This window comes from Pantherophis guttatus, chromosome 6, assembly GCF_059756535.1.
Source record: "Pantherophis guttatus breed Tessera chromosome 6, ASM5975653v1, whole genome shotgun sequence".
Taxonomy (NCBI): Eukaryota; Metazoa; Chordata; class Lepidosauria; order Squamata; family Colubridae; genus Pantherophis; species Pantherophis guttatus.
Genome location: NC_142068.1, coordinates 8,646,261 through 8,718,349, shown reverse-complemented (window position 1 = coordinate 8,718,349; position 72,089 = coordinate 8,646,261). Strand labels below are relative to the sequence as shown.

The following is a 72,089-nucleotide window of genomic DNA, read 5'->3' as shown; positions in this document are numbered from 1 at the left end:
AGCTTAATAAAAGGGTGCCTTAAACCACTGTACTACCAAGGCTAAAGGTTAAATCATCATCACCCCTTCGCCTTGTTTCCAGCCCTTCCCAAAAAGAGGAAGTGGGGCAAAAAAAATGGGTAGGCTTTAAAGCAGAGGTGAGGAATCAATCATGGCCCCTTTATGACTTATGGACTTCAACTCCCAGAATTCCAGAGCTCTGGAATTCTGGGAGTTGAAGTCCACAAGTCTTCAAGCTGCCAAGTTTGAAGACCTCTGCTTTAAAGAATCTGTCGATTCTCCATTTCAGCTCAACGGCTCTACTGCACCATGTTCTGCAAGGGAGCCGAAGGCTGTGGTGATTCCAATCAAAACATTACCTCGTTGAAAGGCGGGTGGCAGATCTGTCTTGCTTGTTAGCTGATGCCACTGAAATCCCCCCCACCGGCCCCTAACCCCCTGGGCCAAGCCTCTAGGGATGCTTCTGTCAATTGGGCCCTCTGTCCCTCTTGTAACCAAAGCCGACCTCCGTCCCTTTTGTGCTGCGGATAATGAGCGAGGTAGTGGGGGCCTCTGGAATGACTCATAAGACCTTTCAAAGCCCCCATTGTCCTTTTCAAAGATGGATTACCCCAAGGATCTTCTTCCATCCTTCCACACAATGCCCACCACTGACTGCACGTCCCTCTCTGGCTGACATCTTTCTGTCCTCAAAAAAGTTGAGCGAAGTCCACAGAGAGGTTGAAGCAGCCTCTACGGTGTCTCCCTTAGGATGAGCAGACTTCAAGGCTTGTGCATCAGAAGACACCCAGCCCAGAGAAGGAAGATTGCAAGATCGGAGATAAAGGTCGCCAGTGTGGGTCTCCAGAGACTACGCTCAAAAAAAGGTCAAGATTGATTGGGGGGACTGGAAGCTAAAACGTATGAAGAACGGTTGCAGGAATTGGTACGTCTGATTTAATGAAAATAAGGATTAAGCGTGACATGATCGCAGTGTTCCAGTATTTGAGGGGCTGCCACAGGGAAGAGGGGATCAACCTATTATCAGGCCTGGAAACCACCTTTTTCGTTGGCTCTTCAGGCCTGCCACATTTACTACTACTGTGGGAAACTGGGAGGGGGGATTGTATGGATCACAGGTGATATGTACTCACAATAACATTCCTTTCTCAGAGAGTCAAGGACATCTTGCCCTGCACCTGGAAAGGTGAAATTGGGAGGCATCTCCAGTTGGGACGGTGCTTGGATTGGACCATGTGATGGATTTGTGGGTGTTGGGCAGGGGCTTGAACTTTCCTTTGGGTGGGGAAAACCTGGAAGCTCTCAGATTCGGGTTTTCCCAGTTGTGCCAATATGACATCTCTAAGAGTGAGAACAATTAATCAGTGGAACAACTTGCCTCTAGAGGTTGGGTGCGCCATCACTGGAGGCTTTTAAGAAGAGATTGGATAGCCGTTTGTCTGAAATAGTACAGGGTTTCCTGCTTGAACAGTGGGTTGGACTAGAAGACCTCCAATGTCCCTTTCAGCTGTGTTATTCTGTTATTTGTTATTCTATTATTCAAGATGGTACTCATAGCACTGCGATGGTGGCTTTTGTTAACAGGCAGAGTTGCCTTCACACTGTTGTAGCTGCCATCTTGGACTTTTTGAGCATAGATACCTCTGGCTAAGTCCACTCAGTGTCACCTTGATTAGCTGTCGAAAGGTCTGTCAAAAAGTCAGCAGTTCGGCGGTTCGAATCCCGAGTGTCGTGTAACGGGGTGAGCTCCCGTTACTTGTCCCAGCTTCTGCCAACCTAGTAGTTCGAAAGCATGTAAAAATGCAAGTAGAAAAATAGGGACCACCTTTGGTGGGAAGGTAAGAGCGTTCCGTGCACCTTTGGCATTTAGTCATGCCGGCCACATGACCATGGAGACGTCTTCGGACAGCGCTGGCTCTTCGGCTTTGAAACGGAGATGAGCACCGCCCCCTAAAGTCAGGAACAACTAGCATATATGTGCGAGGGGAACCTTTACCTTTACCTCTGACTAAGTCCACTCAGTGTCACCTTAATTAGCATGTACTGACATGGTGCACAAGCTAAATTTTGCATTGCCAAGCGCTGTTCCCTTCCCCTTCAAGCTCTGTGTTTCATGTAGTTATGGTGAAAGCCACGGTGAAGTTCTCCCTCTTCCCTGACTCCATTCCACCTATCACCCACCCCACCCTTCTTTTCCTACCACGTCCATCTCTGGTGCCCTGCCTTGAAGAGAAATCCAATATCTGACCTACGCAGAGGGAATAAACTCTTTTTGACCTCCCACAGGCCATATCAGAAATTTCAGAAGAGGCATCCAATTGCAGGAAGCACAAACAACCAAACCCTCTCTCTCCCCCCCATACCTTTATTATATGCGTTTCTCTCAGCTTTGTCTCCAATGAAATTAATCCCTTCCGTGACTGTTTTTCCCTATAGCTGAGATAAAAAGGCTCTGTGCCCGTCGGGCATTGGCAGAAGACTCTCCTGGCATGAGATACCCTGTGCGCCACTGCTGATCCCTTTCCCAGTGTTGACTGTTCCCAGTCACTGCCAGGCCTGTGACCGCCTTCTAAAGCCCTAGCGTAGAGTTCACCAATGTTTTCGGCTTTGTAGACTGGTGGGAGAGGCGGGGAGGGAATGGTTCTGCGCAGGGGTGGGCTTCAAAAATTTTAGCAAGGGGTTCTCTGCCTGGTTGCTGGGTGGGCGTGGCCATGGTGGCCACGGCCTAGTCGGCCTGCACCATAGTGAGGGGGGGGCGTTTTTGCCCTCCCTGGGCTCCAGAGACTTTCCTTGAGCCTCCGGGAGCCTCCGGGAGGGTGAAAATAGCCTCCCCAGGCTCCGGAGGCCCGTTTCTGGCCTTCCAGAACTTCCAGTAGGCCTGGTTTTTGCCATTCCCGAGCCTCCACGCGTGCTCTGCACTTACCTGCATCCAAAACGGGCTGTATGGGGACTCCTGGGAGGGGCCAGCCAAGAGTGGGATTTGGGGGTCCTCCAAACTGCACAGAATCTTATCTAGAGGTTCTCCCGAACCCCTGCAAACTCCCAGCAGCCCACTCCTGGTTCTGCATGCCAGTGGGCAAGCATGCATGCCCTTTAACTTTACTTTAATTTTACTTTACTTTACTTTAACTTTACTTCACATTCGTTTTTTATATTTTTCTCTTTTTACTTTACACTTTACTCTTTCTCTTTACTTTTCACTTTACTCTTTACTTACTCTATACTTTACTCTTTACTCTTTACTTTTTACTTTACACTTTACTTTATTCTTTAGTTTACAGTTTACTCTTTACTCTTCACTTTATTTTTTACTTTGCTCTTTACTCTTTACACTTTACTCTTCATTTTACTTCTTACATTTTACTCTTTACTTTATTCCTTACACTTTGCACTTTATACTGTATACTTTACTTTTTACTTCGCTCTTCGCTCTTTACTCTTTACCCTTTATTCTTCATTTTACTCCTTACACTTTGCACTTTATTCTTTATACTTTACTTTTTACTTCGCTCTTTACTTTTTACTCTACTCTTCATTTTACTCCTTTACTCTTTACTTTATTCTTTACACTTTGGAATTTATTCTTTATTCTTTACTTTTTACTGTACTCTTTACTTTATTCTTTATACTTTACTCTACACTTTACTCTTTACACCTTTACTTTTTACTTATAATATTTGGTGCCTTCAAGTCAATGTTGACTCGAGGCAACGGCCTGAACATGTCCCGGCAGTTTTCTTGGCAAGATTTTCGGAAGTGGTTTTTCCTTGCTTCCTTCTTCCTGGAACGGAGACAAAGGGATGCCCCAAAGTCACCTAGCTGACATCATGCCTAAGCAGGACCAGAATGACAGTTTCTCAAGTACCTACTACACCACCCTGGCTCTCTACTAGATTATTTTCTAATAAACGTTTTGTGATTATTATTTTTTTTTAAAGGCAATTGAACGTTTTTGGTTTGTTTTTTATCCTTTAAAATGTTTCGCTTCTCATCCAAGAAGCTTTGTCAGGTAGAGTGGAAGGAGATCCTCTTCCACTTTTTCCACTAGGGTCACCAAATCACTGGTTCAAGGACCACCAGGCCCCCAGCTGAAATTCCTCTGGATAGCAATAGCACTTAGACTTATATGCCGCTCCAACGTGCTCTACAGCCCTCTCTAAGCGGTTTACAGAGTCATCCTATTGCCCCCCTCCCTAATAATCTGGGTCCTCATTTTATCAACCTTGGAAGGATGGAAAGTTGAGTCAACTTTGAGCCGGTCAGGATCGAACTCCTGGCAGTGGGCAGAATTAGCCTGCATTACTGCATTCTCACCACTGCGCCACCGCGGCTCTTACGTACCTTCAAAATATCAACAAAAACACAATGCTGTGTTATCTTTTCACACCACCACCGTATTGCCTGCCTTCTGCCACTTTTATTGATGTAAAAATAAACACAATTTATTTAAATAAATGCAGTTTTAAAAAGCAGGGCATAAATCAGTGGTGGGTTGCCCCCAGTTCGGACCGATTCTATAGAACCGGTAGTAAAACCGGAGGGAGGCTCCACCCACCCACCCCAACGTCATCAAAACGCTTCTGCGCATGCGCAGAAGCTTCTCGAGCGGCCCCGTTGCGAACTGGTAGTAAAGGTAAGTAGAACCCACCCCTGGCATAGATATCAGAATATCAGAATTGGAAGGGATCTTGGAGGCCTTCTAGTCCAACCCTCTGTTCAAGCAGGAAACCCTGTAACATTTCGAACAAATGGCTGTCCAATCTCTTCTTTAAAATGTCCAGTGTTGGAGCATTCACAACTTCTGGAGGCAAATTGTTCCACCGGTTAATTGTCCTCACTGTCAGGAAATTTCTCCTTAGTTCCAAGTTGCTTCTCTCCTTGATTAGTTTCCATCCATTGCTTCTTGTCCAGCCTTCAATTGCTTTGGAGAATAGATTGACACCTCCCACAGGGGTAAAATGCTCCCGGTTCGGACCGGATCACCCGATCCGGTAGCGATGGAGGCGGGTGGTTCGAAGAACCGATAGCAAAAATCCCTGCCCCCCCCCCCGTGCCCAGCTGAGCCGCGCAATCATCAGAGGCTTTTTTTTCAATTTTAAAAGCATTTTTTTCTACAATCTCTCCCGCAGAAAAAATGCTTTTAAAAGTAAAAAAAAAAAAAAAAGCCTCTGATGATCGCACAGTTCAGCTGGGATCGTCAGAGGCTTTTAAAAGCAATTAAGGAATGTAACAATTTAAATATGGAACATATTACAATGTTTTACATGTGAATATGAAAATTTTCATAGACCTATATTTTATATAAATATATAGATAAAAATAGGAAAATCAGTCTACCGATGTGATAGCTTTAAGAGCAAGTCGTAAGACTTGATTGACGTTTGTCTGTTTTGTCTGTTGTATTGTTGTATTTATGTTTGTTCGTACTTTTTAATTAATAAAAAATTAAAATAAAATAAAATAAAAGCATTTTTTTACAACCTCTTCAGCCGAAGAAGTTGTAGAAAAAATGGTTTTAAAAGTTAAAAATAAAAAAAGTTGGCCACACCCACTCAGTCACATTACCCCCACCACCAAGCCACGCCCACAGAACCGGTAGTAACAAATTTTACATTTCACCACTGACCCCCCCCTCCTCTTCTTTGTGGCAGCCCCTCAAATCTTGGAACACTCCCTATCATGGCCCCCCCCTAGCCTTTCTTTTCATTAAACTAGACCTACTCAATTCCTGCAAGAGGTTGTATCTAAATCCAGAAAGGAGGTGCATAAAGCCGAAAACTTTGTCTGGATTTAAACACCACATCTCCGTGTGCTGGCTGGGCAAGGCTGCCAGGCTGAAGTTTCCCAGTGTGATTATACCGAACAAAGAAATGCATTGTGGGCAAGGTTTATATTATTGAGATATTATTCACTGGAAGGTCACACGCTCGGTTGCTTATCGGCAGCTTGCAGCTTGGAAACAAACAGGAGTTCAAGGTGAGATCAAAAGGAAGTTGGCTTTGCGGTAATTGACGTTTTGATCTCACCTGGATTAATTTACCTGTTCCCAGGATCTGGGCATCGCGACAGGTGTATCTGGCACCAGATCACTTGTTTCTCAGTTGCCTTTGCTCCTAGTAGTTTCCCCAGCCACCCATTGTCTCTCTTCTCCTGGGGTCATTGAAGACTTCAGGACTTCAAATGAGAGAGACTCAATTCCTTTCTTCTGTTTTTGGCTAATTTGTCTATATGGAACCTGCCCGTAAAGCGGTCTTTCTCAATCTTGGCAACTTTAAGATGCGTGGACTTCAGCTCCCATAATCCTCCAGCCAGCAGCCTCTTGGCTTCTGCATATCTAACAGAACAGAACAGAATAACAAATTTGAAAGGGACCTTGTAGGTCATCCAGTCCAACCCCCTGTAGAAGCAGGAGACCCTACACGATTTCTGACAGATGGCAGTCCAGTCTCTTCTTGAAAGCTTCCAGTGATGAAGCTCCCACAACTTCTGAAGGCAACTTCTGTTCCATGGGTTGATTGTTCTCAGTGTCAGAAAATGTATTCTTAGTTCTAGGTTGAATCTCTCCTTCATCAGTTTCCATCCATTATTCCTTGTCTGGCCTTCAGGTGCTTTGGAAAATAGCTTGACCCCCCTCCTCTCTGTGGCAGCCCCTCAGATATTGGAACACTGCTATCATCATAGGAGCCTGAGTGGCGTAGGAGGCTAATGCCTCCTACTAAGGCAGCATTTAACATCCAGCTGCCTGCAATTACTGTGAGTTCAATTCTCACCAGGCTCAAGGTCGACTCAGCCTTCCATCCTTTCTAAGGTGGGTAAAATGAGGACCCAGTTTGTGGGGGCAATAAGCTGACTTTGTATAAAATATACAAAAGTATGAAGGCTATTGCTTAAGGCATTGTAAGCCGCCTGAGTCTCCAGAGAAGGGCGGCATATAAAAATAAATAAATTTAAAAAAAAACAAAACAGTGTTCCAATATTTGAGGGGCTGCTCCAAAGAGAAGGTAAACTTATTTTCCAATGCACCAGAAGGCAGGACAAGAAACAATGGATGGAAACTAATCAAGGAGAGAAGCAACCTGGAATTAAGGAGAAACTTCGTAACAGTGAGGACAATTATCCAGTGGAAGAGCTGGCCTCCAGAAATTATGGAAGGAGGCTGGCAGCCACTTGTCTGAAATGGCATAGGGCAGTGATGAAAAACCTTTTCGGCACCAAGTACCCAAACCGGAATGTGCGTGGATGTATGCACATGTGCGCGCGCTGGAGCGCCAAAAACCACGAAGACCAACTGGCCAGTGCGCAGGAAACCCCAAAACCAGCTGGCCAGCGCACACTTTTTGGCTGGCCTGTTTTTGGGCCGTTTTTGGGCCGTTTTCCGGTGCTCTGGTGCCCGCGAAGACCAGCTGGCTGGAAACCAGAAGAGCAGCTGTCGATGGTGCACGTGCCCAGAGAGAGGGCTCTGCGTGCCACGTCTGACACGCATGTCATAGGTTCGCCGTCATGGGTATAGGGTCTCTTGCTTGAACTGGACTAGAAGACATCCAAGGTCCCTTCCAACTCTGATTCTATTGTAGTCTATTCTACTCTGTTCTGTTCTGTTCTGTTCTGCTCTGCTCTGCTCTATTCTATTCTCTAATCTATCTTCTCTTCTCTTCTCTTCTCTTCTCTTCTCTTCTCTTCTCTTCTCTTCTCTTCTCTATTCTATTCTATTCTCTATTCTATCTTCTCTTCTCTTCTCCTCTTCTCTTCTCTTCTATTTTCTATTCTATTCTCTTCTTTTCTCTTCTCCAATCTATTCTATCTTCTCTTCTCTTCTCTTCTCTTCTCTTCTCTTCTCTTCTCTTCTCTTCTCTTCTCTTCTCCTATTCTATTCTATTCTATTCTATTCTATTCTATTCTATTCTATTCTCTTCTATTTTCTCTTCTCTTCTCTTCTTTTCTATTCTCTAATCTATTCTATCTTCTCTTCTCTTCTATTTTCTCTTCTCTTCTCTTCTTTTCTATTCTCTAATCTATCTTCTCTTCTCTTCTCTTCTCTTCTCTTCTCTTCTCTATTCTATTCTATTCTATTCTCTGTTCTATCTTCTCTTCTCTTCTCCTCTTCTCTTCTCTTCTATTTTCTATTCTATTCTATTCTATTCTTTTCTCTTCTCCAATCTATTCTATCTTCTCTTCTCTTCTCTTCTCTTCTCTTCTCTTCTCTTCTCTTCTCTTCTCCTATTCTATTCTATTCTATTCTATTCTATTCTATTCTATTCTATTCTATTCTCTAATCTATTCTATCTTCTCTTCTTTTCTCTTCTCTTCTCTTCTCTTCTCTTCTCTTCTCTTCTCTTCTCTTCTCTTCTCTTCTCTTCTCTTCTTCTATTCCACTCCATTCCATTCCATTCATCTCAACATTTTTGTTTATATCCTGGGACCAAAACTAGAATGTTGTTCTAATTCAGCAGCTGGGCTCTCCTTGACTGAATGAAGCCTGATGCATGAATATAGTCAGTATGATGAGCTTCTAGGACAGGACAGATAAAGAAAGGGTCTCTGTATTTTAGGACCAGTGGGGATATGAGCATGGACAATACCCTTCTGTGTTTCCTTTGTAAGGCAATGCAACAGCTCCAGACTGGTACTTCACTGGGGGAAAAAAAACCCTGTTGAATAATGCTAGAAGCTGTTTGCTTTATACCAGGAATCTCCAAACTTGGCAACTTTAAGTTTGGGGACTTCAACTCCCAGAATTCCTCAGCCAGCCATGCTTAAAGAACACAGTGTTCATTTAATAGCCTGGATTCACTTAACGACTGCCACAAAAAGGGTCATAAAATCAGGTCGGTCATACAACCGGCCTGTTTTACGACCGTCACAAGTTATGACTGTGATAGGCAGGCTCCATTACAGTCATAACTTGAGAACTACCTGTCATAGTAAACCATGTAGGTTCATGGCTTACAGGAAAACTACATCTCGTTCTCAACTTACAACAGTTCATTTAGTGACCATTCAAAGTTACAACGGCAGTGGGAAAAAAGCGCGGCTTAGAACCGTTTTTCACACTTATGGCCGTTGCAGCCTCCCCATGGCCACGTGATCAAAATTCAGATGCTTTGCACCTGACTCACATTTATGACGGTTGCAGTGTTCCTGGGATCGTGTGATCTCCTTTTGCAACCTTCTGAGAAGCAAAGTCAATGGGGAAGCCACGTTCACTTAGCAACCCTGTTAGTAGCTGAAACCCAGCAGTGATTCACTTAACAACTGTGGCAAGAAAGGTCATTTGTTGTTGTTAGTTGTGAAGCCGTGTCCCACCCATCGCGACCCCATGGACAACGTTCCTCCAGGCCTTCCTGTCCTCTACCATCCTCTGGAGTCAGTGGTGGATTCCTCCCGATTCAGCCCGGTTCTGCCGAGCTGGTAACGGTGATGATATGATGTCACCGAACTGGTTCTGGGGCCCCCCGCCCCCCCTACAGCTGATCAGTGTTAAAAGAAAACAAATGAGTAGACCAGTGCCTGCAAAAATACATGAGTAGATCAGTGCCTGCAAAAATAAATGGGTAGACCAGTGCCTGCAAAAATACATGAGTAGATCAGTGCCTGCAAAAATACATGAGTAGATCAATGCCTGCAAAAATATACGGGTAGATCAGTGCCTGCAAAAATACATGAGTAGATCAGTACCTGCAAAAATAAATGGGTAGACCAGTGCCTGCAAAAATACATGAGTAGATTAGTGCCTGCAAAAATAAATGGGTAGATCAGTGCCTGCAAAAATACATGAGTAGATCAGTGCCTGCAAAAATAAATGGATAGACCAGTGCCTGCAAAAATACATGAGTAGACCAGTGCCTGCAAAAATACATGAGTAGATCAGTGCCTGCAAAAATAAATGGGTAGACCAGTGCCTGCAAAAATAAATGGGTAGATCAGTACAGCTCTGCAAGCAGTTAAAGCCTGGTAGGCCAGTACCTCTGCTAAATCCTAAATAATTGTCACATGACCATCAAGCCACGCCCACAAAATAAGCCACACCCACAGAACCGGTAGTAAAAAAATTTAGAACCCACTCCTGTTTGGAGTCCATTTAAGTTCACGCCAACTGCTTCAGTGACTCCATCCAGCCACCTCCTTCTCTTGCCGTCCTCTTCTTCTTTTGCCCTCCATCGTTCCCAGCATTAGGCTCTTCTCCAGTGAGTCCTTCCTTCTCATTAGGTGGCCAAAGTATTTGAGTTTCATCTTCAGGATCTGGCCTTCTAAAGAGCAGTCAGGGTCGATCTCCTCTCGGACTGGCCGGTTGCATCGCCTTGCAGTCCAAGGGACTCGCAGGAATCTTCTCCAGCACCATAGAGCCTTGGCAGAGCAGCGGACTAAAGTGCTGTTAAAAAGTAGCACTTAGCTGCCAGCTGCCTGCAATTACTGTGAGTTCAAATCTCACCAGGCTCAAGGTTGACTCAGCCTTCCATCCTTCCGAGGTAGGTAAAATGAGGACCCGGATTGTGGGGGCAATAAGCTGACTTTGTATAAAAAAGAACACCGCTTAGGAGGGGCCGAAAACCCTACTAAGCAGGTATATACAAAAGTATGAAGGCTATTGCTTAACGCATTGTAAGCCGCCCTGAGTCTCTGGAGAAGGGCGGCATATAAATCAAACCAATAAATAAATAAATAAATAAACAAACAAACAAACAAATAAATAAATAAATAAATAAATAAATAAATAAATAAATAAATAAATAAATAAATAAAGTAGGCCTCAATTCTTTGGCGCTCAGCCTTCCTTATGGTCCAACTTTCCCAGCCATACATTGCAACTGGGAAAACCACAGCCTTGACTATACACACTTTTGTTGGCAGGGTGATGTCTCTGCTTTTTAGTATGCTGTCTAGATTTGCCATGGGGCAAAACTCACTTAACAAATAGTCTCACTTAGCAAGAGAAATGTTGGGCTCCATTGTGGTCGTAAGCCGAGGGCTGCCTGTACCCAGATCTGTAGAGTTCATTTCTTTTTCTTTTTTTAATTAAAACAAAACTTTATTGATTATTAAAAAACATTTAAAACATACAAGTTTCTCTCAATCAAGAAACAAATTTACATATACAGTACATAAACTTCACCTATTGACTGATTTCCATTATTCTATATACATATATTATGTGTATTATATGTACATATATACAAACATACAGTAACATATTTCATATTCTATCCCTCTGACAGAGCTGTTTTTAATTATATTAATTTCTTCTCAATTTCATCTCTACCCATTTCCTTTCCTCTGGTTTATCCATTGGTACCATCTATTCCATATTGCATAATATTTTGAGTCCTCCTTATCCTGGAACTCTAAAGTTAGTTTGTCCATAATACAAAAAATATATACATGTGTAGAGTTCATTTCAATGCAGAGTTGTCTCCGTTTTTTTATTTTTTATTTTTACTTTAAACCTGAGATCCGTTCAACCAGAATTCCCTTGCAGGTGCGACCCTTTGGCCACTGAATGAAGCCTTTTCTCCTCTTTGCATCTTTTTGGTTCCCATCTTCGCAATGTCCTTGTTCTTTACCTCCATCGGCGTTGCCTTCTGTTCTTCCTCCCTGGGCTCAGCTCAGCTCTCTTAAGGGCCATCCCCAAAAGTTAAGCATTCTGGGGAAAATATTGTGCTTATTAAGGATAAGTTATTTCTGTTGCGGAGTTCAGAAGGCCGGCGCAATGAAGCAATCGCTTCGGAGAGTTCCTCCTGGGAGCTTCAGAATGGAGAGCCGAACGTACGAAGGCCAAGCAAAGCATGTTCAACAGCAACTTCCCTCCGGGAAGCATAAAATGCTTCCACTCATTGTCCCAGCTGTAAATTATCTAGTAAGTACTATAACACACACACGTTCGAACAGCAGAGAAAACTCTTGGGGACTCGCAGTGCGAGTGCATTTCGAACGGCTGCTTTGGGTAGAGCAGGGAGATGGATGGGCTTACTAATTCGATCAGGAGGGGCAGCTAAAAGTGCATTGCACGCTGTTCTAACAGGTAAAGGTTATGGATAGCGCCAGGGGTGAAATCCAAATATTTTTACTACTGGTTCTGTGGGCGTGGCTTGGTGGGCGTGGCTTGGTGGGCGTGGCAGGGGAAGGATACTGTAAAATCTCCATTCCCACCCCACTCTGGGGCCAGCCAGAGGTGGTATTTGCTGGTTCTCCGAACTACTCAACATTTCCTCTACCGGTTCTCCGAACTACTCAAAATTTCCGCTCCCGGTTCTCCAGAACCTGTCAGAACCTGCTGGATTTCACCCCTGCCTAGTTAGGGTAATGAATTGTCTGCAAGAAAACAAGCAAGCTCAGGGAGCACCAAGGACTCCCTCATTTCAACTCTGAGTTACAAATATTCTCCATTCCCACCAAAATCTCCATTCCCACTGTCAGGTTTCGATGTCGTCTCAAATAAAATAAATTGCATTTCCAAACAAATAGTCTTTGAAGAAATCTTTCATTTTATTAAGCACGACAACCTGTCCCCGATTGTGGTGTAGGCAACAATGACTTCCTGACCCCAAACCTTCCCTTTCCGTTCCCCAATTCTCTGCGTCTCATTGGCCCTCTTTCAAATCACTCTCCCCATATCTATTACTTAAGCTCCCAGGAATGTCCCCCCTCCCATCTCATCTCCTAGGGGATATTATCTTCAGGGAAAATTAGTAGGTGAGAAGTCAAGCGTCCTCTTGCCAGCTGCCCCCTCTTCTCCTTCTTATGTCAGCACTAGAGTAAATGCAGGTTGAAGTGCTGACACCCACCCCGAGGGAAGGATACTGCAAAATCCCCATTCCCTCCCCATTCCTGGGGGAAGGATATTGCAAAATCTCCATTCCCACCCCACTCTGGAGCCAGCCAGAGGTGGTATTTGCCAGTTCTCCGAACTACTCAAAATTTCTGATGCCGGTTCTCCAAACTGCTCAAAATTTCTGCTACCGGAACCTCCAGAACCTGTCAGAACCTGCTGGATTTCACCCCTGGATAGCGCCAGTGCTGATATTCAGCCGGTTCTATCCGAACTGGTAGCGGCAGTTGTGGGAGACTCCGCCCACCCGCCTGGACGTCATCATGTCCCGTTTTTGACCCTCTGCGCATATGCAGAAGGCTCACATTTGCGCATGCCTATGTGCTCACATTTGTGAACCAGTAGCAAAGGTAAGTGAATACCATCCCTGGATAGCGCGTATAGGGAGGTGTTTGAGTTTCACCTGGATGACTGGTCCTGTTTCCAATGGATCAGGTATTGATTGTTTGTCCCACAATCAACCAGATGTTCAGACGGGTTTGGGCATGTTTTGTGCACCTCGTGAGTCTTTCCGAAGGACCTGGGATAGAAGATGACAATTTTGATATGTTAAAGCAGGGGTGTCAAATTCGATTTCATTGAGGGCTGCATCAGGGTTGCGTTTGACCTCAGGGGGTCCGGGGGTGTACGGCCGGTGTGTGTGGCCAGGGGCCGTGGCCAGCTCCACGTCACTCATCAAGGCTCTGTTTTCAGCCGCACGCTGCCTGCCCAGCAGTGGTGGGTTGCCCCCGGTTCGGACCGGTTCGCAAGAACCGGTAGTAAAACTGGCGGGAGGCTCCGCCCACTGACCACGGACGTCATCAAAGTTAATCTGCGCGGGCATGATGCGAACCAGTAGTAAAGGTAAGTAGAACCCAGGCTCCGTTTTTGGCCGCGACGGCCTCCTGCAACCCTCTGTAGGAGGCCGTCACAGCCAAAAATGGAACCCGGGTGGGCTGGGTACAGCCTCACCGAGCTCCATTTTCACTGGCAGAGGCACTGCGAGCCAGTCCTTCACTGTTTCCAGAGTGGGCCCGCGGGCCAGATCTAATCATCCCAGAGGCCGGATGTGCCCCACAGGCCTTGAATTTAACACCCGTGTGTTAAAGGTATCATCACAGAGTAACAGAGTTGGAAGGGACCTTGGAGGTCTTCTAGCCCAACCCCCTGTTCAGGCAGGAAACCCTACACCACTTCAGACAAATGGTTATCCAACATCTTCTTAAAAACTTCCAGTGTTGGAGCATTCACAACTTTTGGAGGCAAGTAGTTCCACTGATTAATTGTTCTTACTGTCAGGAAATTTCTCCTAAATTCTAAGTTGCTTCTTGTTGCACGTTGAAAATACCTAACTATATGTACATATTTAAAGTCATGTAAGGGTTAACCACCTATACATCTATTGTCCCACCCACTGACTCCTCCTTACCATTTTGACTCCTCCTACTGTGTATATATTCTGATGTCCTGGACTGTTGACTTGCCTTGCCTGATGATCTCCTGCAACAGAAACAAAGAAATAAATACTGTTTATGTTCTCATGACTGATTATTGGGCCTATATAAAAGAAATAAAAGAAACACTTCTCTCCTTGATTAGTTTCCACCCATTGCTTCTTCTCCTACCTTTGTATAAATAATCTAATTTCCCAGCCATCGTGTCCACACCTCTTTAAAAAAGTTGTTGAGAAAAGACTGATCTTGAGTATTTCACCATTTGGGGGCACCTTCTCTCTTTGCAGCCTTCTTCTATTCATTTCGAGGTTATATTTCGAGGTTATATTTCTCTAAAGCATTGAAACGGCACTCATATTTCTTTGAAACGAAGCCATGCGTGGGTTTCTAATGAACTGAGAAATTTTGCCCGGCAGTTCATAACTCACTTCTTTCTTCTGTGAAAGGGAAGCTCTGATACACGCTAGAGTAAGGACCCCTCCCAGTTTTGTAAGGCTGACAATGAAGAGCTGGCTTCACACCGTAAACCAAATCTGGTTACCGAAGACATCTATCTTCTGGGTTTGGATAATACGTTGAATCATAAATGAGCTGAGTCTAAATGACTTGCTTAAACATGGGGCACGCTGGCGAATCACAGTATATGGCAGAATGCATGGCCTGTCGTGCAAATCCCGCTCTCATTCACGCCTGGTCTGGGTTTATTTTTGCAGTCAAGGAAGGAAGGGTTTATCAGGCAAGCATGGCAGGTCCTCAAAAGGCTGTATTTTACTTGATCGTGCATGTAGCTTGAAGCTCGGTTCTAGCATTTGAGCAACTATGCGTTGTCTCAATAGAGGGCAATAGTTGGAGCTCAGGGTTGACATGAAGGGGTTCCTTAGGGCTCTCTGAGCTTGGCTGCTTTCTTGCAGGCGTTTCATTACCCAACGAGGTAACATCATTTATTTATTTATTTTATTACGCACAGTCACTCAGGCACTAGTCACTTCCCGCCTAGACTACTGCAATGCTCTCTACATGGGGCTCCCCCTGGGGTGCACCCGGAGGCTCCAGCTGGTCCAGAACGCGGCCGCGCGGGGGATTATGGGGGCGACGAGGCGCTTCCATGTGACACCTCTCCTGCGTGAGCTGCACTGGTTCCCGGTGGTCTTCTGGGTGCGCTTCAAGGTGTTGGTGACCACCTTTAAAGCGCTCTATGGCTTAGGGCCAGGGTACTTACGAGACCGCCTTCTGCCACCAATAGCCTCCCACCGGCCAGTACGCTCGCACAGAGTGGGCCTCCTCAGGGTGCCGTCCGCCAGACAATGTCGGCTGGCGACCCCCAGGGGGAGAGCCTTCTCTGTGGCGGCGCCCACCCTCTGGAACAACCTCCCCCCAGAGTTACGTACAATAACAGACCTCCGGATTTTTCGTCGGGCCCTGAAAACCTATTTATTTCAACTAGCTGGGCTGGCTTGAGTTAAATTTTAAATTGATTTTAAATTGGGTTGTTTTAATTTACGGCCAAAATATTTAATTATTTTAATACTGTTTTTTAAATTTTGTATGGTCTGTTTTTTACTTTGGCTGTTCACCGCCCTGAGTCCTATTTGGAGAAGGGCGGTGTAGAAATGGAAACAAATAAATAAAAATAAATAAATATTTATTATCGGATTTATATGCCGCCCTTTCTCCACAAGGACTCAGGGCGGCTCACAGCAATAAACAATTAAAGTCCAATTAAAATTCAACAATAAAAACTAAAAATCCCATTAAAATCCCATTCAGTCCAGGCCAGCTTGACGAAACAGCCATGTTTTAAGGTCACGGCGGAAGGAGCAAAGGTCGGGGACTACCCGGAGCTCCAAGGGGAGCTGATTCCAGAGGGTAGGTGTGCCCACGGAGAAGGCTCGCTCCCTAGGGGCCGTCAGTCAACACCGTTTGGCCGTCGGGACCCCAAGTAGGCCCTCTCTATGTGAGCGCACGGGGCGATGGGGAGCTGTTGCTGGCCGCAGGTGATCCGCCAAATACCCCGGGCCTAAGCCATGTAGGGCTTTATAGGTAATCACCAGCACCTTGAACCTCACACCGGTGGTTCATCAGTCTAGAAGGGAGTGGGGTTTGCTCTCAATTTATATTCTTGTGGCTCGCCATGCCGACGTTGATGGGAATGGTCTTGGTGATTCTTTGGTAGCATTGTTTACTTGTTAGTGTCAACCAACGGGTGGGCTTGAGTAGTTCGGAGAACCGGCAAATACCACCTCTGTCTGGCCCCAGAATGGGGTGGGAATGGGGATTTTGCAGTATCCTTCCCCTGCCACGCCCACCAAGCCACACCCACCAAGCCACGCCCACAGAACCGGTAGTAAAAAAAAAATTGGATTTCACCACTGTCACTAGGTAATATCATCATTGCTAGTAAGGAGTGCTGTTTCATCCCAAAAGGTCTCAGCACTCCTTACTAGCACTGATGATGTTACCTAGTGAGGTAATGAAATGTTTGCAAGAAAACAAGCAAGCTCAGAGAGCACCAAGGATCCTTTATTGTATGTTATAGATGGGTTTTTTTTTTCCCTTCTGGGGCTGCTGGGTCTTATTTAGGATGATTTGGAGGGCTTTAGATGGATTGTGTGCTACACTCTGCCATGTGGTTGTAATAGTCCGTTGGCGGTTTCTCAGATGTTTTTGATGTATGGCAGTGTTTCCCTTTTTACAGCTTGTTTTGGTTGGTGCTGGGCTGGGTTGATGGTCAGGCACCTTTGATGAAGTTGCACGGATATTGGTTTTGTTGGAACATGTTGTACAGATGATCTTTTTCTGATGTTCAGGGTTGCTCTCATTGTCTCTTTTATTATGTTGTCTCTTCTGTTGTCTCTTTTCATTTGAGAAGGACGGGAAAGGCGGAAGGAAGAGAAGAGAGAAGGAATGATGGATGGAAACTGAAGAAGGAGAGATTTAACCTGGAAATAAGGAGAAATTTGCGAGAACAAATCAACCAATGGATCAGAAGTTGCCTTCAGAAGTTATGGGAGCTCCATCACTGGAGGCTTTCAAGAAGAGATTGGATTGCCATTTGTCAGAAATGGTGTAGGGTCTCCTGCTTGGGCGGGGTGGGGGGGGTGGACTAGATGACCTACAAGGTCCCTTCCAACTCTGTTAATAGAAGGGAGGGAGGGACAAAGGGAGGAAGGAGGGAGGGAGGGAGGATGAATAAAGGAAGAAGTGAGAGAAAGATAGAGAGATATTTGAATCTCAAATTATTATGGCCTACCTTGAAATCCCTCGATTATACACATATTCCTCAATTTAGGACCACAGTGGGATCAGAACCTCCATCGCTAAGTGATGTGTTCCTTAACTAAATCATACCAACTCTATGATCTTTTTTGCCAAAGTTGTTAAACAAATTCAGCTTCCCTCACTCATTTTCCTTGTCAGAAACTCCCTGGGACAATCATAAATGCCGATTACATGACCCTGGGATGCTACAACCATAGTAAATATGTGCCAGTTGCTAAGCACCCAAATGTGGATCATGTGATCAGGGAAACTCTGCAACAATTGTTAGTTCGTGGATCGGTCGTAAGTCCCTTTTTTTTTTTCCAGTACCGTCATAACTTTGAACAGTCATTAGACGAATGGTCATAAGTGGAGGGCTACCTGTAAGTATTTGTAGATGTTCTGTGGCTACCGTTGTGCTCCTAGGTGTAAATCTAATCTAACAATATGGAACCAGGCGTTGTGATGACTTTGGGAGGAGTGGGCAAGTTATGGCCCATTATTGTTTGGGAGGTCAAGAACTACTTTGGATGAGGATCAGGGGTGAAATGCTCCCGGTTCGGACTGGATCGCCTGCTACCGGTTCTCTGGGTGGTTCGGAGAACCGGTAGCAAAAATCCCTGCCCCCCCCCATGCCCAGCTGAGTCGCACGATCATCAGAGGCTTTTTTTTTTTTTTACTTTTAAAAGCATTTTTTCTACAACCTCTTCCAACGAGAAAATGCTTTTAAAAGTTTTTTTTTTAAAAAAGCCTCTGATGATCGTGCGGCTCAGCTGGGATTGTCAGAGGGTTTTAAAAGCGTTTTTTTCTGCAACCTCTTGGCCGAAGAGGTGGTTAAAAAAAAATGCTTTGAAAAGTCTCTGACGATCCCAGCTCAATTGCCATAGTGGGGTTGATATCTCAAATCACCACTTTCAGGCTTTATCAGACGTTTTGTGTTGTCTGTTGTGAGACTTAAGGGAGACTGGGATAGTACTATTTCTGTCTTATGAGACTTCTTCAGCCAGCCACACCCTTATTTTATGACTCCTCCCTGTAAAGGTCAAATATTTATTTTTATTTTGTTCTTTTAATTCGTAGGTTCATATGTATAATACTTTTCTAGTCAGGGTTTTTTCCTACGTAGCTGGCCTCGCCCCCCCCCCAACCCCTCCCAGGAGTCCCCACGCAGCCCGTTTTGGATGCAGGTAAGGGCAGGGCACGCACAGAGGCTCGGGGAGGGTGAAAAATGGGTCTACCGGAAGTTCGGGAAGGATGGGAAAGGGCCCAGAGGGCCCCTGGAGCCTGGGGAGGCCGTTTTTGCTCTCCCGGAGGCTTGAGGAATGCCTCCGGAGCCTGGGGAGGGCAAAAACGCCCCCATACACCATGGTGCATGAGGAAGACTAGGCCACGCCCACCATGGCCATGCGCACCCAGCAACCGGGCAGAGAACCCCTTGCTAAAATTTTTGAAGCCCACCCCTGACTAGAACTCACAGCCTCCTGGTGATTGGCTCAAAGTCACCCAGCTGGCTTTTATGCCTAAAGTGAGACTAGAACTCACAGCCTCCTGGCTTCCAGCCTACGTGCCTTAACCACCAAACCAAACTGATTCTCTTAATTTGTAGGTGAAGGGGTTCTTGGACCTTAAATCTGGATTCCCCATCCATTTTGCCTGTCAGAAGGTCACAAAAGGTGATCACATGACCCGGGATATTGCAACCATTAGAAATATGATCCAGTTGCCAAGCGTCTGAATTTTGATCACATGTCCATGGGGATGCTGCAATGGTCATAAGTGTGAAAACCGGTCATAAGTCACTGTTTTCAGTGCTATTGTAACTTCGAATAGTTTTTTTTAAAAAAAATATGATGATGTTTATATCAGTGGTGAAATCTAAAATTCGTTACTACCAGTTCTGTGGGCGTGGCTTAGTGGGGGGGGGAATAATGTGACTGGGTGGGCGTAGCCAATTTTTTTTTTTTTTTACTTTTAAAACCACTTTTTCTACAACCTCTTTTTTCTTTTAAAAGCCTCTGCCGATCAGGCAACTCAGCTGGGATCGTCAGAGGCTCTTAAAAGCATTTTTTCAAAAGCCTTTGACGATCCCAGCTGAACTGCGTGATCATCAGAGACTTTTTTTTTTCTTTTAAAAACATTTTTTCTGCCAAAGAGGTTGTAGTAAAAATGCTTTTAAAAACTAAAAAAAAAAAAAAAGCCTCTGATGATTGTGCGGCTCAGCTGGGCATGGGGGGGGGGGCAGGGATTTTTGCTACCGGTTCTCCGAACCACCCACCGCCATCGCTACCGGATCAGGTGATCCGGTCCGAACCGGAAGCATTTCACCCCTGGTTTATATCCCTTTAAGCCGTCTTGAGTTGCCATTGGTGAATAGGCAGCAATATAAATTTTCTAATAAATAAAAATAAATAATACATATAATTACACCAACACCATAGAATAGAATAGAATAGAATAGAATAGAATAGAATAGAATAGAATAGAATAGAATAGAATAGAATAGAATAGAATAGATCTGGAAGGGACCTTGGAGATCTTCTAGTCCAGCCCCGTGCACGAAGCATCTTCATCCTTTTCATCCTTACAAACTATCTCAACTCCCTTCACTTTTCTATAGCAAGGAAAGAGATTCCAAGTGAGCTAAACTTCACGCTTAACTTTCTTTTGAAAGCTCTCAGGAAAATATTGGGACTATGACCAATTCTAATTTCCAGAGAATTCTTAGCAAATTGCATTTTCCCCCGAGAAGACCGTCCTTCACCTGGCAAACATCCAATGTCGTTTTTAATGTCACAATTTCAGATTTTGCATGACATTCACATAGGACGAGCGAGAGGCCTAGGCGCATGTTTGAAAAGAAATACATAATTCAGATGCAAGGAAGATATATGTGTTTGCTCATGAATTGGCCTAGATAAGTAAAGTCACCATTTCAGTTCCTTACCGTGGGAAAATCCGGGTGCTTGAAGCAAAATCTAATTCTCAGGGATTTGGTGGGAAGAGGAAAAAGATGGATTTTTGGATCCGTGTATTTTTTTTTTTTTTTTTTAAGGACGGGAGCAGCAAAGACAGCAAAAGAACTCGGAAAAATCAAATGATGAAATGCTCTGCCTCCTTTCCCACATCTGTTGCTAAGCACTTCGGTCTCTAAATGAAAAATCATGTGACTGTGATGGATTTACAACCTCAATTCTCCCATGGTTGTTAAGAGAAACACAACGGTTATTAAGTAAGACAATGGTTTATTTCACATTTGCATTCTCTATTACCGTGTTTCCCCGAAAATAAGACCCTATCTTCAGAAGTGGGTTTCAGCAGGTTCTGATCAGTTCCGAAGAACCAGTAGCGGAAATTGTGAGTAGTTCGGAGAACCAGTAGTAAAAATTCTGACTGGCCCCGCCCCCATCTATTCTCTGCCTCCCAAGTCCCAGCTGATCAAGAGGAAATGGGTATTTTGCAGTATCCTTCCCCTGGAGTGGGATGGGAATGGAGATTTTACAGTATCCTTCCCATGCCACGCCCACCAAGCCACGCCCACCAAGCCATGCCATGCCACACCTACCAAGCCACACCCACAAAACCAGTAGTAAAGATTTTTGAAACCCACCACTGCCTATCTTTTTTTTTTTTAAATTTGATTTATATGCCGCCCTTCTCCGGAGACTCAGGGCGGCTTACAGTGTGTTAAGCAATAGCCTTCATACTTTTGTATATTTTTATACAAAGTCAGCTTATTGCCCACACAAACTGGGTCCTCAATTTACCTACCTTAGAAAGGATGGAAGGCTGAGTCAACCTTGAGCCTTGGCGAGATTCGATCTTACTTTAATTGCAGACAGCTGGTGTTAAATTACAGTGCTTAGTCTGTTGAGCTATCCAGGCTCTTATATGTTTTTGATCCCTGAAATAAGTGCTTGGCCTTATTTTTGGGGAGGTCTTATTATTTTGGTGCTCGTGGAGTAAGACAGGGCTCCTGTTGCCACCTTACCTGATTTCCAACTCTGTCTCCCTAACCCTAACCAGAGAAAATAGTGGGGACCGGCTGTGCATGTGGTTAAATATTTTCAGGGAGGGCTTATTTTTGGTGGAGGGCTTATTTTCAGGGATTTTGCAGTAACCTTTTTTTTTTTTTACTTTGATTTATATGCCGCCCTTCTCCGAAGACTAAGGGTGGCTTACAATGTGCTCAGCAATAGCCTTCATCCTTTTGTATATTTATACAAAGTCAGCTTATTGCCCCCACAAACTGGGTCCTCATTTCACCTACCTTAGAAAGGATGGAAGGCTGAGTCAACCTTGAGCCTTGGCGAGATTCGAACCCTGCAGTAATTGCAGGCAGCTGGTCTTAATAACCAGCTTAATAACAGGGTGCCTTAAACCCCTGTACTACCAAGGCTCTACTACCTTCCCCTGGAGTGGGGTGGAAATTGAGATTTTACAGTATCCTTCCCCTGCCACGCCCACCAAGCCATGCCCACCAAGCCACGCCCACAGAACCGGTAGTAAAAATTTGGGAAACCCACCACTAGTGCAGAGGCCCATCATTCTGGCACCCCAGAGAAGAGGGATTAAATCCACTGCAGCCCACTGCCTCTGCTGCCATCTGACTCCCATTTGGAAGCCATGACTTCTCCTCTCTTCTTGCCGAGGTTTAAAAGCAGTGGTGAAATCCACCCCCCACTCCCCATGGTTCTATCTGGCTCGCCGAACCGGTAGCACCGGCGGCGGGAGGCTCTGCCCACTTGCCGGGACGTCATTATGTCCCGTTTTTTTACCATCTGTGCACGCGCAGAAGGTTCTGTGCATGCGCAGGAGAGGCGCACACATGCTCCCACGCGCTCCCGTTCCCGAACTGGTAGCGAAGGTAAGTGGATTTCACCGCTGTCTAAAAGGTAAAGGTAAAGGTTCCCCTCGCACATATGTGCTAGTCGTTCCTGACTCTAAGGGGCGGTATTTATTCCTGACAGAAAAGAAACAAGGGAGGATTAAATATTAACCCAGGAAATATATCAATACAGCGACCAATTAAGCATGATGTTTGAACACAGCTATGCAAATAATCACGGCTCCTCTCTTGCCGTGTTTTTATAAAGGGAGAATACACAGAGCATTTGAAGGATAAGATTCAAATCTGTTCATGAACATTGGACTTAACGTTGCTAGGGGTGTTATCTGCCAGGAAAATGTCTATAAAGCAGCTTAATATGGGAAAACCCACAAAATATATGACTGCAATGTCCATACATGGTTTATTATAAAGGACTGCACTTTTATTTCAGAAAGCCATTTTGTATTTTTATTCATTTTTCAAAAACTGCTTTGTCCTTTATTCTGGTTACTTGATTTTTTTTTCTCGTACAATCAGTACCCCTTAATGCACAGTCTTTCCACGTTCAGGTGAAAAATATGGAAATTGAATTGTCTTTTTTTTAAAAAAAAATATACATGGTTTTGATTTTTAGATAATTTTATTGGAATAGGAGCTTCGTAAAGTTTTTCTTGGCTTCCCTCTTGAATGTAATGCAAAGCTATGAACCTAAAGTATTTATTATTGTTTTATCCTGATAAGCCTCTTTCAGGTTTCCCCCCTTTTTCAGGTTTGTCTCCTTTACGTTGCCCAAGAAAACATGGTCACCCTGTGTATGACTGACAATTACATGCCACAGAAAGGAAGGAAGGAAGGAAGGAAGGAAGGAAGGAAGGAAGGAAGGAAGGAAGGAAGGAAGGAAGGAAGGAAGGAAGGAAGGGGAAAGGGAGGGAGGGAGGGAGGGAGGAAAAAAGGAAGGAAGGAAGAAGGAAGGAAGGAAGGAAGGAAGGAAGAGAAAAGAAAGAAAGAAAGAAAGAAAGAAAGAAAGAAAGAAAGAAAGAAAGAAAGAAAGAGGAAAGGGAGGGAGGGAGGAAAGAAGGAAGGAAGGAAGAAGGAAGAAAGAAAAGAAAGAAAGAAAGAAAGAAGAAAGAAAGAAAAAGAAAGAAAGAAAGAAAGAAAGAAAGAAAGAAAGAAAGAAAGAAAGAAAGAAAGAAAGAAAGATAGATTACATTGCTAATTCTTTGCATCAAATAAATGCACTGGCTAAATTTGCATATTGCTTTGGGTGGAAGGTCAACAACGATTAATGTGAAGTTGTGTACAATCTGATAAATTAAAAATGTGGTTGAGGAAACAAAATACCCAGTTTTAAGATGGGAAAGTGAAAAGTAGACAGAAATGGAAACTAAGGGGTTCTCCCACTCCTTCAGCTCATCTAAATCAGCTTTCGCTCCTTCAAGGTCTCCATTCAGACTGGGGGGGAGGTGTTCCCAAGAACGGGGCTCAGAACTACAATTCGACCTATCGCTCGGTCGGCTTTTCTATTAAATATCTAAACTCCGCCCCCCCCCCCCAAAATATCCTTGCAACCTCTTCAAAAACTGCCCAGAATCACCTTATAAGGGAGATGGGCAGCATAAACATTTGAGAGAGAGAGAGAGAGATGAGAGTGATGAGAGAGGGGGTGGGAGGGAGGGGAAGAGGGAGAGAGAGAGATGGATGGATGGATGGATGGATGGATGGATGGATGGGCGGGTGGATAGACAGGCAGACAGATAGAGACAGACTAATATAAAGAAAGGGATAGATAGATAGATAGATAGATAGATAGATAGATAGATAGATAGATAGCCTGGCTAGGTGGCTCAGGGGCTAAGACGCTGAGCTTGTCAATCAGAAAGGTCGGCAGTTTGGCGGTTCGAATCCCTAGTATAGGTCTCCTGCGTGAGCAGGGGGTTGGACTAGGTGACCTCCAAGGTCCCTTCCAATTCTATTACTGGATAGATAGATAGATAGATAGATAGATAGATAGATAGATAGATAGATAGATAGATGATGGACGGACAAACAATATGAGAGGGAGAGAGGGAGATATGATATAGATACATACATGATAGATAGAGCTGGAGATAGATAGATACATACATACATACATGATAGATAGAGCTGGAGATAGATAGATAGATAGATAGATAAATAGATAGATAGATAGATAGATAGATAGATAGATAGATAGATAGATAGGCAGGCAGGCAGGCAGGCAGGCAGGCAGGCGGGCGCTATAGAAGAAGGGAGAAAAATCAAACACACATAGCAGTGAAAATGTGGCAGTCTCTGTGTATGATCTGGGATGCAGGAAGAGCTGGAACTGAGTTCAGCCACCTGGGCAAAGGAGTATCAACTTAGCTACTTTTGCCCCTAATCTGCCATTTGGTAAATGACAAAACATGGACAGCATCTCTTCTGATGCCCTCTGACCTTTGCCTCCAGGTTGAAATCCATGTTTCATTTTGCTTGGTGATCTTGCGTGTCTGCTCCAATTATTTCGCTGTTCTTCTGTAGCCACAGATTTCATCTATGTTCCATTGCTCACTGCAGGATGGGCATAGATGTCAGTGCCCATGTAAACATATAAACACAGCTGTAAATGTTGGGAGAAGGGAGGGCTGCTGAAAGACCTCCCTCACACCTCCTTTTGCCTGTCTATAGTCTGTTTCTCAAAATTGGTGGCTTTAAGATGAGTGGACTTCAGTTCCCCGGCTGACTTCAGAATTCCCCAGCCAGCATGCTTTAAGATGTCTGGACTTCAATTCCCAGAATTCCTCAGCCAACGTGCTTGAATGTGGGTGGACTTCAACTCCCAGAATTCCCAACCAAAAACCTGAGAGTTGAAATCCATACGTCTTTAAAGTGTGCTGGCTGGGAAATACTGGGAGTTGAAGTCCAGATATCTGAAATGGTATAGGGCCTTCCCGCTTGAGCAGAGGATTGGACTCTTTATGGCAGAACTATTTATTTATTTATTTATTTATTTATTTATTTATTTATTTATTTATTTATTTATTTATTTATTAAATTTGTATATCACCCTACTCCCGAAGGACTCAGGGCGGTGAACAGCCGAATAAAATACATGTAATACAAATGTTAAAAACCATTAAAATACAATTAAATAATTGGCTCAGAGAACGAAATTTAAAACCCCCAAATTCATAAGACAAAATTTAAAAGTTAGAAATTTTAAAAAGTTTAAAAAGTTTAAAAGAGAGGTTAGGCCAGGCCAACTATCAGACTCTGCAACAGCTTTATGCCATCCATCTTGTAAATTCGCAGGATTCTTTTTTTCGCCGTGTATATGTCTACATTCGAACTAGACCATGATGTAACAGAGTGTACAGAGAGTAACAGAGTGGTCAATGCCTGGAATGCACTACCTGACTCTGTAGTTTCTTCCCCAAACCCCCAAAACTGTAACCTTAAACTGTCAACTGTTGACCTCACCCCATTCCTAAGAGGTCTGTAAGGGGCCTGCATAAGCGCACCAGCGTGCCTACCGTCCCTGTCCTAATATTCCTTTTTTACTTACTCTTTTCATGTATTCAAATTATGTTTATACTTTTACCTGTTATATGCTTGACAAATAAACTTATGATTATGATTATGTTTTTCTGTGTCATATATGTGTATGGATGTGGGTATATGCATACTTATCAGCGGTGAAATCCTCTGAAGTTTGCTACCGGATCTGTGAGTCTGCTACTAAGGCGTGCCTGTGCAGCGCTAAAAAAGGAACATTTTGAAGCCTTCCGAGTCTGCAAAAGTAAGTAGAAAAGCGAGAGTGGGGGGGGGAGAGATCCGCTGTGCCACACGATTTAGATTAGCTAAAAAGCAGGAAATCTGACGATTCTAGCTAATCTAAATCGTGCATCACAGCCGATCATCGGAAATACCGGTTCACCTGAACTGGTAGCATTTTTCACTACCGGTTCGCCTGAACCGGTCTGAACCGGTAGCATTTCACCCCTGATACTTATATTTTTGAGAGCTGAATGCAATAAAATTTCATTTTAATGTATGCTGATTAGTGTACATTTAGACCGGCAAAGTTCTGTTCTATTCTATTCTATTCTATTCTATTCTATTCTATTCTATTCTATTCTATTCTATTCTATTCTATTCTATTCTATTCTACCCCACCCTACTCTACTCTATTCTCCAAGATCCCTTCCAACTCTATTACTCTGTTATCTTAAAGCTTGAGATAAAGCTATTTTAAAGATTGAGTAACACTGATCTATACAGTTAGTAGAGTGTTGCACCATCTGAATGCAATGTCCTACTCTTGGGCATAGATGCAAATGTAGTATAGCTCTTAGAGAGAGAGGGGAAAAAACATCAGACAGTAGTTACTAAGACTTTTAAAAGACCAATAAAGAGCTGTGGTGGCGCAGTGGTTAGAATGCAGTACTGCAGGCTAACTCTGCCCACAACCTGGAGTTTGATCCTGACTGGCTCAAAGTTGACTCAGCCTTCCATCTTCAGAGGTTGGAAAAAATGAGGACCCAGATTTTTGAGGGCAATAGGCTGACTCTGTAAACGGCTTGTGAGAGGGCTAATGAAGCGGTATATAAGTCTAAGTGCTATTTATTGCTGCTATTTCAGGCTCTAGGGAAGCCGATTTAGCAAGACCCTGCAAAGAGCCGAGGTGGCGCAGTGGTTAGGGTGCAGTACTGCAGCTACTTCAGCTGACTGCTAGTTCAGCAGATCAGCGGATCAAATCTCACCGGCTCAAGGTTGACTCAGCCTGCCATCCTTCCGAGGTGGGTAAAATGAGGACCCAGATTGTTAGGGGGCAATATGCTATTTAGTATACTGTCTTTGGTGTAAGCCGCCCAGAGTCCTCGGAGAGTGGGCGGCATAGAAATATGAATAATAAAATAATAAAATAAATAAAGACGGATGGCTTCGGGATGTATCAAATCAAAAGCAAGATTTGGCCCAGCCTCCCCATTGCCTTATCCCTTCCTTTGAATACAATTGAAGACAGGACTGGTGAGTAACCACGTCCAGTTTTTCATTTTCAAGTGGATTGCAAACTATTCAAGTCAAATTGAGGTTTAGCCCTGGCCTTACTGTTCTTCTTCTACCAATCAAACGCCATCCTAAGCTGGAGTGGGGGGAATATCACACGTTCCGATTATTTAAAGAACGGCAGAGCTGGCAATTTCCCAGCTATCAGATTCAATTTCCTTTCAGCTTGCATCCAACGGGTCTTTAAAACTATCTCCCTCATTTCTATTTGAGACGATTGCATCGGGAGCGACTCCTTTCCCTCTTACCACGTTGTCTGGATTTCCATAAAACCTTTTGCTAAGTTCATTCAAGTCCCAGGAACTGCGTGCACCTAAATTATCCAGCTTGGACTGTGTTAACCTCAATTGTGGAGTGTGTGTATGTGTGTGTGACTCAGAAGGTGATGGGGAGGAACTGATAAGGCCTCCCTCTCCAGGACCCTCCTCTCTGGCAATGCCTCAGGTTCCATCCAAAGCAGTGGTGGGTTCCTCCTGGTTCAGTCCGGTTTGGCCGAGCCAGTAGCGGTGACGATATGATGTCACCAAACCGGTTCTGTCCCCCTGCCCCGACTCATCCACCCCCCGTGTTATTCTTACCTTTTATTTGGCCCCTCCACCAATCTATTGCTGCCTCCTAAGTCCCAGCTGATGGCTAGAGGGAAAAAAACTGTTTAAACTCTTCAAAGGGCTGCCCTACAGCTGATCAGTGTTAAAAGAAAACAAATGAGTAGACCAGTGCCTGCAAAAATACATGAGTAGATCAGTGCCTGCAAAAATAAATGGGTAGACCAGTGCCTGCAAAAATACATGAGTAGACCAGTGCCTGCAAAAAATAAATGGGTAGATTGGTACAGCTCTGCAAGCAGTTTAAAGCCTGGTAGATCAGTACCTCTGCTAAATCCTAAATAATTGTCACATGACCATCAAGCCACGCCCACAAAATAAGCCACGCCCACAGAACAGGTAATAAAAAAAATTAGAACCCACCCCTGGTGTGTGTGTATGGTTTGATGTGGCAGGTGCAGCAGTAAGCCTGTTTATATTCAGTTATGGCTTCAGGTAGTATACAAAGCCAGGAAATGGTTGAACTGGGAACCAGATGAAGCATGTTCTTGGGAGCACAGGCTCCAGAATTGGTAACCTGTAGAGTTGTTCTTGTCCAGTTTGGCTATTTTCCTCTTGCAACGACTACAACCAGTGGGGGGATTCAAATAATTTAACAACCGGTTCTCTGCCCTAACAACTGGCTGGGTGGGAGTGGCCATGGTGGGCGTGGCCTGGGGGTGTGACAGGTGGCACTCGGCCTCTTGCAGCCTCCTGGGAGCAAAAACGGGTTGTGGGGAGACGTGGACATGCTGCCTCCTCCCCACGCCCCGCTTTGGGCCTGGGAGGCCTCCCTGAAGCCTTCTGGAAGTGAAAATGGGCCATGGGTGGGGGGCCGCTGCACCACCGCCATCGCGCACCCCATTTTGGGCCTAGGAGGCCTCTCTACACTCACCTGGGAATCAAAATGGGGAACGTGGAGACTCCTGGAAGGGGCAGGGCAGGGAGGAGAGGGACCAGCCAGCAATTTAACTACCGGTTCGTTCATCCGAACTGGCCCCGAACCGGCTGAAGCCCACCACTGACTACAACAAGCCATCTTGTTGCAATGTGATCTCTCCAGTTCTCCGTGTATCTCTTGCTACAAGCTTCTCCCTGTCCCAGAGGACTAGATCGTTTTTTCATTCTAAGACAGTGTTTCTTAACTCTGGGAACTTTAAAATATGTGGACCTCAACTGCCAGAATTCCCCAGCTGGCATGTGCTGGCTGGGGAATTCTGGGAGTTGTTGTTGTTGTTGTTGTTGTTGTTGTTGTTGTTGTTGTTGTTATTATTATTATTAATTTATTTATTTAATTTGTATACCGCCCTTCTCCAACAGGACTCAGGGCGGTGAACAGCCATGGTAAAACATAACATATAAAATTTAAAAGCAGTTTAAAAACATTAAATAATTTTGGCTATCCATTTAAAACAACCCGAATTAAAACCAATTACAAATTAAAACCGAGGGGATGGGATCAAGCCAGCCCGGATAGGTGAAAAAGATGTGTTTTCAGGGCCCAACGAAAAGTCCAGAGGTCTGGTATCGTGCGTATCTCTGGGGGTAGGTTGTTCCAGAGGGCAGGTGCCGCCACAGAGAAGGCCCTCCCCCTGGGGGTCGCCAGCCGACATTGTCTGGCCGACGGCACCCTGAGGAGTCCCTCTCTGTGGGAGCGTACTGGCCAGTGGGAGGCTATTGGCGGCAGAAGGCGGTCTCGTAAATACCCCGTCCATAAGCCATGGAGCGCTTTAAAGCTGGTCATCAGCACCTTGAAGCGCACCCTGAAGACCACAGGAAGCCAGTGCAGCTCACGCATGAGAGGTGTCACATGGGAGCGCCCCGTCGCTCCCATAATCCCCCACGCGGCCGCATTCTGGACCAACTGGAGCCTCCGGGTGCACCCCAAGGGAAGCCCAATGTAGAGAGTTGAAGTCCATGTGTCTTAAAGTTGCCAAGATTGCAAAAACACTGCACTAAGACGTATTCCTCCTTTTCCTTCACCCCCCCCTTCTCTCCCTTTCTCTTTCACATGACTCCGATTTTGGAAATCAACCAGCCAATCTTATCAGGAGCTACCTGGGAAACAGCCGAAGAACAAACAACGGTCAGAAATGAAGGTTTATGAGTCAACAAGGAGCAGGTTGAACGGGAATCGCTGGGGCTGTGATGAGAAAGGGGGCTGGAAGCCAAGGAAGAGGCGAGTTCGAGGAGACAGGCCCTCTGAGGACACAGGTGCCCCTGTGTTGATCCACTGATCCATAAATCAAAGGATTCACATAACAGACCAAGCAGAAAACACAATACCTGGTCCTTCTTGAATCAGATCTAACTCATTCGAGACAATGATGAATCCGCATACAGGCGGGAGGTTGAACAACTAGCCTCGTGGTATGACCGGAACAATCTGGAACTGAACACACTCAAAACCGTAGAAATGGTGGTAGACTTTAGGAGAAACCCTTCCATACTTCCACCTCTCACAATACTAGACAACACAGTATCAACAGTAGAGACCTTCAAATTTCTAGGTTCTACCATATCGCAAGATCTAAAATGGACAGCTAACATCAAAACAGGCCAACAGGCCGGGCTGGCCTAGAAAATGAATTTTAATTGGGTGTTTGTAGTTTTTAATAGAAGGGCCAAATTTTTAATATATTTTAAACTGTTTTTTAAATTTTGTGGGTATATGTTGTTTTAATATGGCTGTACACCGCCTTGAGTCCTTCGGGAGAAGGGCGGTATAAAAATTTTATTATTATTATTATTATTATTATTATTATTATTATTATTATTATTAATAATAATAATAATAATAATAATAATAATAATAATAATAATGTCATCAAAAAAGCACAACAAAGAATGTTCTTTCTGCACCAACTAGAAAGCTCAAGGAGCTGCTGATTCAGTTCTACAGAGGAATGATTGAGTCTGTCATCTGCACCTCTATAACTGTCTGGTTTGGTTCTGCAACCCAACAAGACAGACACTGACTTCAGAGGATAATTAGAACTGCAGAAAAAACCATGGCTACCAACCTGCCTTCCATTGAGGACCTGTATACTGCACGAGTCAAAAAGAGTCAAAATGTGAAAGTATTTACAGACCCTTCGCATCCTGGACATAAACTGTTTCAACTCCTACCCTCAAAACGATGCTATAGAGCACTGCACACCAGGACAACTAGACACAAGAACAGTTTTTTCCCGAATGCCATCACTCTGCTAAACAAATAATTCCCTCAGCACTGTCAAACTATTTACTAAGTCTGCACTACTATTAATCTTCTCATTGTTCCCATCACCCATCTCCTCCCACTTATGACTGTATGACTATAACTTTGTTGCTTGTATCCTTGCGATTTATATTGATATTGTTTCCTGATTGTTTATTTGTACCCTATGACTATCATTAAGTGTTGGACCTTATGATTCTTGACGAACGTATCTTGTCTTTTTATGTACACTGAGAGCATATGCACCAAAGACAAAGTCCTTGTGTGTCCAATCACACTTGGCCAATAAAACATTCTATTCTACTTTATTCTATTGTTGGGTGAATAGAATAATGTGATGGCATGATTCCAGCAAATAAAATGATCCAAATTCTCCCCACTTAGGCCTCCCAGCGATGGGACCACAGGACTGTTTTGTATCTCCTCCCTTCCCAATGAACCTGTTTAATAAGCAAATAATCATGCCAATTTTCTTGTTAGGTGAGCAAATTCCTACAGCAGAGTTTCCTTGCCAAAGGGAACTAATTTGACCAGGCCAGCCTGTTCTGGATTACTTGCCAGCTAGCTCTAACAATGAGGTTATTGTGCTAGACTTAGGATATTTCTTAGCATTTCATTTCATTTGTCACATTTGACTACCCTCCTCCTACAGTAGTGTTTTTCAACCTCAGCAGCTTTAACATGGGTAGAATTCCCAGAATTCCACAGCATGGTTGGCTGGGGAATTCTGGGAGTTGAAGCCCACACAGCTTCAACTGGGAGCAGGGCTGTCAAACTTGTGGCCCGCCAGCCAGATGTGTCGTGTGCTGACCACGCCCAGTTCAACAAAGGGGGAGGAGTCACAATACGTCACGTGACAATGCCGTGACGACACGAGTTTGATACCCCTGCTTTAGAGAGATGTGGCAATTTGAAGATGCCTGGACTTCAGCTCCCAGAATTCTCCACCAGCAAGCAGCCAGCAAGCTGGCTGGCTGGAGAATTCTGGGAGCTGAAGTCCAGGCATCTTAAAGTGACTGAAGTTAATAAACACTGTTCTAAAACTTTCTGAGCAGCAGTTAGGCATGGTAGCCTGGCATGGTAGATTCTTGCCTCTAAGTAAGAGAAAAACTCAAGCAGGAAACCCTATACCTGTGATGGCGAACCTATGGCACGCGTGCCACAGGTGGCATGCAGAATCCTCTCTGTGCGCATGCCAGCCGTCGCCCCAGCCCAGCTCCACCGCACATGCGTGCGTGCATTCCACCGGCCAGCTGGTCTTCAGGTCTCTGCTGTACATGCATGGGGGGTGGGGCACATGCAGGGACGTATCCGTGCATGCAGGGGATGTGTGCATACATGCAGGGAATGTGTGGAGGTGGGGTGCATGCACGGGGGCAGGGCGCATGCACAGAGTGGGGCGCAAGTGTGGGGGCACTCACATTGCATTTTGGGGCTTTGCACGCTGCTATGCTTCTTGGTTTGTTCTGACAATTAGTCTGTTGCCCTGAGAAACAATAATAGATGGAGTTACTGCACTGTGGTTAAAGCTGTGTCCATTTCGTCACTGTCATGATTCCAAAATCAATTGTGGGAGTGGGGGGAGTGAGGAGGCATCTCATCTCATTTCACCCTGTTGGAAGAAAAATCCAATCCAGTCCCAATCCGGGAGAAAGGCGCTGGAAATAAAATGGAGGCTGACTGGAAAGAAGGACTCTGTTTATTAATGAGCAGAACCTACAACAGCATGTAGTTCTGGGACAGCTGACAAATTGGTTTGAATAGTACATGGATTTTTATAGGGTTCTGAGATGCTGCAGGGGGTTGCGCAATGTAGTGAGCCTTGTGTCTTTTGCTAGTCTAATGGTGGCGGGTTAATCCTATCATGTCCTAAAAGTCATGCCCTGTCCTTCTTAATCCCATCAGCTGGAGATGAAGGTGTTTTTCTTTGTGAATAGATTGGCTCAGTCTTTCTTAATTAGCACAAAATATCCATCTCTAAAGACTTCAGGCATCTGCTGGAGGCTGTTTCACGATGCAGGAAGACTGGGGCTGCTTTCTGCCTTTAAGAACATGTTTCTCGATTTCTCCTTTGGGGAAATATAATATTCTCTTTTAATATTCCCCAAAATATTTCATTCTCTGAGGCAGGGGTGAAATTCACTTACCTTCCCTATTGGTTTGCAAATGTGCATGCGCAGATGCTGAAAATCATCACAAAAAAGAGACGTCATGACATCCGTGTGGGTGAGCGGGGCTTCGCGCAGTCGGCCTTACCGTATCACGCGATCCAGATAGAACCGGCTGAATTTCACCCCTGCTCTGAGGGGAAGGGGGCTTCCTACAACCCCTAACACTTCCTTTTAGACTCAATCTCAGTGGGCAAACCTTAATTTTGACGAACATTTTAAAGGAGGAGGGACGGTGCTGCTAATACATGTGCTAATCCAGATTCAGTCAGGAACTGTGAGGATCAAAATGGTCTTTCAACTCTAGTCCCTGACCTAGTTTGAACACAAAGGCTAATATTCTGTGCAGTATAATTTTAAGGAGGGAGGGAGTGAATCGTTGCCAATTCAACCAAGAGTACAAATACTATCTGAGGTGGATATATGAAAAAATATGCCCGTTCGAGCTGGCATGCAGATCTATGTTTTGAAGCTGAAAATGTCAGATGTTCTTAGTGTCTCTGGCTGAGCATCTGCTGATATAACCGAAAGGCGGACAGCAGAGTATCCCTCACAATATCTGGGAATTTAGCTTTAATACAAGTGGATCAGTGGTGAAATCCAAATTTTTTTACTACCAGTTCTGTGGGCGTGGCTTGGTGGGAGTGGCTTGGTGGGCGTGGCAGGGGAACGATACTGCAAAATCTCCATTCCCACCCCACTCTAGGGGAAAGATACTGCAAAATCTCCATTCCCACCCCACTCTGGGGCCAGCCAGAGGTGGTATTTGCCAGTTCTCCGAACTACTCAAAATGTCCACTACCGGTTTTCCAGAACCTGCTGGATTTCACCCCTGAAGTGGATTCTCTGCAACAGGGGTGGGGAAGGATGGCCTTTTTATGACTTGCTGGTTTATGACAAGTATTGTGTTTTTGGCATCCAGAGTTACATCCTAGAACAGCTCATTCTAGGACTGGAAGGACAAGGGGAGACATGATAGCAGTGTTCCAATATTTGAGGGGCTGCCACAAAGAAGAGGGGGTCAACTTATTTTCCAAAGCACCTGAGGGCAGGACAAGAAACAATGGATGGAAACCAATCAAGGAGAGAAGCAACCTGGAATTGAGGAGAAACTTCATAACAGTGAGGACAATTATCCAGTGGAACAGCTTGCCACCAGAAGTTATAAATGCTCCAACCCTGGAAGTTTTTAAGAAAAGATTGGATAACCAATTGTCTGCAATGGTATAAAGTCTCCTGCTTCAGCAGGGGGTTGGACTAGAAGACCTCCAAGGACCCTTCCAACTCTGCTATTCTGTTATCCCTTGGTGGCAGGAAAGCGTGGAAAGAGGAGTTTAATTTAGTGAACTGGACTGTAAGAAGAAAACTCCCTTCCAACCAAAGAAAGGGGGGGAGAAAGCCCCCAAATTCCCTTCAAATACAAAAGGTAGACCGTCCCAGTTGGGTCTTTCAAAGATGCACTGGGTCATTGCCTTTTTTCCAAGCACCTCTTAAAAAGCACAAGAGGGTACTTCTTCCTTCCTTCCTTCCTTCCTTCCTTCCTTCCTTCCTTCCTTCCTTCCTTCCTTCCTTCCTTCCTTCCTTCCTTCCTTCCTTTTAGAAATTGAGATGCTGCTTACAAGCTAATTGTAATGATAACTCATGCAAAATGAGCATTCCTTAACAGCAATTTCTGGTTTGCCTATAGCTTGATTGGGGAGAGAGATTTCTGGGCAAGGAGCAGCTATGATGAAAGAATTATCCAATAGGATTGGAAGGCTGGTGAGAGAGAAATTCCTTACTTCCATTGGGAATGGCCTTCCTGTGAGGGTATCCTGGGATGGATGGATGGATTTATTCAATTTCTATCGCCGCCCATCTCAAGTCGATTACTCTGGACAGCTACCAATTCCAAAACTATAAAAACAATTAAAACAATAAGAAGCATTAAAAAAAAATAACATATGAATGGGATGTGAAAGAAGAAGTAAAATAGTTGTAATTAGTGCAGGTTATCCCAAACTGTAAGTAGCTTAGGCATCACACAACCACTTGATTTTGGCCTCTGGCTTGTGCAGATCTAACAGAACAGAACAGAATAACAGAATGGAAAGGGACCTTGTAGGTCATCCAGTCCAACCCCCTGCTCAAGCAGGAGACCCTACACCATTTCTGACAGATGGCAGTCCAGTCTCTTCTTGAAAGCCTCCAGTGATGAAGCTCCCACAACTTCTGAAGGCAACTTCTGTTCCATTGGTTGGTTGTTCTCACTCTCAGAAAACTTATTCTTAGTTCTAGGTTGAATCTCTCCTTCATCAGTTTCCATCCATTATTCCTTGTCTGGCCTTCAGGTGCCTTGGAAAATAGCTTGACCCCCTTCTCTCTATGGCAGCCCCACAAATATTGGAAGACTGCTATCATGTCTCCCCTGGTCCTTCTCTTCATTAAACCAGCCATATCCAGTTCCTGCAACCGTTCTTCGTATGTTTTAACCTCCAGTCCCCTAATCATCCTGGTTGCTCTCCTCTGCACTTTTTCTAGAGTCTCAACATCATTTTTATAGTGTGGTAACCCAAACTGGATGCAGTACTCTTTTTTTTAATTTTATTTTGATTTATATGCCGTCCTTCTCCGGAGACTCAGGGCGGCTTACAGTGCATTAAGCAATAGCCTTCATACTTTTGTATATTTATACAAAGTCAGCTTATTGCCCCCACAAACTGGGTCCTCAATTTACTTACCTTAGAAAGGATGGAAGGCTGAGTCAACCTTGAGCCTGGCGAGATTTGATCTTACTTTAATTGCAGACAGCTGGTGTTAAATTACAGTGCTTAGTCTGTTGAGCTATCCAGGCTCCTCAAGACTCTAGGTGTGGTCTTACAGTACTAAAAAGGGGTGAAATCTACTTACATTCTCTACCGGTTCGGAAGTGCCTGCACCGCGAGTTGGCCATGCCCAGACAGGTTTTGTGGCTCCCGGTGTTTTTTTTTTCCTGTGGGAAATGGGTCCAAATGGCTCTTTGAATGTTTAAGGTTACAGACCCCCGCGCTACCCCATCTCCTTCCAGCACCAGGGGGGAAAAAAGGCCTCTTCATTTGCTCCGTCTGTGTATTTATATTACTTTATTTTATTGAGACATAACTTCCTTTCCTAGTCTGGAGCACGTTGCACGCCGCGAATGAAACTTAACATAAAATGTTTAAAAAACACAGATGAAATTTGACAATAAAGTGCTCAGATCCTCTCATTAAAAACCTGGTGAACAGGAAAGGAAAAAAAAAATTCTCCACTGAATTTAAAATGAAGAGAAAACCGAGCCCCCCCACTCCACCCCCTCTGACAACTCCCAGGAAGCAACTTCAGAAATCTGGGAGCAGAGCAGCAATACAACTCACAACTGACCCACAACGGCCTCTGAAAGGGTCTCTCACCTGCGGACCTGAAGACGGTGTAGGAAGTTAGCACCCACCCGTCTTCTAGGAAAATGGGATATTTCAGGGAATATTAAAAGGGCAGAATATTTCCCCTAAAAGGGAGGCAGAAACTCACCCCCCACACACACCTTTGTCAATGGGCCATTAAGGCCTGGGCCAGTCTATTCTACCTCCTTCAGGCAGAGCCATAATAGGAATCTCAAAGCCCTTTCATTACATCATCACCCAGCATGGCTCAACCAAGCCTGGGACACAGACAACCTACAAAGTTACCCCTACATGGCCCCATCGGTGTCTGACAACCAATCAAAATACAAGCTCAAATTCAAAAGCCCAGAGAGGGCATAAAACTCAGGCACTCTCAGCATCTCCTCCCTTTTTCCCCCCCAGGACCTCAAACCATGTGGTCTTGTCCACTGTTAAAAACCATCTTTCAAAGCAGTCTCCATGTTTCCAGTGTCTTTCTTCCCCACTTGGAACTGAACCCAGATGGACATTTCTTCCAACAACGGCACAAATAATGGTAATAGAGATTTAACCAGATCATGAGAGATACGAAAAGAATCAAAAAAACGAAGTTGCCCACCTTCTCCTCTTTTGGTTTGTCTCAATTCTTGAAATATTGAATATAGACATGAAGCGAGATGAGAGGTGTAAAGATTTTTTTTTTAAAAAGAAGAGTCAGACGAGTTAAGAGATTTTTTTAGGGATGACTTTGTTCTGGTTTCCGTAGTACACCCTTTAAAGGGAATCGAGCTTTTAATGAGTAAATTAAAAGAATTTGGGGCATTAGCAGGTTTCAGGATTAATAATCGAAAGACAAAGATGTTAGCAAAAAATATGAAGCCGCAAGATCAAAGAGAATTGATGAATAAGACAGGTTTTAAGATGGAGAAGAACAGCGGTGGGTTTTCAATATTTTTACCACCGGTTTCCCCCCACGCGCATACACTTGCTTCATGCACGCGCCCGGCCTTTTGCACATACGAATTTGCTCGCTCACGTGCCTTCTGCGCATGTGCCCCTGCCTCGAAAACGTGCCTAAATAGGATGGCATAGAGCCAGGGCAGGTGGGCAGGTGGGCGGGCCCACCCGCGATCTCCGCTACCGGTTCCCTCAAACCAGTACGAACCGGCTGAATACCACCTCTGGAGAAGAAGATAAGATGATTGGGTATAACTATGACAAAGGCCCATGGGATGATTTTTCCAAATAACTGTGTTAAGATCCTCCAGACATAGTGGGGCTCCAGTTCCCATCATCCCCTCCCTCCCACCCACCATAGCCATTTCCTACTCTAGTTCATTAGCAAACCTGCTCTGCCATCTCATCTCAGCCAGATTCTGACTTCCACCCCCCACCCCCCTTTTAACCATGGCTTGTTGTGTTCCTCAGCAATTTCTCCTCAGCAGCTGCTGACATGGCATGGGCCCAGGGTACTTGCAGGACCACCTCCTACCGCCCAGTACGGTCACATAGGACTGCCCTCCTCCGGGTGCCATCGGCCAGACAATGTTGGCTGGTGGCCCCCAGGATGAAGGCATTCTCCGAATGAATTATCCACCGGGCTTCGGACAGCCCCCGACCGCCGCGCTTTCTGCGCCGAACTGAAGACATGGCTTTTTCAGCAAATTCCCTGATCTGTTATGAGATTTTAGTTGTTGGGGTTTTTACATTTGGATGTTTTTAGTTCTATTTATTGTTATATGTTTTTTATTCTGTGAGCCGCCCCGAGTCCTACGGGAGAAGGGCAGCATAGAAATCTAAGAAAATAAATAAATAAATAAATAAATAAATAAATAAATAAATAAATAAATAAATAAATAAATTTTAGGTCTGCTATCAATTTGGTGCTGGGTTCGGGGTTATGCGTAAGGAGGTGGTCAAGAAAGTCAAGATGGTGGCCAAAACCATGGGATTGAAGCCCCGACCCTTTTTACATTCAAGGGAAAGCCCAAGTCACGTAAAAAGGGGGGGGTGGAGCTTCAATTGCATGTTATGGCCGCCATCTTGACTTTTTTGACCCCCCCCCCCCTTTCAGACACTTTGGCTGGGTTGTTTGTTGGAGTGGGTTGTTATTGATGGCTCACCTTGAATTGTTCCATTCGGTATTTGCGGACAAGCTGGTCGGCAAAGATAAATACAAAGGTAATTACACAAGGGACCCTGATAAGAACAGTTTGCATTGGCAGAATGACCGACAAGAGTCTCAAAAAAATGTTTGAGAAAAGATTTGGACCTGCAGAAGATTTCAATATATTTCTTTAACTTGTCGGACGGATCGACTGCCTTTCAAGACAGTATGTGTAAGAATTGCCTTTCATTCCCACAACAACCCTGTGAGGTAGGCTGGGTCGGGGCATGACCTTACATTCGCTCTGCTCCAAATCAATGGGGAATTTATGACTTCTGTCAAGAAGAAACAGAAGGCTGGTGTTCTGTCCCCGTCTCACACACGCACACAAACAGAAAGCCGGGGGTTAAATAAACTGGCAGACAACCAATTCTTCCGATAAGACGCTTGGCAGCAACCCAGTAACTGCTTGCCAAGAACTTTACTCATAAAACAAAATACACACAGTCAAGAATTGTCCAGTTCGTAAATTAAATCCAAGGCCGATAATGTTGTTTCCGAAGATGCAATGTGACTCGATAGTAGTTAGTTTTGTCCGTCACAGAGTCTGAATGGCCACCTCACCCCCTTTTATACCCTGTGGGGTGTGGTCCAGTGACTCAGCTTAATCTCTGTCACGCCTTTTCTTCTGTTGCGCGCGCTTATCTCTGCGACGCTGCCGGGGATCCAACCAAGACTCATTTCCCTCATCACTGTCCACCTGTGGCTGTGTGGATGTGCTTGGCCCCGGCCCTATCTCTTGCCCTTCGGTGGACACCGAAGGCAATGCCAGAGAGGAGGGTCCTGGAGAGGGAGGCCTTGCCAACTCCTCTCCTTCACTCTCGGAGTCCTCTCCTGCCGATGACACAGGCTCACAGAGCCACAGCAGCTGGGGGTGACATTTATAGGGCTAATGAGGGGTATATTTAGAGTTTTTCTGCAATGGGAGATTTACTCAGATTTACCCAGGACCCTTGGTGGTGCAGTGGACTAAAGTGCTCTTAAATTAGCACTTAAGCTGCCAGCTGCCTGTAATTACTGCAAGTTCAAATCTCACCAGGCTCAAGGTTGACTCAGCCTTCCATCCTTCCAAGGTAGGTAAAATGAGGACCCGGATTGTGGGGGCAATAAGCTGACTTTGTATAAATAAATAAATACTCGAGGTTAGTTTTTCTCAATCTTAACAATTTCAAGAGGGGTGAATCTCAACCCCCAGAATTCATAAGCCTGCTTTTTGCTAAATCACAGTGAATCTTAAAATGCTAAAAGTGTTCAGTTGGAAGTAACTTTCCAAAGCACCTGAAGGCCAGACAAGGAATAATGGATGGAAACTGAACAAGGAGAGATTCAACCTGGAAATAAGAAGAACTTTTCTGACAGTGAGAACAATCCACCAATGGAACAGAAGAGGCCTTCAGAAGTTGCAGGAGCTTCATCACTGGAGGCTTTCAAGAAGAGACCGGACTACCATCTGTCAGAAATGGTGTAGGGTCTCCTGCTTGGGCGGGGGGGTGGGGGTGGACTAGATGACCTTCAAGGCCCCTTCCAACTCTGTTCTTCTATTCTAACTGCATTGAGCATCTAATCCAGTGTTTTTTTCAAATCTGGGTGTTAGAAGACCCAAACCTGGTTCTTTCAAACTTGGCAAGTAAGATGGGTGGACTTCATCTCCCAGAATTCCACAGTCAAACTTACTGGACTATGGGTGGACTTCAACTCCCAGAATTCCCTAGCCAGAAATCTGCAAATGGCAGTCCATGGATCTTGAAGCATGCTGGCTGTGGAATTCTGGGAGTTGAAGTCCTCCCATCTTAAATTTGCCAACTTTGAAAGGATTGATTGATCAACCTTCAACCATGCACAGAAAAACGTATGTAAAACGTTCGTGAGGGACCTCTCTCCAACCGAGTCTTCTCAAAACCCTCCAAAGATGGGAGAACTTGCAACCTTCATAGACGAAGCATTTCAGTGGGATGGCAGGTGTGAATTTTTCACCTTGGCTAAGCCATATCTCAACTCACCCAGGTCTCTAGTTGACTTTGGGATGCGTTCAACTGCCGTTTCTTTGTTTTCCAGACATCAAAGTAATAGCTGGAACAGTTTCCAGGAATAAGTCCACCCTCTTAACCAGGTCAGTAAAAGTCCCAAACAATGCTAAAGATTGGTGAGAGGTAATCATGATCACATTTTTCGTGACTTTGGATGGGGGGGGGTCAAGAGAAAACACAGTTTGTTGGCTATTTAAGATTCAGCAGTTTAAGGGAACCCAGAAAATGGGTAACTCAATAATTTGAATACAGAACAGGGGTGAAATCCAGCAGGTTCTGGAGAACCGGTAGCGGAAATTTTGAGATGTTCGGAGAACCGGCAAATACCACCTCTGGCTGGTCCCAGAGTAGGGTGGGAATGGAGATTTTGCAATCTCCTTCCCCCAGGAGTGGGGTGGGAATGGAGATTTTGCAATCTTCTTCCCCCCAGGAGTGGGGAGGGAATGGAGATTTTGCAATAGCCTTCCCCCAGAAGTGGGGAGGGAATGGAGATTTTGCAATAGCCTTCCCCCAGAAGTGGGGAGGGAATGGAGATTTTGCAATATCCTTTCTCCGGGAGTGGGGAGGGAATGGAGATTTTGCAGTATCCTTCCCCTGCCACGCCCATCAAACCACGCCCACAGAACCGATACTAAAAAAATTTGAATTTCACCACTGACACAGAATAATATTGGAGTTGGAAGGGACCTTGGAGGTCTTCTAGTCCAACCTCCTGCATTAGCAGGAGACCCTATATCAGGGCTCTTCACATGTGGCAACTTTAAGACTTGTGGACTTCAACTCCCCAAATACCCCAACCAGCAACTGGGGAATTGCTGGTCATGTTTAGAGACCCCTGCCCTACACCATTCCAGACAATTGGCTGTTCAATCTCTACTCTGGATGTTGTTGGGCCCATTGTAAACCCTACAGCCACTTTCTCCTAGACAGGGAGTGATGGGGAAATGATTATCTGCATCCATCCTATGTTTCTGTGGGATACTTGTATAAATTAGTGGGAACATGCCCTATGAATTAGATCTCCCCTCTTCCCAACCATTGCTGACAACAGAAATATATTCCTTTTCTCCTGGACTGCCTCAGAAGATCAAGAGCTGGGGGTGAAGGTAGGAGTCATGTTCCCCAATCCAAGACTGCCATCTTCTGGTTTTCAGAAATGGGCCTTTAAAGGAGTCCCCTTCTCCCCTCAGGATATTTTCAACCTTGGCAACCTGAAGACATGTGGACTTCAACTCCCAGAATTCCCCAGCCGGCCATGTTCTCATTGAGATTGGCAGCATATACATTTAATTAATAAGTCAATAAAGGCACCAGGCTGGAAAGCGTGAGTCCTGTCTTAGCCATTAAAGCTGATTTAGGGTCATTTTCTGTCAGCCCAATCCACTCCACAGGGTTGTTGTTTTGGGGGAAATAGGAGGAGGAAGTGTGTTCTACAGAGGAATGATTGAGTCTATCATCTCCATCTCTGTAACTGTCTGGTTTGGCTCTGCAACCCAACAAGAGAGACAGAGACTTCAGAGGATAATTAGAACTGCAGAAAAAACAATGGCTACCAACCTGCCTTCCACGGAGGACCTGTATATGGCACGAGTCAAAAAGAGGGCTGTGAAAATATTTACACACCCCTCACATCCTGGACATAAACTGTTCCAACTCCTACCCTCAAAACGACGCTATAGAGAATTGCACATCAGAACAACTAGACACAAGAACAGTTTTTTCCTGAACGCCATCACTCTGCTAAACAAATAATTCCCTCAACACTGTCAAACTATTTACTAAGTCTGCACTACTATTAATCTTCTCATTGTTCCTATCACCCATCTCCTCCCACTTATGACTGTATGACTGTAATTTTGTTGCTTGTATCCTTACGATTTATATTGATATTGTTTCCTGATTGCTTATTTGTACCCTATGACTATCATTAAGTGTTGTACCTTAATGAACATACCTTTTATTTTATGTAAACAAATAATTCCCTCAACACTGTCAAATAATTTACTAAGACTGTATTCTTCTTCTTAGTAGTATCTATCTCTTCCCGCTCTTGTCTATAACCATGTTGCTGGTCTATAACCATGTAAATCTTTCAATTTACATACATAGATACTGTATGTATTATTTGTAAACTGTATGTATTATTTGTAAACTGATAAACGTAGGATATAAATAAAAAATGTTTTTTTAAAAAAATCTGTACAAGTAGTCCTCGACTTATGACGACAACTGAGCCCAAAAGTCCTGTTGTTAAGTGAGAAATTTGTTAAGTGAGTTTTGCTCCATTTTACGACCTTCCTCGCCACAGTTGTTCAGCGAATCACTGCAAGTTGTTAGCAACACAGTTGTTAATGACTTTTTGCCCCATTGACTTCGTTTGTCGGAAGGTCACAAAAAGTGATCGCATGACTCCGGGACACTACAACCGTCATAAATACGAGTCAGTTTTCAAGCATCTGAATTTTGACCATGAAGATGCGGCAATGGTCGTTAAGTGTGAATTGTAACTTCGAATGGTTGCTAAACTAAATCTTTTCAGCCAATTTAAATTGGCTCATCTATCCAGATTCCACGCACACACAACAGGCGTGGGACGACCCCCTGCAATGCACACACAGACGCACAAACACACACAGAACATGCATGGACTGCCAAGTATGTACCATAGCCCTTTGCAATGGGCTCAGTCTCAGTTTAGGGCAAGGGTCTCCAACCTTGGCAGCTTTAAGACTTGTGGACTTCAACTCCCAGAATTCCTCAGCCAGCAAAGCTAAGAAAAAGTTCTAATCTAGAAGATGTGAAAATGGATTTAGAAAGGGTGCTTAAAAGCAGCAGCAAACAAGCAGTCTAGCGTCTACGGCCATACTACCCTGAAAGCGCCCGATCCCGTCTGATCTCGGAAGCTAAGCAGGGTCAGGCCTGGTTAGTACTTGGATGGGAGACCGCCTGGGAATACCGGGTGCTGTAGGCTTTTTATTTTTTTTAATTTAATATTTTATTTAAAAATTTTAAAAAAGAAAATTTGCCTCCTGGCTTTTTTAAAAAAATATTTAATATTTTATTTAAAATTTAAAAAACAAAACTTTTGCCTCCTTGCTTCCCCCTCCAGCCTGTTTTTTCACTTTTCCTGCAAATGGCAGCCCATGCAAGAAATGCAACGGGTACTTTTTTCCCACTGCGAGATTGGGTGGGTGAGATCTTTTTGCATCCGCTTGCTTAGAATGGCCCTCCTGGCTTTGCAGGGCAGCGCAGAAATACAGCAGCAGCAAGAGGCATGCATGGAGAGCCTGGGGGCAGGGGATGATGGGTCCCATTTTGTAGTCCTGTTGATTGTTGTGCAGGGCATGGAGAAGCCAGCTTAAAAGAGGCAGCAAAGACCTCATTCATTGTCTACGGCCATACTACCCTGAAAGCGCCCGATCCCGTCTGATCTCGGAAGCTAAGCAGGGTCAGGCCTGGTTAGTACTTGGATGGGAGACCGCCTGGGAATACCGGGTGCTGTAGGCTTTTTATTTATTTAATATTTTATTTAATTTTTTTTAAAAAAACTTTTGCCTCCTTGTTTCCCCAGTCTGGCTTCTATTTTTCCTGCAAATTCCAGCCCATGCAGGAAATGCAACAGGTACTTTTTCCCACTGCGAGATCGGGTGGGTGAGATCAGCTTTAAAATGTTTTAAGTTTACTTTTCTATACCAAGTATAGCTGTACTATACCAAGTTACTTCAGCTATGTTAAAAAACATGGCAGTGCTGAGATTTATTTTATTATTATTATTATTTTTGCCCTGCAAAACGCAGGTAATCCATGGATTTAGTCCAAGTTTAGAAGTACAGCTCCCAATACAACTCAATTTAGAAAGAAAAGAGGGCATTCAATTATGCCATTAGACTTGGGCAGGGGTGAAATCCAGCAGGTTCTGACAGGTTCTGGAGAACCGGTAGCGGAAATTTTGAGTAGTTCGGAGAACCAGCAAATACCACCTCTGGCTGGCCCCAGAGTGGGTGGGAATGGAGATTTTGCAGTATCCTTCCCCCAGGAGTGGGGAGGAAATGGGAATTTTGCAATACCCTTCCCCCAGGAGTGGGGTGGGAATGGGGATTTTGCAATATCCTTCCCCCAGGAGTGGGGTGGGAATGGGGATTTTGCAATATCCTTCCCCTTTAGTGGGGAGGGAATGGAGATTTTGCAGTATCCTTCCCCCAGGAGTGGGGTGGGAGTGGGGATTTTGCAATACCCTTCCCCCAGGAGTGGGGTGGGAATGGGGATTTTGCAATATCCTTCCCCTTTAGTGGGGTGGGAATGGGGATTTTGCAGTATCCTTCCCCTGGAGTGTGGTGGAAATGGGGATTTTGCAATATCCTTCCCCCAGGAGTGGAGTGGGAATGGGGATTTTGCAATATCCTTCCCCTGGAGTGGGGTGGGAATGGAGATTTTGCAGTATCCTTTCCCTGCCACGCCCACCAAGCCATGTCCACTAAGCCACACCACACCCACCAAGCCACGCCCACAGACCGGTAGTAAAAAAAATTGGATTTCACCACTGAACTTGGGGTTAAATTGGATATCAAGCTACTTAGATATGCACATGGTTTCCATTAATTCAAATTTAACCTCAGTGTATGATTTATTTTTGGGCTGCTGGATGTTTTTTTTAAAAAAAAAACCTACATAAGTTTAATGTTTTAGTGGAAAAAATGTCATTTTTCGGATTTGTTGGAAATCTTAAACGGCACTTTAAGGATGATTTAAGGATGATCCATTTTTAAAGTCAAATAATGTGTCAGTTGTTTGTTCCTATGCAGACAATGTCATTGTGTAGAAGAGTTCAGGTAGTCTGAAATATACAGGTAGTTTTATTAAAATGTCAATAGAATTTCATTGATGTTGGAAGAAAATAAATCTGCTTAATCTTTTTTTTTTTAAAGATAACTTTTCTTGTCTTTTTTTTCTTTCTTGACTGTGAGCACACTGGCCCACATTAAAAATGAAATTCTGTAGCCTGGCCTCAAGAGAAAGTGTGCATCTTCCCAAACACATACATACATAACATGCACATATACACGTCCTATATACCCGTGATGGCGAACCTACGGAGCCATATCTGTGGGCACGCGAGCATTGCCCTAGCTCAGCTCCAGCGCGCAGCAGCCACCTGATTTTCGGGCCTTCCGAGCCCACCGGAAGTTGGGAAACTAGCTGTTTCTGACCTCCGGAAGGCCTCTGGGGGTGTGGGGAAGGCCGTTTTTGCCCTCCCCAGGCTCCAGAAAAGCCTTTGGAGCCTGGGGAGGGCGAAAAACAGGCCTACCGGGCATCACATGCCAAAACTGGGGGAACGTGAGGGGGTCGCATGTGGGGGGCAGGGCGCATTGAATTTTGGGTGTGGGCAACACAAGCGTGCGACCCCCGCACTCTCCCCACTTTGGGCACCCGACGGCAAAAAGGTTAGCTATCACTGCTACATACATACATACATACATACATACATACATACATACATATATGCACCATACACACACATACACATATTAATTTTCCATCCGCTTGCTTAGGCCCTCCTGGCTTTACAGGGCAGCGCAGAAAAACAGCAGCAGCAAGAAGAATGGAGGGCGGCAGGGGGAAGGGGTGGCAGGGGATGATGGGTCCGCGATGTAGTCCTGCTGATTGCTGTGAGCAGTATTGAGAAGATGAGGCAGTTTAAAATCAACAGCAAACAGCCCATTCTCTTGTCTACGGCCATACTACCCTGAATGCGCCTGATCCTGTCTGATCTCGGAAGCTAAGCAGAGTCAGGCCTGGTTAGTACTTGGATAGGAGACCGCCTGGGAATACTGGGTGCTGTAGGCTTTTTGCTGCTTCCAGTGAGGAAGTAAAAAACAAATGGAAAGGCAGGAAGGATAACTAGAGTTCTTTTTCATGCATCCTGTATCCAATGTTTGCAAAGCGATGGCATGGGTTTGTGCAGCCATTTAAACTCTTCTGAGAACCCTGTATCCTTCCCCATCCTCAGTGCGGTCAAATACAGATAGTCCTTGACTTACAACCATTCATTTCATGACCTAAAGTTACAGTGGCACTGGAAAAAGCGACTTATGATGGTTTTCACACTTATGACCGTTGCAGCATCCACATGATCATGCGATGGGTGTTATCTATGACCGTTGTACTGTCCCGGGGTCACATGATCCTGCCAGCAAGCAAAAGCAACCGGGGGGGATGGAAGCCAGATTCATTTAACAACCGCCCGTTTCACTTCACGACCGCCCGTTTCACTTCACAACCGCAGTGACTCGTTTAAGAACTGCAACAAAAGGTTGTAAAATGGGCCACAGCTCGCTTCACTGCTTGCTTAGTGACGGAAATGTTGGGCTCAGTTGTGGTCGTAAGTCGAGGAATGCCTGCAAAACATTCCCGAGAGAGGCATGGATATACATCAACAGGATTATTCATATTTCTCTTACCCTTATTGCTTATCAGCCTAGATTGGGAATATATGGACTGGGCTTGTTATCCATGATTAATTTAATAACTGTCTTCTCAAATAACCCACTTTTCGGAGTTTGCATAACAGATTGAACCACTCATCATGCTGTCCGGATTCCCACAACTCCGCAAATTAGCATAGCATGGAAAGGCAGCTAGGCAAACAGTTTGCCGTATTTTATGGTTTTGCCTGCGTTTTACGAGCCACTCAAACTTCTCTGTTTTCGCGGAGCATAAAAATGGACTGCACTAAACCCGTTTTATTTCTTTTTCCAGCCTTTTGAGGGGGTCGACTGGTGAAGCCTGCCAGCATTTCTGGCCCAGCTGTCTATTTTTGCCCCTAAATAAGATAAGGCTTCCCCGTTTATGGAGGTGGGGTAGGTAGGTGGGGTTCTCGGGACTTCAATACGGCACTTACACCTTATATACGTATCGCTCCTGCATAAATTACACCCATTTTTAAAAGCCGCTCATTGTGGAATCTCCACTGTGTAGGATCTTCACTATCGACAGTGGGCGCGTCGATTTAATTGTGGTTGGCACAGCCTCCCTCGTGCACAGGCCTGGCCATTTTGGGCACGAAAAATCACCTCCGTGAACCCCGGCAGGCCCTTCCATCTGTTCTACTGGTGTTTCCTTCCAAACTCCTGATTCTCCTTTGGGACCATATGTTGTCTTGGAGAACCAGCTTTTGACAATCCTAGCTCTCCCTGGCCGACAGCCAATTTATCTTCGGTGGCAGCCGGGCACCATGGCGATGGTAGGGTGGAAGGGAAGACGGTGGGGTAGGCAGGGAGGTGTGGGGTTGCTGGGCTTTGAAGGCACAGGCCATATCTGAGCCCCTGATGGTTCTGAAGGATGCCACCTCCTTGGGCCTAAGTAACTGGGAGCTGCAGAGACAGCTTGGCAAGGCAACAAGGGCTGGCACCGAACCGGTGGGAGACTGGCACTCTCCAGTTGGTGAAAGAGCTTTCCACGGCTGGGCTTGCCTGCTCGTCCCAGATGCCACGATGTCTGTGAAAGGCAGCCAAGGTGGGTTGGCCAATGCCCTCTTCAGATGCCAGGGCTGCGGCATTCTCCCTGCCAAGCCCCTGCCTCACACCCAACCTGGCCCTTGCTCAAGCCTGTAAATCAAAGCCACTCTTGGCCTCCAGCCCTGTCTCTTGGATCCAGAGAAGTGGCGGGGGGGGCGTGGAGTGCGTGGCAGCGTCGATAAAAGCCAAGCATCCCAGATCCGACACATCCCGGGAAAAACAGTCGGATAGGGTGTCTCAAAATGCTGGCTTCCGTCCCAATTTCCTTGTCTTCCTGTCTGTCTTTTCAGGCATTGGCAGGTCCCGGGTACAAAGCCCCTTGGGTAGCATGTCAGAGAACCTGACAGCACAGTTGGGGCCTGGGTCAGCTGCTGGTGGGAACGGATTGGATCGGGGAGCCAAAGGAAAAAAGGGGGGCTTTGGAAAGGTTGCCTTCACCCCAGAATTCCACCAAAAAAAAAAAAAAAGCAGAATTCTTCTCTTGGGGGTCTTTCAAGAACTTTCGATTTGGGAAGCGGTTGTTTCCAGGATCCCGCGGTGTCCAGCGTGACGAGGATTAGGCCCCATCAAGTTATTGTCTGCTCTTAGCAACCGCTTAGATAAGACTTTCTCCATGATGATCTGTCCCGAACGTGATGCACGTACGGTCTTTCCTGTTCTTAATCATTATCAGAAGTTGATTTGTCAAGCATATATAAGATAACAGGTAAAAGTATAAACATAATTTGAATACATGAAAAGAGTAAGTAAAAAAGGAAAATTAGGACAGGGATGGTAAGGCACGTTGGTGCGCTTATGCATGCCCCTTACAGACCTCTTAGGAATGGGGTGAGGTCAACCAATGGCCTTGGTGGCACAGCAGACTAAAGTGCTGTTAAGTAGCACCAGCTGCCTGCAATTACTGCAAGTTCAAATCTCACCAGCCTTCCATCCTTTCGAGGTAGGTAAAATGAGGACCCGGTTTGTGGGGGCAATAAGCTGACTTTGTATAAAAAAGAACACCGCTGGGGGTGTGTGTGAAAGCCCTACTAAGCAGGTATATACAAAAGTATGAAGGCTGTTGCTTAATGCATTGTAAGCCGCCCTGAGTCTCCAGAGAAGGGCGGCATATAAATCAAACCGATAAATAAATAAATAAATAAAATAAATTAATTATTGTCAGCTCTTAGCAACTGCTTAGATAAGACTTTCTCTGTCCCGAACGTGATGCACTTATGGTCTTTTCTGTTCTTAATCATTATCATAAGTTGATTTGTCAAGCATATATAAGATAACAGGTAAAAGTATAAACATAATTTAAATACATGAAAAGAGTAAGTAAAAAAAGGAATATTAGGACAGGGACGGTAGGCACGCTGGTGCGCTTATGCAGGCCCCTTACAGACTCTTAGGAATGGGGTGAGGTCAACAGTTGACAGTGTAAGGTTAAAGTTTTGGGGGTTTGGGGAAGAAACCACAGAGTCAGGTAGTGCATTCCAGGCATTGACCACTCTTACTGAAGTCGTATTTTCTGCAATCGAGTTTGGAGTGGTTTACCTTGAGTTTGTATCAGTGGTGAAATCTAAAATTTGTTACTACCGGTTCTGTGGGCGTGGCTTGTGGGGGGGATGTAATGTGACTGGATAGGCGTGGCCAATTTTTTTTTTTTTTTTACTTTTAAAACCATTTTTTCTACAACCTCTTCGCCGAAGAGGTTGTAAAAAAATGCTTTCAAACAGCTCTGACGATCCAAGCTAAGTTGCCTGATCAGCAGAGGCTTTTTTAAAAAAAAAAGAAGATAAATCTCCAAATGGCCTCAACGACTCTCAAAAAGAGGGTTAACGACCAGATGACCGCAAGGAATATAAATCCTTCCATTCCCCACCATTCAGTCAGAACCGAAGAAGCTTCTTGGATGAGAAGTGAAATGTCTTCAAGGAAAACAAAGGAAGTCCAGGGGCCTCTTGAAAAAGCACCTTTGGGACAGCCATGACCTAGATGACTGAGCATCTCCATAGATTTTTTTTTCTTCAAGAGAAGCCCATATAGAATGCTTTTTGCTGTCAGTCCCTATCCCATTCAAGATGCTTCACACTATCTATCTATCTATCATCTATCATCTATCATTTATTTATTTATTTATTTATTATTTTTTATTTATTTATTTATTGGTTCGATTTATATGCCGCCCTTCTCCGGAGACTCAGGGCGGCTTACAATGCGTTAAGCAATAGCCTTCATACTTTTTTTTGTATATACCTGCTTAGTAGGGCTTTCGGCCCCCCCTAAGCGGTGTTCTTTTTTATACAAAGTCAGCTTATTGCCCCCACAATCCGGGTCCTCATTTTACCTACCTCGGAAGAATGGAAGGCTGAGTCAACCTTGAGCCTGGTGAGATTTGAACTCACAGTAATTGCAGGCAGCTGGCAGCTAAGTGCTAATTAACAGCACTTTAGTCCGCTGTGCCACCAAGGCTCTTACTAACTACAATAAAGGGAGTGTTGATAAGCCTGACCTCTTTTAATTTATCTATTTGTTTTTTAAACAATTGGTGGTAATTGGTGGTAAGTTTCCTGAATTGATGGTAAGTTTCCTTTCCCTTTAAACAGCCTAGCCAAAGTCCAGCCAAAGTTACTCTCTTGATTTCTCCTAGGGGAGTGATGACGAACCTTTTTCGTGCCGAGTGCCCAAAGTGTACATGCGCACCCGTAAAATGCAATGCAAGCACCCCCCCCACACATATGCGTGCACACCTTCCTTGCATGCGCTCCGCCCCCCCCCTCACCCATTTTTGACTTCCAGGTTAGTGTTCTGTCCCCGTACCACACACGCACCCCCACAGACGGCCCGGAGTTACTAAGCCACACGACAAAATTCTTTGCAAATAAAGCTGGCAGCAACCCAGTGGCTAGCTGCCAATTCAGATTTTACTCACACAAAACAAAGATTAGACTGCCAGCATTCCGATAGAACAGGCAGAGTTTTCAACAATACAAGGATTAATCCAAATGCAGTCCGATAAAGCAGGCAAAGTCCAGTAACGCAGAGATCATGGATTATTTCTAGTTTTTGCTCATCACAAACTGAACCGACCACCACACCCACATTTATACCCTGTGGGGTGTGGTCCAGTGACTCAGCTAATCTCTGGCACGCCTTTCCCTCTGCTGCGCACGCTTCTCCCTGTGCCTCTGGCAAGGGTCCAGCCAGCACTTATCTCCTTCGTTGCTGTCCACCTGTGGCTGCGGGGACATGCTTGGCTCTGAGCCTATCTTTTGGCCTTCGGTGTCCTCCGGAGGCATTGCCAGAGAGGAGGGTCCTGGAGTAGGAGGCCTTGCCAACTCCTCTCCCTCACTCTCAGAGTCTGCATCTGTCGATAGCCCAGGCTCAGGCAACGGAGCCACAACAGTTAGTGCAGGAGGACTTCCAGGCCCAAACGGTGCATGGGGGAGCTCGCACATGCCCGCAAACCCTCAAAATGCAATGCGATCGTCCCCCGCGCATGCACGGCAGAGACCCGAAGACCAGCTGGCCGGCAGGAGGTACGTGCGCATTCATGGTGGAGCTGGGCTGGGGCAACGGCCGATGTGCCCACAGAGAAGGCTCTGCACGCCACCTGTGGCACACGTTTCATAGGTTCAACATCACGGTCCTAGGGCAATAAACTCGAGTTTGGACAAGAAAGCGGCTTTTTCGCTAACATTGAACGTCACAATAGTGGTGACGATTTGGGCCAGTTTGGATGAACCGGTAGTTAAATTGCTGACTGGCCCCGCCCAGCCCCCTCCAAGAGTCCCCACATGCCCCATTTTGGCTCCCAGGTAAGTGCAGGGAGGCCTACTGGGCCCCAAAACAGGGTGCGGGGGAGTGGCGCCCCCCCGTGGCCCGTTTTTGCTCCCAGGAGGCTTCAGAGAGGCCTACTAGGCCCAAAACGAGGCACAGGGGGGCGGCGCGTCCCCTCCCTGCAGCCCATTTTTGCTCCCAGGGGGGTGCAGGATGCCGAGTGCTACCTGTCACCCCCCCTGGCCACGCCCACCATAGCCACGCCCATCCAGTCAGTCATTAGGGCAGAGAACCGGTTGTTAAATTGTTTGAATCCCACCACTGTCCTTGGTGCTCTCTGAACGTGGTTGTTTTCTTACAGACTTTTCATTATCCAGACTAGGTAACATCATCAGCGCTAGTGGGAGTGATGATATTATCTTAGTTTGGGTCATGAAACATCTGCAAGAAAACAGCCGAGCTCAGAGAGCACCAAGGACCTCCCTAGTTTCAACTCTGAGTTACAAATATTAAATATTCTCCTTTATTGTTACAGTAATATAGTCTTAAAAAACCCCAGAAAAATGAAGTTCTGGAAGTCTGTTTTAGACCAGAGTGGAACTTCGCATAACTGAATATTCCTTCATGTATAAATATTCCCTTAAGGCAGACAAGTAGCAGGTCAGTCCAAGCTTATCTCTGCTAAATGGCTGGGTTTTTTTCTTTTCTGCCTGGCATCCCAGCTGTCAATCAGGAAAGCTATCACTTGGGGCATATTTTCCTCGGCTTTTGTGGACACAGAGTCCCTTCGGAAATCAACCTTGCCTCTAATGTCAGGTTTAATGAACTCCATGGAATTTCCTCCTTGCTGTGTTCTCTACCTGTGTCATAGGAGCCCTTTTGTACCCAGTCTTTTTTCAAAAAAAAAAGGAGGGGTGTAAATGGGAATACGGGGAACAAAGAGACTCGGTTCCCCCCATCCCTTGCACCAGCAGCAACTTCGATAGAGAGGAAGAACAACAGTAAAAGTTCGGGCTGCGCGCCAAAGTGCTACGACACTCTATCCCATTTTATGCTCAGACATTTTACGTACAGGAAATGGATTGTCCTAAAGTCCAGACAGGACAATAAATTTCTATAATATCCAGGCTAGCTTGGGATGTCTGGAAATTTTATCCCGACTCCGATACTCCCAGGCAACGTCATTGGCTCGCAATGCACGGGTCTCTGCAACCCTCAACGTGCGTGCGGAGTTCAGCAGGAAACGCCAAATTGCCGATGTGCCGTTTTGGCTTCAGTAGGAAAAAAAATGCATCGCGCGCCAAAGCATCTGCCTTCCTGCTTCTTTGTGGCTCTGGTGTAGCTTAACGTAGAGTGCAAATCAGGGGTGAAATGCTCCTGGTTCGGACCAGATCACCCGATCCGGTAGCGATGGAGGTGGGTGGTTCGGAGAACCGGTAGCAAAAATCCCTGCCCCCCCCCATGCCCAGCTGATCTGCGCGATCATCAGAGGCTTTTTTTCTTTTAAATGCTGAGTTGCCTGATCGTCAAGCTGAGTTTTACGAACCAAGCTGACAATCCAAGCTGACAATCCAAGACGATGCCTGATGATCCAAGCTGAGTTGCCTGATCGTCAGAGGCATTTAAAAGAAAAAAAGCCTCTGACGATCAGGCAACTCAGCTGGGATTGTCAGAGCCTTTTTGAAAGCACTTTTTTACAACCTTTTCGCCGGAGGTTGTAGATAAAATTCTTTTAAAAGTTAAAAAAAAAAAGCCTCTGATGAGGTAGGTGGGATAAGCGAGTGGCGACCAGGCCAGGGACAGGTTCTGGGGCATGGCCAGCCAATGTTATTACTGGTTCTCCAAACTACTACAAATTTTTACTACCGGTTCTTGTGAACCGGTGCGAACCGGGAGCAACCCACCACTGCACGTGACCATCGGGAAGCTGCAACATTGCAGCCTCCCTGCGGTCACGTGATTCAAAATTCAGACACTGGGCAACTGACTCCTACTTATGACCGTTGCAGTGTCCCTAGGTCCTGTGATCACCTTCTGACAAGCGAAGTCCACGGGGAAGCCAGATTCACTTAACAACCGTGTTACTAATTTAACAGAGCCTGGATAGCTCTGCAGACAAAGGCACTGTAATTTAACACCAGCTGTCTGCAATTAAAGTAAGTTCGAATCTCACCAGGCTCAAGGTTGACTCAGCCTTCCATCCTTTCTAAGGTAGGTAAATTGAGGACCCAGTTTGTGGGGGCAATAAGCTGACTTTGTATAAATATACAAAAGTATGAAGGCTATTGCTTAACGCACTGTAAGCCGCCCTGAGTCTCTGGAGAAGGGCGGCATATAAATCAAATTTAAAAAACAAACAGCTGCAGTGATTCACTTAACAACTGGGGCAAGAACGATTGTAAAATGGGGGGGGGGAATTCACATAACAACTTCCCTCAATTGTGGTCGTAAGTCGAGGATTACCTATATTGGTCTCATGCCCCCCAATCTGCTGCTTCTTTCTCCCCATTTCTGCTGACAATGCCTTTCCGCCAGACCCTCTCTTCTGATCTTATCTCCTATCCCATAATATTTGGCTAATAACCCCTTATAAGGGGACCGCTGTGAGACTCCTGGACGGGTGCCACTAAGGTGCTTTAATGACCTCTCCGTCTTTTTATAGAAGCCCACCCAACATCTGAGAACGCCGGTTTTATATCGTGGCTGACTGTCCCAGGTCGTCTCAAGCTAATTAAACCCTAGAAGTTTAGACGGGCCCTTCCCTGACTCTCCGTCCTCCCACCTTCGCTGAGGACAGCTTGCAATCTGGCCCCTAGGACTTGGGGGAGGCGAGTGGCGGGGGGGGGAGTGGAGAGATTGTAATCAATGCGGTAGGATGGGGTGACACGAAGCTGTCACTTGAGTCACTTTGATTCCTTTAATAAATGAATCGTGCTGCACGATAGAGCTACTGTAGCATGTTAAGAGCTGTCATCAGAATTTATTGATGCCACAGGAGACGGTTGGAGTCAGTGGGAAAAAATGCAGCAATTTATGGACTCTCCAAAGCCTCGGCTTCTTCAGTCACCCCCACCCCCTATTCCCGAGGCCTAATAAATCCCTACATTGTTCCTCTTCTGCTGTTCGGCCGGTGGCATTAACCGAGCAGATGGTTTACCCTGTCCCTTTGCCAATTTTCTGAGTAAGGAACCTCGCGGAGGAGGTCAATCCATCTGCTTCGCAGTCTTGCACCCACGGAGGGGAAGGGCCCACACCCCTCACCTGATAAGAGATGGACTCTATGATTTAGTGTCCCCGGCTGCTGGAGATAAAGGTGTGGGGGAGGGCAGCTGCCCTATGCTATCTTTCATGGTTTTCCATCAGTGGGCTTTGTGTTATTACCACATTAAAGGCAGAGGCTCGGTTCTACATTTTTCACCCAGGAGGACGATTGAAAATTGGGCTGGCTGAAAATGGCTCTTGTTGAGCCTCGCTCAGAAATTCTGATGGGATCATGGAGCTGAGATTTGGTCTCTTCTGCCTGCAGAAGGAGAGCATCAGAGGTGGGTTTCAGCAGGTTCTGGCCAGTTCTGGAGAAATTTTGAGTAGTTCGGAGAACCGGTAGTAAAAATTTTGACTGGCCCCGCCCCCATCTATTCTGTCTCCCAAGTCCCAGCTGATTGGGAGGAAATGGGGATTTTGCAGTAACCTTCCCCTGGATTGGGGAAGGAATGGAGATTTTACAGTATCCTTCCCCTCCCTTCGGAAGATAGATTCAAGAGTCAGAAGGTTCTTGGCAGACATGAGCATTGGGCCCTATCCAACAAGGTGCAGTCCATGGGAGAGAAAAATTAAGGTCCTGCACTTAGGCAGGAAAAACCAGATGCATAGCAATAGCACTTAGGCTTATATACCGCTTTACAGCCTTCTCTAAGCGGTTTACAGGGTAAGCGTGTTGTCCCCAACAATCTGGGTCCTCATTTTACCCACCTGGGAAGTATGGAAAGCTGAGTCAACCTTGAGCCTGGTGAGATTTGAACTGCCAAATTGCAGGCAGCCGGCAGGCAGCAGAAGTAGCCTGCAGTACTGCACTCTAACCACTGCGCCACCGTGGCTACTGCACTCTAACCACTGTGCCACTGTAGGTATAGAAGAGGTAGCACCTGGCTCAACAGTGGTGCCTGTGAGAGATATCTAGGTGCTCTGATGGACCACCCCTTACATCTGAGCCAGCAGTTTGCCAATGCAATCCCAGGCTGCATCAACAGAGAGATATCGTCAAAAACACGAATCAAGAATATCAAGAATAATATCACTCTATACTGCACTAGTAAGGGCACACTTCAAATAACGTGTCCAATTCTGGTCACCACAATACAGTAAAGATGCTGAGGCCCTCGAAACAGTGCAGAGAAGAACCCTGGTGGCGCAGAGGTTAGAAATCAGTATTGCAGGCTAACTCTGCCCACTGCCAGCAGTTCGATTCTGACCGGCTCAAGGTTGACTCAGCCTTCTATCCTTCCGAGGTTGGTAAAATGAGGACCCAGATTGTTGGGGGCAAATATGTTGACTCTGTAAACCACTTACAAAAGGCTGTGAAGCGCTATATAAGTCTAAGTGCTATTGCTAGTGTTAATAAAGGTTTTGATGATTTTGGAGCTAAACTGTATAATGAACAGCTAAGGGAACTACCGTATTTTTCGGAGTATAAGTCGCACCTACCTTTTTTGGTGAGGAAAAGAAGAAAATCTGCCTCTGCCTCTGAGCAATTTTGCCTCGTTGCAGCAAACAGCAAACAGCCTGCTTTACTTTCATTTTCATTTTCAGCATAGCTTGATTAGCACAAGGGAAAAAAAAATCTGCTCCAGCAATTTACAGCAGAGCAAGCAGCAGAGCCCTGCGCAAAACAGCTGAGAGCAAATCAGCTGAGAATCAGGAGGCCAATCCAATCAACTTGTGCTAATTAGGCTGTGCTGACGCTGAAAGGAACAACTTTTTCTTGCTGTTTGCTTGTAAGGAGGTAACTGCTGCGAGGCAGAGGCCAAAGAGTGGGGGCCAGTGGGTGGGCGGAGCTACATTCGGTGTATAAGACGCACCTAAATTTTCACCCCCTTTTAGGGGGGAAAAAGATGCATTTTATACTCCAAAAAATGTGGTAGTTATGTTTAGCCTAATGAAGCGAAGGCTAAGGGGAGACATGATAGCCGTCGTCCAATATTTGAAGGGAAGAGGGTGGTCAATTTGTTCCCGAGGACAGGACAAGATGCAATGGGTGGAACTCATCGGACAGAGAAACCTGGAGGAATATTGAAATCAATGTTAGTACACATGGCCACCTTTGAATCAATGTAAACATCTCTGTTGCGACAGGTAATTTGCCCTATGTCGTTACTCAAAGAAAAGCCATTTTTTAACCCAATTTTAGGGAATTTATGCAGATTTGGGAAGCACTGCTTTCAAGAGTTTTCCTGCACATGACAGAGAGCTGATTGGATGGTCGTTGAGTCCCTTCCAAGTGCATAATTCTATGCATCTATGATCGTTAGTTCAACCGAGTTGGATCTTGTGAACTCTTTTCCCACATTTTTTCTGTTTGCCAGCATTCACTGCCCCCCTTTTGCGACCTTCTGACAACCAAAGCAGTGGTGAAATTCAAATTTGTTTACTACCAGTTCTGTGGGCACAGCTTGGTGGGTGTGGTGTGGTGTGGTTTGGTGGACGTGGCTTGGTGGGCATGGCAGGGGAAGGATACTGCAAAATCTCCATTCCCACCCCACTCTGGGACCAACCAGAGGTGGTATTTGCCAGTTTTCCAGACTACTCAAAATTTCTGCTACTGGTTCTCCAGAACCTGCTGGATTTCACCCCGAACCAAAGTCAATGGGGAAGCCAGATTCACTTAACGACATGTTATTAACTTAACAACTGCAGTGATTCACTTAACAACAGTAGCAAGAAAGGATGTAAAACAGGGGGGAAATTCACTTAACAACCGTCTCAGTGATAAAAACATTTGGGGCTCTTTTGTGGTCGAAAGTCAAGGACTACTTGTAGATATTTTGTTCTGCAATCATCCTTGAAAATTCATTCCCAAATCCAGTTGAGCCCCTTTGTTTGGGTAACACAATCAAGGGCCAAAATGGGGACTTTCACCTCCCCATAACCCCTCAAATCAGGGGTCTCCAACCTTGCCAACTTTAACCTTGGAGGACTTCAACATGAGCCGAGATGACGCAGTGGTTAGGGTGCAGTACTGCAGCTACTTCAGCTGACTGCTAGTTCAGCAGATCAGCGGATCAAATCTCACCGGCTCAAGGTTGACTCAGCCTTCCATCCTTCCGAGGTGGGTAAAATGAGGACCCAGATTGTTAGGAGGCAATATGCTATTTAATATACTGTCTTTGGTGTAAGCCGCCCAGAGTCCTCGGAGAGTGGGCGGCATAGAAATATGACTAATAAAATAAAATAAGCTCCCAGAATTCCCCAGTTAGCAAAGCTGGGAGTTGAAGTCCGCCAGGCTTAAAGTTGGCAAGGTTGGAGACCCCTGCCTCAAATGATGCCATTGGTGGCAATGCTCATGCAGCCAAAAAAAACCTTGAATTATAGGTCAGCCTGTGATTGCAAGAACATTGCCTCCATTCCAGATTTAAATAAGGAAGGCGGATCAAGAGATGTTGCAGTTGGACTTTTGAAAGACACCAGGGCTACGTTCACGTAAAATGTTTATTCAATCCACGGGTTTTCACACATGACATTAAGCCCTAAGATAAACCCATCGGATTCACTTCACGGGTGGTCGGGGCGCATCTGCTAGGCCTCTGATTCACTGCCGGCTGGGGAATTCTGGGAGTTGAAGTCCACACAGACGCACACACATCTCCAAGTTGCCAAGTTTGAGACAAACAGGTTCTCTAATTGATCTGAACCGGGTGTGTTGTAGGGAAGCCGGGCTGGAAGGGATCTTCTCAAGGGGCCTTTGAGGAGAAAGTCGGACCACGGCCGACGAGCAGGCAACCCGCGGAGAAAAGCTGCAGGCGAGGAAAAGATCCTGCCAACTTCTCCAGCAAGAAAAAAGAAATCTTTCCATGAACTCAAACTGTTATTAACCGCATAGCCTCTCTGGATCTGCTCAGCTGGCTGGGGCACATTCAAGACGAAACCCCGGCCTATTTCAAATACAGAGCCTCTGCCCCGAGCAAAATTGCTTTCCAGGCTGCTCTTGGCCTGGTTACACACAGAGCTTAATAAGAAGCAGATGCAGCGGAGACGAGATGCAGGGGCAGCCGAAATCTCGCTTGGGAGGGCAGCGAGGAGCCATGAAGGGTCCAAGGTTAGGGTAGAAGCCAAGGGCAGGTAAGCAGGTGAGATCTAAGGCTCCACTGAGGTCCAGGCAGTGGTGGGATTCAAATAATTTAACAACCGGTTCTTTGCCCTAATGATTTCTTCCAACAACCAGTTCACCAAACTGCTCAGAAAGTTAACAACCGGTTCTCCCAAAGTGGTGCGCAACGGCTGAATCCCACCCTTGGGTCCAGGGCTGAAGGGAGCTGGCTGCAGGGAGAGCTGCCACATGCCATTCAGCCTCTGGCAACGATAGCCATAGCACTTAGACTTATATACCGCTTCACAGTGCTTCACAGCCCTCTCTAAGCGGTTTACAGAGTCAGCCTATTTGCCCCCAACAATCTGGGTCCTCATTTTACCCACCTCGGAAGGATGGAAGGCTGAGTCAACCTTGACCTGTAAGGATTGAACTCCTGGCAGTGGGCAGAGTTAGCCTGCAATACTACATTCTAACCACTGCGCCACCACGGCTCTTGGAAAATCTTTCTGAAGACTAAATGGAATAGCAATAGCACTTAGACTTATATACCGCTTCACAATGCTTTACAATGCTTCACAATGCTTTACAACCTTCTCTAAGTGGTTTACAGAGTCAGCCTATTTGCCCCCAACAATCTGGGTCCTCATTTTACACACCTTGGAAGGATGGAAGGCTGAGTCAATCTTGACCTATAAGGATCGAACTCCAGGCTGTGGACAGATTTTGCCTGCAATACTGAATTTTAACCACTGTGCCACCAGAGCTCTTATCTCCTTCCCATTTTGACCATGAAGCTTCTTCTGCATGCATCACCCTGGAAGGCTGGACAAAGACCAAATGTTGCATAACAATATTCCGGGCACCCTAGATCCCACTTTGTGCCTTCATCCTAGACAATCGTCTTTTTAATCATTTTGCCGCAGAATTCCTCCCTCTCCCCTGCTTATCATTACAGGTAGTCCTTGACTTATGACTGATCGCTTAGCAACCATTCAAAGTTACAATGGACCTCCCCGTAAGGTACTTACCACCCAGTTCTGAAGTTTTGACAGCTGCCCCCTCCCCCGCCCCGAGTCATGTGACCATATTTCGGGCACTCGGCAACCATTTTACATTTACACTCATTTGCAGAGTCTTGGGCTACCTTGACCTTAATTTATGACATTTTTGCCAAAAACCAGCGTTTTACTTTTCAGCAAAAATATCTGACAGCAAACAGTGAGTTTGCTTAATGAACACCGTGTTTGCTTACCGACCGCTGCAAGGAAACATAAAGTCAGGTGAGTCGTGTGGATAATCCACTTCACAATGTACGATTGTAATGCGTAGGCTCCATTATGGTCATAAATCAAGGACTACTTGCCAATTATATATCATCCACAGGGTTGGAAAGTAAGGTAAAGGTAAAGGTTCCCCTCGCACATATGTGCTAGTCGTTCCTGACTCTAGGGGGCGATGCTCATCTCTGTTTCAAAGCCAAAGAGCCAGCGCTGTCCGAAGACATCTCCGTGGTCATGTGGCTGGCATGACTCAACGCCAAAGGCACACAAAACGCTGTTACCTTCCCACCAAAGGTGGTCCCTATTTTTCTACTTGCATTTTTTTTACGTGCTTTCGAACTGCTAGGTTGGCAGAAGCTGGGACAAGTAATGGAAGCTCACCCTGTGATGCGGCACTAGGGATTCGAACCACTGAACTACCGGCCTTTCAATTGACAAGCTCAGCATTTTAGCCACTGAGTCACCCTGTCCAATAGGGTTGGAAAATAGGACAATCTAATTCCCATTTTAACTCTGCCATGACTTCCCGTTCACAGTGCATTTATTTCTAGCCTCCCTGGATGCAAGCAAGGATGAAAGCAAGGGGAGAAACTGGGTTCGCTCATTTCTGAATGTAAATGTTTTGAAGCCTGAATTTCAAATCAGTACAATACCATTGGTTTTCCTAGAGGGAACTCTGAAAATTAGGAAGCCTTCTGCTCCCGGAGGTCCTCGCTTAACCAGCAGCAATTGGAACCAGGAACTCCCATCGTTAAACAATGCTGGCGTAAGATGGGACGTCATAGGACTGCAGCACCTTACGATGGCAATTCCAGTGGGCTCAGTCTTTAGGTGAATTCTGCACGGTCTCAGTGTCTTGCGATCATGTGATCGCCATTTGCTACCTCCTGCCGGCTTCCCCAATGACCTTGAACTGTCAGGGAAGGACATTAATGGCGATAGCAAGATGTCACAACTGTCATAGTTGCAAGCTGGTTTCCAAGTGCCCAAACTGCAGGTGGGTGACCATGGAGATGGAATGGAATGGAATGGAATGGAATGGAATGGAATAGAATAGAATAGAATAGAATAGAATAGAATAGAATAGAATAATAACAGAGTTGGAAGGGACCTTGGAGGTCTTCTAGTCCAACCCCCTGCCCAGGCAGGAAACCCTACACCACATCAGACAAAAGGTTATCCAACATCTTCTTAAAAACTTCCAGTGGTGGAGGATTCACAACTTCTACAGGCAAGTTGTTCCACTGATTAATTGTTCTGTCAGGAAGTTTCTCCTTAGTTCTAGGTTGCTTCTCTCCTTGATTAGTTTTCACCCATTGCTTCTTGTTCTACCCTCAGGTGCTTTGGAGAATAGTTTGACTCCCTCTTCTTTGGGGCAGCCCCTGAGATATTGGAAGACTGCTATCATGTCTCCCCTAGTCCTTCTCTTCATCAAACTAGACATACCCAGTTCCTGCAACCGTTCTTGATATGTTTTAGCCTCCACTCCCCTAATTACCTTTGTTGCTCTTCCCTGCACTCTTTCTAGAGTCTCCACATCCTTTTTACATCGTGGCAACCAAAACTAAATGCAGAATGCAATATGCAGATGTTGCAACAACAGCAATTGCAAGGGCTCATCATACGTCACCTCATTCGGTGCTGTTGTAACTTCAACAGATCGCTGAGCGAGGGGACATTAAACAAGGAGTACCTGTAAGGCAGGGGTGAAATCCAGCAGGTTCTAACAGGTTCTGGAGAACCGGCAGCGGAAATTTTGAGTAGTTCGGAGAACCAGCAAGTACCACCTCTGGCTGGCCCCAGAGTGGGGTGGGAATGGAGATTTTGCAATATCCTTCCCCTGCCACGCCCACCAAGCCACGCTCACAGAACTGGTAGGGAAAAATGTTGGATTTCACCCCTGCTGTAAGGGCCCAATATGTCAGGCATTTGGAGTGAGTTCTCGGACCCCCTGGCCGCCTTTCTGCGAGGAAACCCACCACAAACTACCTTCCAAAAAATGTATACCCCATCAAAAAAAAAAAAAAAAAAGGCTGCCTATTCCTTTTTTCCATCTCTTAAAAAAAAGGGGGAAAGCAGGAGGTCCAGGGACAAACTGCTGATCCGCCTATTTCTCCTTCCTGCCTATTGCAGACAAGAAGGATAAAGTGGATTTTGGCGTCTTCCTCCCAAACCTTTGCAGGGAAAAAAAAAATCATCAATGGGGATTAAGCTGCTGCAGTCAGCAAACGAAGTCCTTAGAACGGTTCGTCATCAGCAACTTGGCTGGGATTGAGGCAGCTTCTACCAAAGATTCAGTCATGGGAAGGAGGATTAATTAATGTGTCCTTTTCAAATCGTTTCCCTTTTATTTTTTTTGCATGGTTCTAATCTGGAGCTGCTTGAGACCAGCCCCCTCCCTCTAATTCCCGCAATGCACAACTTCCAAGAAGCTGAAAAACACGCTCTAGTGAGCTTGGTTCCAAAAGCTGGTGCTGCAATGCCTCCCGGAGCCAACCAAGGTGTGTAGGACACAACAAAGGTTGTCTAGCTACACACAAGATGCTGCTTGGTCTTTCTTCTCCAGGGCTGGGTGGCTTTTAACATTTTCAGGGTGTTGCTGGAGGTGCGCCATCCATCAGGAGCCGTGGTGGCGCAGTGGTTAGAATGCAGTATTGCAGGCTTACTCTGCCGACTGTCAGCAGTTCGATCCGGACCGGCTCAAGGTTGACTCATCCTTCCATCCTTCTGAGGTAAAATGAGAACCCAAATTGTTGAGGGCAATAGGTTGGCTCTGTAAACTGCTTAGAGAGGTTGTAGAGCACTGTGAAGCGGTATGTAAGTCTAAGTGCTATTGCTATCAGGGCTGTGGGCAGGGTGTGGTCACAAAAGGCAAGATGCCACAATGGTGCGGACAAAACTTTGACTAATAGGAGCCTCGACTGCCCCATCGTAACTGCCATTTTGACTTGGCATTGGGAGCAGTCAGCGTTGTGGCTCCCCAGCGGCCTGGGCGGATTGTGGCTGATCCCGATGAAGAGGAGGCTGGTGTGGTGTCACGCCAGCAGCCTGCACAGCCAGCGCTCGCGTCGGACAGCGAGGAGGCTGAAGAGGATGTGATGCCAGAGGCAGAGACTCAGCCAGGGACTTCAGAACCTCCAGAGGCTCCTTCAAGTGGAGAGAGCGAAGTGGAGGAGCCTCTCCTCAATGGTCGGGCACGCAGGGCTGCCAAAAGGCAGGAGTGGCTACTCAGGAGGAGGAGGTCTCCTCGAGAGTAAGGCTTGAGGATAATTGGCCACGCCCTTAGCCTATTTAAGTCACACGCAGCTAGTGCGTTCTTGCTGGAAACAACTCGTATTATTATCAGAGTATTTTGGTTTATCATATCTTGTTTTCTGGGCTGGTTGCCAACCTTTGCCGGTCTTGTTTATTCTTGCTACTTAATAAATTTGATAAGGACCGTTGGTGTGTGTCAATATCCTCGGAAATCTGGAGCTGGGGCAGAACAGTCAGCAACCTTCTGAGCCTCTGGCCAACTTCCCCTCCCATAGAGACGTATTGGGGAAATTAAGGGCCTGGTGGCTCAGCAGACTGATAGCATTGTGATTAACACCAGCTGTCTGCAATTACTGTAAGTTCGAATCTCACCAGGCTCAAGGTTGACTCAGCCTTCCATCCTTTCTAAGGAAGGTAAATTGAGGACCCAGTTTGTGGGGGCAATAAGATGACTTTGTATAAATATACAAAAGGATGAAGGCTATTGCTTAACGCATTGTAAGCCGCCCTGAGTCTCCGGAGAAGGGCAGCATATAAATCAAATTAAAAATTAAAAAAAAAAAGTCTTTTCTCTGTACCCAGATTCACCCCGATAAAGGAAAATATTTGTAGGTCAGGGTTGAACTGTGGAATCGTTGGTGCTCTCTGAGCTTGGTTGTTTTTCTTGCAGGCATTTCATTACCCTCCCACCGGCCAGTACACTCCCATAGAGAGGGGCTCCTCCGGGTGCCGTCAGCCAAACAATGCCGACTGGTGGCCCCCAGGGGGAGAGCCTTCTCTGTGGGGGCACCTACTATCTGGAACGAGCTCCCCCAAGAGATACGGAGGATCCCGGATCTGCGCACCTTCCGCCACGCTTTAAAGACCGTACTATTTCACCAGGCCGGCCTGGCCTAATTTTCCCCCTCTTTTATAAAAGATTTTTAATTTTTAAATATCTTTTAGTATTTTATACATTCAATTTTAAATTGGTTTTAAAAGTTTGGGGTTTTAAATTTGTCGGGGCCAAAATTATTTAATTTGATTTTATTCTACTTTTAAATTTTGTATGTATGTGTTTTATTGTTTGGCTGTGCACCGCCCTGAGTCCTTCGGGAGTAGGGCGGTATAGAAATCAAATCAAATAAATAAATAAAAATAAATAAATAAATAAATAAATTACCCAAACTATCCTGTTTCCCCGAAAATAAGACATCCCCTGATAATAAGCCCAATCAGGCTTTTGAGCGCATGTGCTAAAATAAGCCTCCCCCCCCGAAAATAAGCCCTCCCTGAAAATATTTAAACGCAGGGCTGGAAATCAGGTAAGATGGCAAGAGGAGCCCCATTCTTGCTCCATGCGCCCCAAAATAATAAGACCTCCCCGAAAATAAGGCCAAGCACTTATTTCGGGGTTCAAAAAAATATAAGACAGGGTCTTATTTTCGGGGAAACACGGTAGGTATCATCAGTGATAGTCATTAGTACTGATGCTGTTAGCCTAGGTAATGAAACATCTGCAAGAAAACATTATTTTTAATGTGTTTTATGGGTTTAATATGTATTTTTAACATGTTTTTTATTGGATTGGGATTGTATTTCTTAATTGTTGTGAGCCGCCCTGAGTCCTATGGAGATAGGGCGGCATACAAATCAAATTAAATAAATAAAAATAAAAACAATCCAGTTCAGAGAACACTTCCGGCTTAGTCCAGTGATCCAGCTTCTCCCCAAAGTTGGGCTAAAAGCCTAAAATGCTCAATTTTCAGAGAATTTAACTTCCTGACAAGCAGACGACGTTTTGAACTTTTGAGCGTTTCCCTCAGTGGTGAAATGTAAAATTTGTTACTACCGGTTCTGTGGGTATGGCTTGGGGGGGAGGTAATATGACTGAGTGGGCGTGGCCAACTTTTTTTTTTTTTTAACTTTTAAAACCAAAAAAGCCTCTGACGATCCCAGCTGAGTTGCCTGATTGTCAGAGTCTTTTTTTTTTCTTTTAAAAACATTTTTTCTACAACCTCTTCGGCCGAAAAGGTTGTAGAAAAAATGCTTTTAAAAACCTCTGACGATCCCAGCTGAGCCGCACAATCATCAGAGGCTTTTTTTTTTTACTTTTAAAAGCATTTTTTCAACTGAAGAGGTTGTAGAAAAAATGCTTTTAAAATTTTTTTTAAAAAGCCTCTGATGATCGTGCGGCTCAGCTGGGCAGGGGGGCGGGCAAGGATTTTTGCTACCGGTTCTCCGAACCACCCGCCGCCATCACTAACGGGTTGGGCAATCCGGTCCAAACCGGGAGCATTTCAACCCTGGTTTCCCTTCCACTATTCAACTAGATTGGGAAGAAAATAAAAACACAGCAAGCAGGGAACGGTTTTGCACGGAAAGAGTTTGGAATATGCCAGAAAGTGGTGGAAGCGTATCTAGAAATGCTCTTTTTTTTTAGATCAAGTCAGCTGTAAAAGAATGTTTTGCTTTTCCAGTCACTTTGTAGATGGCTGACACTCCGCTCTGACCAGCCAAAGTTACAGTGTTACCGGCCAGGTGACCTAAATTATCATGCTATCTTCAAGAGAATTAGAGATTAATCTTTTTCCCCAGTCCCGCGCAGGACAAGCCAGGGAGAAAAATAATTCAAGGGGATTCACTAAATGCATAGTGAAAGGTGAGTCGGTACTTGTTATCAGCGTCTCCTTGGGCTTCTTGAGCTGCTCTAGACTGGGTAATCCAAGGATAGAAAGAAAGGACTGCTCTTCAGACAAAGCAGATTTCCAAGTGCTCATTTTGGGAAACTAAGTAAACAAACAGCCTTTGAAGTTTCAGAGTTTTGCCAAGGGAGAATCTAAGCTCTCTGGTATTTTGCAATTGTCCATATCCCTGCTTGAAGAACCGAAGGGCTACTTCCACGCAAATGTTAACATCGCCGTGAAAAGGCCCTTGTATGTTCCTGAGTAGGCATATAGATCAGTGATGAAATCCAATTTTTTTTTTACTACCGGTTCTGTGGGCGTGGCTTGGTGGGCGTGGTGTGGCTTGGTGGGCGTGGCAGGAGAAGGATATTGCAAAATTCCCATTTCCTTCCCACTCCAGGGGAAGGATACTGCAAAATCCCTATTCCCTCCCCACTCTGGGACCAGCCAGAGGTGGTATTTGCCGGTTCTCCGAACTACTCAGAATTTCCCCAGAACTTGTCAGAAACTGCAGGATTTCACCCCTGATATAAATGGACATAAGGGCTCCTTTTGGAGGAGGGAGAGGAGAGAGGGGGGGGGAGGAGGAGGATTAGGATTGTACTTTGAACAGTCGCTAAAGGAACGGTTGTAAATCAAGGACTACTTGTAGTCTAGCAAAACCCACCACTGTAAGAGAGGAACCAGGTAGGGGAGGAGATGACAAAAGGATCAGGATAATATTAGGTGTTTCTGGTGCTTTCCAGAGGGAGGGAGGGAGGAGAAAAGGAGGAGGAGGAGGAAGAGGAAAAGGAAGAGGAGGAAGAGGAAAAAGAAAAGGAAGCAGAGGAGAAGGAGAAGGGGAAGGGGGAAGGAGGAAGAAGAAGAAGAAGAAGAAGAAGAAGAAGAAGAAGAAGAAGAAGAAGAAGAAGAAGAAGAAGAAGAAGAAGAAGAAGAAGAAGAAGAAGAAGAAGAAGAAGAAGAAGGAGGGAGGAGGAAGAAAATGGAGAAGAAGAAGGAGGAGGAGGAGGAAGAAGGAAGGAGAAGAAGGAGGAAGGAGAGAAGAAGAGGAAGAGGAGGAGAGGGAGAGGAAGAGGAGGAGGAGGAAGAGGAAAAGGAAGAGGAGGAAGGAGGAGGAGGAGGAGAAGGGGAGGAGGAGGAGGGCTTACTGCTTAGTATAACTTCCCCTCTAGCACTTTTGGTTGTTTTCTTATGGACATTGAAGAATAGCACTACTAAAGGACAAAAAAGAATCAAATATTTTCACTGGTGTTCCTTGGAATTTTGAACAACAAACCCTTTGGAATTATTTTGGAATTATTTGGAATTATCCAAATAATGTCTTAAGATACAATATGTGCCCAATGAGACGCTTTTCCGTAAATCTGCAGTTGATGTAGCTGAAATATTTAGTTTTTGTTCAATGTGTGTAATTTGTTTCTTATTCCACCAAACGTACTGATATTTATAGGATGATTTTGAAACAGCTTTTCCATAATCTACCTGTTTTGATTCTCAGATATTGGCTTTTTTTTTTTTCATATTTCCCATTTTTTTCCCCTTCAAGTCTGCCATCCCCACGTATTGGTGCGTCAAAAATAAATCACTCTTTTCTTTTCAATCATCATTATAGCTGCTGTATTGTGTTCTAACTGGTGATCAGTTTATATGTTTTTGTTGTAGTAGTAGTAGTAGTAGTAGTAGTAGTAGTAGTAGTAGTAGTAATGACTTTATGCAGTGGTGGGATTCAAGTAATTTAACAACCGGTTCTGTGCCCTAATGATTTCTTCCAACAATCAGTTTGCCAAACTGCTCAGAAAGTTAACAACCGGTTCTCCCGAAATGGTGCGAACCGGCTGAATCCCATCATGACTTTATGGCCACGGAAGTGTTTTTGAACAATGCTGGCTCCCTCAGCTAAGAAATGGAGACGAGCACCATCCTTAAGAGTCAGACACAACTGGGCAGGAGAAACCTTTACATTTGCCTTTATGAAAGGCTAACAGTATTAAGGTCATTCTGATCTGCAAAGGGGTGCGGGGGACGTGCCCATAGAACAGAAGCCACAGCAGAAAAAGCTCCTGGTCCCTGCCAGCTGACCATTTTTGGCTGATGGGTTTTGAATTCTGCCCATCTGCTTAATCTGGTTGGACGGGTAGAGACTTTACAGGGGGAAAAAAAAACCCAGCTCCTGCCACATCCCACATAAAGCAGAAACGCTACGTTGGCTGGATGCACCCTGCATGTTCCATTACTGGTCAATCTGCAAAAAATAAAAATTTTAAAAAAGGGGTGGGTGGAATTGCAGAGTGCCCTGCTAATTGCCTGGGACACGCGGCCCTTGTTCGGAATAGGAAACGCCAGAGGCAAAAGTGCTCGCCAGCCGTATCCAGGCCGTAGTTCCAGGGTCTTGCTTGCCGTACAGAATCCACGTTCTCAGTTATCACGGTGTAGGTGGCTGCATCCAGACCATCCTTGGGCTTCCTGGAGGCAGAAAAGCAATGGGGAGTGGGGGGAATCAGAGCAGATGAGATAGGAAAGGAGGCATTCCGAAAAAGGAAGGCATTAGCAACCTGCTGTGCAACAGGGTGGTGGGGAAAAAGGAAAGCTGAGATTTATCTCTGGAGCTGAACAGGTTGTTACACACACTGCCCATGAGGATGAATGGACTTTGTCACACCTGGTTAAAAGTCTGTAGAGCTGCTCACTCATCCAGGTCATGGTTGTCCTAAAGGTGCTTTTTCAGAAGGCAAAAAAACTGGACTTTTTTTTGGACTGCCAAAAAAAGCCAACACAGTTCTAGGCTGCATAAACAGAGGGACAGAATCAAGATCACGTGAAGTGTTAATACCACTTTATAATGCCTTGGTAAAGGCCACGCTTGAAATACTGCATCCAGTTTTGGTCTCCACGATGTGAAAAAGATATGGAGACTCTAGAAAGAGTGCAGAGAAGAGAAACAAAGAGGATTAGGGGGCTGGAGGCTAAAACATATGAAGAATGGTTGCAGGAACTGGGTGTGTCTGGTCTAATGAAAAGAAGGACTAGGGGAGACATGATAGCAGTGTTCCAATATCTCAGGGGCTGCCACAAAGAAGAGGGAGTCAAGCGATTCTTCAAAGCCCCTGAGGGCAGGACAAGAAGCAATGGGTGGAAACTAATCAAGGAGAGAAGCAATTTAGAACGAAGGAGAAATTTCCTGACAGTCAGAACAATTAATCAGTGGAACAACTTGCCTCCAGAAGTTGTGAATGCTCCAACACCGGAAGTTTTTAAGAAGATGTTGGATAACCATTTGTCTGAAGTGGTGTAGGGTTTCCTGCCTAAGCAGGGGGTTGGACTAGAAGGCCTCCAAGGTCCCTTCCAGAGGTGGGTTTCAGCAGGTTCTGACCAGTTCTGGAGAACCGGTAGCGGAAATTTTGAATAGTTCGGAGAACCGGTAATAAAAATTCTGACTGGCCCCATTCCCATCTATTCTCTGCCTCCCAAGTCCCAGCTGATCAGGTGGAAATTGGGATTTTGCAGTAACCTTCCCCTGCCACGCCCACCAAGCCACACCCACAGAACCAGTAGTAAAAAAAATTGAAACCCACCAATGGTCCCTTCCAATTTTGTTATTCTGTTATTCTATATTCCTTGCAGACAGCTGGTCATTTGCATTCTGGTCGTTGGCAGAACGACCCTCTAAAAAGGATGCAAATGACCAGCTGTCTGCAAGGAATATCAATCCTTCCATTCCCCACCATCCAGTCAGAACTGAAGAAGCTTCTTGGATGAGAAGCGAAACATCTTCAAAGAAAAAAAACCCAAGAAAATCCAGTTGCCTCCTGAAAAAGCAACATTGGGACGACCTTTGCCCTGTACTTTTCCCTTCCCTTTTCTTCCTACCATTTTCTTTTTTATATATTTTTTGTATTTTATATTATAAACTAATGAAAAAGTAGCCCATGTTGAATGGTATAGCAAAGCCCAACATCAGGAGTTGACCATGTGAAATGTTTTATGACATTTTGTATAGGTGGTTACTAATTTAGCAACAGAAGTGATTCACTTAACAACTGTGGCAAGAAAGGTCATAAAATGAGGCAAAACTCACTTAATAACTGTCTTGTCAATCGTAGCCAGAGTCAATCTGTGTAGTGGTTAAGGTGTTGTCCGAGAAATCAGGAGACTGGGAGTTCTAGTTCCACTTTAGGCATGAAAACCGGATGGATGACTTTGGGCCAATCACCAGGAAACTAGGAGTTCTAGTCCCACTCTAGGCCTGAAAGCCAGCTGGCTGACTTTGGGCCAATCACCAGGAGGCTGTGAGTTCTAGTCCCACCCTAGGCATGAAAGCCAGCTGGGTGACTTTGGGCCAATCACCAGGAGGCTGTGAGTTCTAGTCCCACCCTAGGCATGAAAGCCAGCTGGGTGACTTTGGGCCAATCACCAGGAGGCTGTGAGTTCTAGTCCCACCCTAGGCATGAAAGCCAGCTGGGTGACTTTGGGCCAATCACCAGGAGGCTGTGAGTTCTAATCCCACCTTAGGCATGAAAGCCAGCTGGCTGACTTTGGGGCAATCACCAGGAGGCTGTGAGTTCTAGCCCCACCCTAGGCATGAAAGCCAGCTGCCTAACTTTAGGCCAATCACCAGGAGGCTGTGAGTTCTAGTCCCACTCTAGGCATGAAAGCCAGCTGGCTGATTTTGGGCCAATCACCAGGAGGCTGTGAGTTCTAGTCCCACCTTAGGCATGAAAGCCAGCTGGCTGACTTTGGGTCAGTCAGTCCCTCTCTTTCAGCCCAACTCACGAGGCAAGGTTGTTGTTCTAAGAAAAACAGGAGTAGGAAGGAGCATTGCTATATTCACTGCGTGCAGCTACTTATAAAAGTAATAAAAGCAGAATTAAAAAAAAAATCTTAGAATAATAATTTCCAACCTGAAGCCCTTACTTACCCCTCTCCAAGAAATGATGGGGAACGGGTGAGTGCGTTGCATGCCTCTTCTTGGATTCTATGATGGCAGTTCGTGAGCGAAACGCATCCCAAGGAAGAAAACTGAGATTTCCCTTGGCGTCTCCCATTGTTATTGGAAGGAGCCATCTTCAGTCCCAATAGCCTGTAAATCAGACTTGGCTGTATCTCCTGCTAGAATCGGTGTAAGTGTCGATGGAAACAACGCTCCCATTGATGCTCAACGTTGGCCCCTAAAAGGTTTTGGGTTTCCCGTCCACTTTCCCTTCGTTTCTCGCGGGGTGTAATTACGGAGCGATGGGAGGAACTCAGACGATTCGGTTACAATTCTTTGGACAAAACGCACAACTCAGGGACTTTTGTGGATGCCCCCGATTTGCCATGGCTGGTTTTCAGTTTCCCAGACCTTGCTTTGCCTT

General features: G+C 45.4%; 2 non-coding genes and 1 pseudogene across 2 annotated transcripts; all 3 read left to right on the top strand.

The window, feature by feature from the left end:
- Positions 1–43,810: 43,810 nt before the first annotated feature.
- LOC132709467 (5S ribosomal RNA) lies at positions 43,811–43,929 on the top strand. The gene has a single exon (XR_009620508.2). It is a non-coding gene; the product is annotated as a 5S ribosomal RNA (ribosomal RNA).
- Positions 43,930–44,346: 417 nt separating this feature from the next.
- LOC148113034 (5S ribosomal RNA) lies at positions 44,347–44,465 on the top strand. The gene has a single exon (XR_015728701.1). It is a non-coding gene; the product is annotated as a 5S ribosomal RNA (ribosomal RNA).
- A 2,218-nt stretch (positions 44,466–46,683) lies between these two features.
- Positions 46,684–46,802, top strand: LOC117679788 (5S ribosomal RNA; annotated as a pseudogene).
- Positions 46,803–72,089: the final 25,287 nt, after the last annotated feature.